Here is a 68985-nt window from a genome sequence, read left to right on the forward strand (position 1 = left end):
ATTGATGTATACTTGAGACCTTTGATTAAAGAACTTAAAGAGCTATGGGCAGAAAGGATTGATACTTATGATTCACTTAGCAAAAAGTCATTTGTGAACCACATGATAGAGGTACAAATAACATCAATAATTGTGGATATATAATGTTTATGTGGATCTTGACATATTATATATGAACAGATAGATGCCTTATTTCTACTACTAGCTGGTTGGGTATGTATGCGCATATACATATCCATAAATATTTTTGGCAGTGTATTATGTATATTCACAGAGCCATAGAATATTTGTGGATCCATAAATATTTTTCTTATTTTTATTTTGTTTTGTAGAGTGTCCTCCCACATTCATAGCCATAGAATTTTAATCCTACCTCACAAATCCAAGGTAATGCTTTTCTGCTTTATTTGTACAAATGATTGTGCATAATTCTACACCACTTGCTGCAACTTATTAGACTAAACATATAAGATTACAGTTGCTTATAAAAGACTAAACATATTCCATTTGCTTCAACATATTAGAAAGACGATGGCATAATTGTTTAGTTAGACTCTGGGTTAACATCATAGACTATATTGATAATTTCCGACACATTCTTGATTTTAGCCGTCAGGATACATTTACATGATCATTAGCCAGAGATGTTGCCGACAATCTTTAATATTTGCATACACCAATGGATGACATATATATGATATCCTATATGAGGAAATTTTGAACTGATCTTTTTCAGTTATAAGAGTATTCTTTTTGGCTTCTAAAATTCTAATTCTCTCTTTATCCTCACGGGCGCGACGTTGAAAAGTCCTATTAGAAATTAATAATGGTCTATGATCACAAAGAAGGGCTTCGTATTTTAGCCTCAATTCCTTCCAGCTAAGATTCTCTAGACCACGCATGGGAAAATTGTCCACCGAGGCGTTAAGAAGCTCTTAAAGGGAATCATTATCATCAGGAAGTCTAGCCGCCTCTTCAGTTAAATTATAAAGCTCTGCAGGTTTAACTAATAGAAAAAATATGAAGACACAACAAAAATTCACAAGGTATGAGGGAGCGAAAAGAAACGCACTTATTAACTGATTGTTCCTCTGACGAAGAGTATCTGCCTCCTGCGTCTTGCTCAAAAGATCTCCTTTAAGCTTCACACACTCAACCTCCAAGGAGTGATTCTTCCTATGAGAGTCAGAGGAAACAACATGAGAAGCTCGCGCCACCTGTAAGGATCAAAAGAAAAAGGAATTCATAATAATAAAGAAGAAGCATTAGCTTAAACTCATCTCAGCAAAAGGAGAAGACATACCATGGAAGCCATAGGAAATAGGAACTCTGGAGATATGGCTGAGGCAGATCCTCGCAGAGATTCATGACTCAAAGTGGTAGCATCGCATATGGAAGAAATCATTTGGCAGGTGAGAACTAAGTTATCATCACCAGCAGCTGCGAAGGAATCCTTGAAGATGAGAGATAGTTGGGCCATGGGGGAAGCTGAAATAGATTCATCAGGGAACGGTAGCTCATTTCCCTGAGAATGAGGAACTGAAGGATTAGGAGACGAGGTAGTAGAGGAAGTATTTCTCCCCTTCTTGGAATTGGTCTTCTTGCTGACATTCTTCACAAAGGACTTGGAAGCAACGGTTTTTCCCTTAAGATTTGTGCAAGTAGAAGTCTCTTTCTCACCCTCACAAGAATCTTCATCATCAGTGCCACCAATATCTAGCCCATCCACCTTCACACACAGATAAAGATAAAAAATAGAGGCAACAATATTGTTAAAATAAAATAAAAAGTATTTTTACTTCATCAGTGATCGAACGTAGAGCTTCCAGTGTGCTTTGTTTCTTGTGACCGCTATAATCCTTCTTCATCTTGGCAATCTGGAGATGATGAAACTAGTGAAACGGAGAAAAAATGAAAGTAAAATAAAGAAAGATTAATAAAGGAGCGAAGGTTAGAAAGACATACCACTTTCTCCTCCTCAATCCAACTAAAATCCCAAGGAGAGCGGAGCGAAAAACCCTCAGGAAGGGGATTTACCAACCTATTGTCACCATAACCGATGATATATGGACCCTCAAGAATAACAGGATAAACATCCTAACGATTGTCATTAGAATTCCGTGCAGTACGATTTGTCTTATCGTTAAAATCAACATCTCGCATGATCCGTTGATTCTCTGCGAGGCCATCTTTTCTCGACACACGAACAACCCAGCGAGATGACTCAGACTTCATAATCACCACTTCGTAGTTAGCAAAGAAGCTATCAACAGTATAATCAGAAGAAATAATTGCTAAGCCAGCATACGCTTCATTCCTGTATTCTCTAGGATATAGGGATCCTAATCCACCCGCACGACGTGCGAACTCCACCATAATCCTTATAGCGTCCCCACTCAACTGAAAAATCGCACGTTTAAATTTATCGTGCGATAAGATTTTGTAAAACAGAGGATTTCGTGGATCCAAGAGAGGGATAGGCAGACCAGTGAGAAGCTGCCCTACAAAGATGATGATTTTATGATCATTCCATTAATCAATCTTGAACCATTTAGGGTTAAGCGTCAGAGTAGGCCCTGATGAAGGAGGAGCGGATAATGTGAAACCTTTATCCCTGAGCTCGACCTGTAACCTATCAAACTGTTCTACCATTATCCAACCTGGCGTGTACCCATTGTTGTTATTCTAGAATGGGATTGTAAGTATCAACGTAGTCAAGATAGCCAAGATGATCAAAGAGGCGAAAAAATACAATAGACGGGAAACAGAAGCAACAGTTGGAATGAAGAACAATTAAGGATCAAGGTCGAACGGAAAAATAACTACAGTAAGAAAAGAAAGGAATGAAAACGAGAAGGGGGCTTATAAAGGATTTCGTTTCCTCCCATGAAATCTGCTTTTAAGAATGCATTAATGAGTGAAAGGATATGAGGTGACAGTTACAGGGATTAATCGCAACGTGTCCAAAAATAAAGCGATAAGAACGACACATGGAGAAGTTAAAGTCCGAGATCTCGGAATATTGTCAGTTAAGGAATACGAAAAGTTGATAAGGTGCGGAAAATCGCATAAAAGGTACGAAGAGGATTATAAGAGCAGTTTCTCTCATCTCTCTTTCCATAATAAAGATTTCTAAGAGAAGAGGAAAAATATAGGGGTTAAATATCGCACCCATAGGCATCATGCGAAGTGGTACTATTGTAAGGGGGCGAATGTGCTCGCGCACATTGTATCCCAGATGACGGAATCAATGACAAACCGCTTGTGTAGTCAAGAAGGATTGTAGAGAGGTGATTGATTAATCTAGGCTGTTCTTCGGGAATATAAGACCGGATTATCAATTGGTTCCTGTTCACCTTGATTTTATATCTTAAAACGGAACAAAACCTAGGGTTTTCTATGAGAGACATATTTATCCTTTGATAGACTTTTATGTGTGAGACAGATTTGTTTATTATCAAGTCTGCGATTTTGGGTTGCAACAACTCTTAGTTGTGGGTGAGATCAGCTAAGGGAATCAAGTGTGCAGTATCCTGCTGGGATCAGAAGCGTAGGAGTACAATTATAACTTGGATCAGTGGGAGACTGATTGGGGTTCAACTATAGTCCATTCCGAAGTTAGCTTGGAGTAGGCTAGTGTTTGTAGAGGATTAATACAGTGTGTATTCAATCTGGACTAGGTCCCGGGGTTTTTCTGCATTTGCGGTTTCCTCGTTAACAAAACTTCTGGTCTCTGTGTTATTTCTTTTCCGCATTATATTTTATATAATTGAAATAATACAGGTTGTGCGTTAAGATCATCAATTGGAAATCCAACCTTTGGTTGTTGATCCTTGGATATTGGTCTTTGGTACCGTCCAAGTTATTCCTTGTGTTTGATTAAAGACTCGCTATTGTTTTAGCTTGAGTAAATCAAAACAAGTGAGAGAATACACTGGGAACAAAGGTCTAGCTGTAACACTTGATGAAATGTCTGAAACCTATGATTCCGATGAAAATAGGAAATCAAGTGTAGGGCATCTTTGTGAAAACATCGATTTTGATACTTGTAGCAATACATATATCAACCTCAATGGGTTCGGAGAAGAGGGAAACCCAATCAAGCTGGAAGATTCACTGAATCCGATACTGGAAACCCTATCAGTGATGTTTCAGGATCAACAGTATGTATAGATGCTTGCACATCTCAGATGCCTGAATACTATCCAAGATTGACGTGCTCGTTTTGTTCGATGAAGGGATACGAACTATCAAGGTGTTACAAATACAAGCACCAAATAAGGCACACCAGTAAACTTCAACGAAGAGCATATCGATTAGCAAGGAAGCTGAAACTTGCTCAAAAGACCGCCGAGGTATGTAGGATCTTATCTTCGTCTAAGAAGTTGGTTTCCAAGGATAGAATAAGACCATTTGAAAAGAAAATATGGTCAAACTGTCTTGATAGACAGAGATCAGAGGATTCCTCCCATCAGGAAAAAGATGGACAAATCGTTGTTCATCGCAACACAACTTTATTGTGTTGTTGGGAAAATCTTGTCTCATGTGCCTGTTCGAAAAGAGACAAGACTGAGTGCTGATCCAGGCTTCAGAAAAGTTTTTCCTTCTTTTCTTAGATTTGTTATTTTTTTGTCTATCAAATAAAAGAAAGGGTTATTATCGACAATTCTACTCTTTAAAGGGTTTTAGAGTTGGGCGTATACGAACTTGTCAATAGGTTTCGAACCCTACATTCCTTTTTCCTTTTGAAATCCTTTATAAGACTGCTTGTTGAGTTAAGTGATTCCATCACAAATCCAGTTGTTCATAACTGTTCTCAAAGCACTATGTCGTTAGATGACACTACAAAAATATTGATTTTTAGCCACGACCATATTGCCACGGATTTGTATGTTCGTGGCTGTTGGTAACATCTTGCCACTCCAGACTGGTAGTCGTGGCAAACAGGTCACTCTTTTGCTACGGCCCGGTGGGTCTGGTAGGCTGTTGGTACGGCCACGGATTTGTATGTTCGTGGCTGTTGGTAACATCTTGCCACTCCAGACTGGTAGGCTGTTGGTAACATCTTGCCACGAGTCCAGGTTTCTAAGTTATAAGTCTGCCGAATGACCAGTACTACTGACGATAGTGTGGGTCGTGGGTGTTGTGGCCTTTTGCTTCGGGATAGAAAATATAGTGACGTAGCTAATGGTGTCTAAATTATAATCCGCAAAGTTCTTAACCGAACAGAAATACTCCCCAGTTCCCCCCTCAATTCCCCTGTAACCCTGTTTCTTCGATGATGATTATTAAAACGAAAAAAAATAATCAATACTTCGGAACTGCCTATAAAGAGAAGACAATCTTTTAAATAAGTTGGGGTTTGTGTAGGATTAGGTCTTATTGTTTTGATTTTCTAAATCTAGGGTATTTCATTTTGTATGAATCAATCTAATTGTGTATCAGTCTTCAATTTTATACACTGGTTCATTGTTTTTATCTTCGTTAATTTGAATAATTTTCTGATATTTGGTCAGATTTGGAATAAGGATATGCATCGATTTCTTCTAAGAATCCACCGATTTGTCTCAAATTATATCTCCCCAAGTTGGTAACAAACATACTTGTTCCTCCGATTTCCTGGTGTGAATGTCATGTATTTTGAGTTTTTTTAGATCTAAAGTTTGATTTTAATTTGTAAAATTCCAGTTAAAACCTGGTATCCATGTCTTTCTAGGGTAGTCAATTACTACTTTTGGTTATTCCTTCAGAATAATTTTGCAAGTATCTGGATGTGTATTAGGGCCTCCATTCTTATGAATCCAGTTGTTTGACGGCAGGTTGTTGGCTTAATCATAAAGAATTTATGTAAGTGTTTTTCTGTCTGATATCTCTCTTCAAATGAAGAAAAAACCGTGGCTTTTTTTTAAGATTCATGGCCAAATATCTTATTGTGTATTAGTATTCACTCTTCCTTTACTTCATCTACGCATCTTATAATCCCACGAAAATATCTTCTTCTTCTCACCAAATTTAGATCTATATATGTTTCTACAAAGAGATCTAAAATAAACTGATCCTGTAGTTCTTTTGTTCAAGAGTATTTTTTTCCCTTAATTAGTTGGTTTAATTATGAAAGGAAAGTGCACTAGTACTATGTTGTACGTCTTGTTCATTTTTCATAATTTTGTGTCCTCCTAAAAGATAGAAAGATCAGCAGCACCGGATATATTTCTGTTTGGTTTTGAGTTTTGGTTGGTAATTAATATCACAAGTTCAGATCTAAGAAAATTTTTTCTTGAACATGTTTAAAGTTGAGGGATCAGTTTTTTCATTCATATACTAGATTGCAGTTCCTGAAATCATATTGATATTGTGTTAGTTTTATTGCGGACTTCTGTGGTGATTAGTGAAACAAGATTATATGGTCATTAGGATTTAGGATTTATTTGCTTCTAGTTGATTAATTCCGTTGAAGTAATACCAATTCTCTGCTTTTCACTTGATTTTGTGGATGTGGAATGAAGAAACTCCAATATCCAAGACATTTGGAATGACTGCAAGTTACAATGTCTTGGTGGTTGAAATAGTTGTTTTCTAGTGATTGATCTTGATTATTACTATAATTCCATGTATCAAGTCAGATTGTTTATGAAGACAAAATGTACCTATGCACTACTTTGATCAATATTGTTTACTTCGTACACTGTTGTATATACACAACCATAATAAATATCATTAAATAAAGAAACCCACTTTTGCATACTCTAGAAGATAAGATACAAGTTTATAGGAATGATAGCCAGGCTATTCGTAGTAATTATGTTCTGACGATTGTGCAGAACAATGAATATGAGTAAGTTCTTTCTAGTAGACATGCTAGGCATGACCTAAGCTTTAAAGTTGGATTTATTATATGATTCTCATTATTTGTTGAATATCTAATTGCTCCCATTTGGAATGTGTACATGTTATGTATGTCATGTGGTATTTGGTATTAATTCAAGTTTTCTTCGATGTTGCAAGGACAAATTTGGATTGTCGGTTCTGAATTTTAACAGGCTTCTTAAGGCATGTTATTTTGGAAGGATGTCTCAAAATTGGACAGGTGCAACATTTGCTGGGATTCAAGGTGGAAGATAATGAGACCTGGGAAGAAGAAAAATACTCCTCGTAAGATACTCCTCCATTTCCCGTTAAAGCCTAGGCTTTAGTTTTGTGTTATTTGTATGTCTTCCAAAACTACCAAGGACATGGGATGGTAAAGAAGGGCGCATACTGTTGTGCATGAAACAACCTCACTTCATCTAATCTCTAGCGATACCAGGTCCAAGTAGTCCAGGGAACGGTTGGTATTGATGTATACTTGAGACCTTTGATTGAAGAACTTAAAGAGCTATGGGCAGAAAGGATTGATACTTATGATTCACTTAGCAAAAAGTCATTCTTGAACCACGTGATAGAGGTACAAATAACATCAATAATTGTGGATATATAATGTTTATGTGGATCTTGACATATTATATATTAATAGATAGATGCCTTATTTCTACTACTAGCTGGTTGGGTATGTATGCGCATATACATATCCATAAATATTTTTGTCAGTGTATTATCTATATTCACAGATCCATAGAATATTTGTGGATCCATAAATATTTTTCTTATTTTTATTTTGTTTTGTAGAGTGTCCTCCCACATTCAGAGTCATAGAATTTTAATCCTACCTCACAGATCCAAGGTAATGCTTTTCTGCTTTATTTGTACAAATGATTGTGCATAATTCTACACCACGTGCTGCAACATATTAGACTAAACAAATAAGATTACAGTTGCTTATAAAAGACTAAACATATTCCATTTGCTGCAACATATTAGAAAGACGATGGCATAATTGTTTAGTTAGACTCTGGGTTAACATCATAGACTATATTGATAATTGCCGACACATTCTTGATTTTAGCCGTCAGGACACATTTACATGATCATTAGCCAGAGATGTTGCCGACGATCTTTAATATTTGCATACACCAATGGATGACATATATATGATATTTTATATGAGGAAATTTTGAACTAGGTATACAGGATTTAGACTACTGATTTCCTTGCTTTTTTTTCTGCCAAGGACTGTATTTATGGATAACTAGGTGTATTTTCTCAAATATATAGGTAGATATTCGTATTTATTTGAATCCATAGGTGTACATGGGATAATATAGTTTGTTGAATTGTTTTTCCTATGATTCTATATCATCCTAAATGGATGTGGTTAATTTATACCACACATTATATTTGAAAGAGATAAGAAATTAAGCATCTGCTAGTGTTTGCAATATATTTTATTTTACTTTTATGTTATCAAATTTGATTTTACATTTTGCAGGTTACACTGAAAGATATTGAGTTCAAGCTACACTGAAAGATATATGTTGATTAACTTTGGAAGTAAGGAATCCATCAGTGATAATTGATGTATTTTGTTATTCCATATTCAATAAAAAACCTTCTCTTGAAACTTGTATCTGGTGCTAAATACTTTAGTACTAAGTTTTTATTTGTTTTTGTTGAATGTAATCGATCAGATAACCTTGTAGTATGTGTTTTTATTTAATGAATGGATGTTTTATTTTGAATGGTTGTCGTGTAAACAAATATTGTTTATTTCCGCTAGTAGTAATCTTAGTGGCTAGCAACAAAAAATGCACACTTAAACAGCTACAGCAGAACCTGTGGCAAATGATCTTGAAGCAAGAGAAACCATGGCTAAAGCAGTGGCTAAAACCGTGGCTAAAACCCAAATACGTGTGACATCCAACTGATAATTTTCCACGATGGGACGCGTGGTAAATAATCTAACATCATTAGTTACAGGGTGAAAAACCGTGGCTAGATACGTGGCAAATAGAATTAGCCACTGGACTATTTGTTACGGCATGCCAGCCGTGGCAAGTTATCTTCTGCCACTGATTTTTGATCATTTGCCACACCTCTTTGGCGTCACTAAAACTCAGTATTTTTGTAGTGTGGAAAGGATGTCAACATGATTGTTAAGTCTTCAATCAAGGAAAAAGAGAAATCTCCTGTTTCTAAGTCCCTGAAAAGAAAAAGAAGGAATACAAGAAAACCCAGGGTTGTTCCTTCTAACTCTCAGAAGTTTTCCGATGTTCTTGATGAGTTAAAGGAAATAAGAAGGGATATTTATGAAATAAAGACGTTCGTGTCTAAATCTTTGGAAATTCACAGGACCCTAATTCGACCTCTTCAGCCAAGACAGTTCGTGGGTATTGACACTCATCTCCGTGAATCTTTAGTTGAGTTTTTCATATATTCCACAAGTTCTTGCGTTGAGTATATGAACGGCTATACTAATCATGTTCTATTGGTTGATGTAGTCTATATTCCGTAAGGATTTCCTTATGTTGAGTATTTGAACGATTAAGGTAGTCATCTACGTGTGGTTATCTTAGTCGTAGATCCGTGAGATTTCTTGTGTTGAGCACAATCAATTAAATTGATCACTTTTGTAGTTTGATTTAGTTGTGTATTCCAATTAAATTAATCATGGGATTACTTGTGATTAATTTGATTGAGTTTTGGATATAGAAAATCATTTCCATGGTTTTTGGTGTCCAATTAAAAAATCCTTCTTTTCGATCGAAATTAAGGTCGCTCTTGTTGTTCTTTCGGGAATGACATCAAATGGGGAAGAGTTCTTTTGAACTTGTGCTTAATGGTAATATCTTGTGGGGTGTGCGGCTGTGGAATTTTATAGGGGTTTATATTGTATCTTAAAACTCCTTGATGAATGCATTTAGCTTCGGATTTATGATTGCATCTAAATTAAGTTGGTATGTATTTTTCTTTTAAGTCTATGAAATGTCTCCTGTGGAAGTTTCATTATGATCCCGTTCTTTTACCTTTGCCAATTTTATTGACAAAAAGGGGGAGAAATAATGTAGTTCACACTACAAATACATATGGTTTTCGGATCATTGTGTAAGGGGGAGTGGTTTCCATGATCGAGATGGAGTATGGACTAAGGGGGAGTGATACATATCACCATAGTATTGTTGTTAAAGTCGTGATGCAATTGGACTTTGATGTTACATAATGATACTATGACACTATATAATAATGATCGAGAATCTCGATTTCTCTCATTGTTATAGCTACGGATCTTCAACAACGGTGGTGCTAAACTTACAACCTTTGGGATCATTGGAGTACTTGGAAGGACGAAGATTTCAAGGATCGTTGAAGATTAGACTATGGAATAGGAGCCACTAAAGTTTATCTTTTTTGTATTCCATATGTATTAATAGTTTTGTCACTAGAATTGACAAAGGGGGAGATTGATAGAGCATAGCTCGGTCGACCTCGCATGCGTTGCTATATCGATCATGTTTGCCAATGTTAGTGAGCAAAACTATGAGTCTTTATTTTTATTCTATCATAGTTAAGTCCCGGACTAGGATAGAAAAGTGTAGTTGAGCTCAAGGACTTCATGGAGATTCATCATACAACGACGAAGATCTACTCAAGGAACCGTGGAACTTCATCAACAAAAAGGTATGTGGAGACTTGAACTTATCTATCACTCAAAAGTCTATCTATTCTATCTCCTACTTCTAATGAGACAAAAAGTCGTATGCTATATATACTAGATCATACACATTTGACATTTCGAGCTGAGTATTCACTACTTATCTTTTTCTCGAAATCGTGTGTTGGTAAAGCATTCCGCTTTGATCAAGTTTATCTTCACCTAGTGACGAAAGTCATGACAAGTTTCAATTACTTTGAGAATTGCTCTGACGTGAAATAGTCTGTGAATAGTATCTATATAACGTCCCCTGAGAATGTCTCAATTATTGGAATGAGAGTTTAAATTACATAACCATGTATTCCTTAATACGAAGTTTTCGAACTTTGTTGATTGAGAGAAACCGGAGGAATTGGCTTTGCCAAGTCCGCGAACCCAGTCCGCGAACTCAATCCGCGAACTGACGGAAGTTCTCCTACCGAGAATTTCTTCTGGGATTTTCCAGAAACTCGTTTGCGTGTTTATTCCGCGAACCTAGTCTGCGAACTGGCGGAAGTCTCTTTGCCGATATTTTCTGTTGAGTTTGGAAAACTCTGACGGTTGCCTTAAGTCCGCGAACTTGTTTGTGAGCTTAAGTGGTTATGATCTAAAGATGTGCTCTGAACATGAAACTTAAATTACTAAGGAATGTTTTATGCAAACCGTGGCTATAAAGTTCATCAGTCGATTAATCAAAACGAATCATCTTTGTTTCAATTTTGTCTTGTGTAGTTACATAAGATCTCATAGCAATTGACCAACTATCTAACTAGTTCATTTGAGTCAATTGAACTAGTTATGGTGAAGAAGAACTAGATTAATATGAAATGCTCATATGGTTAACCTTTTGGGTTACTATGTTGAACCAACATACACGTACACGTTTGGGCATGGTTTTCACAAACCCAGTAAACGTCAACCCAAGTGTGTGTGACAAGCTAAGTTTTCGATCTAACGGTTGAGAAATATTAGCTTGAATATAAATCAGGTTTTCATCTAACAGTGAATATGGATTGCTTTGTAACTAAGGCAAAACCCTGATTTGAAGACTATATAAATGAGACATCTAGCATTGTGAAAAACTAATCCCCACATGTCTGTGTGATACTAGTGCGCTCGCTAGAGTCGATTCTCCTTTAACCTTTAGTTTTATTCTCTAAAACCAGGTTAACGCCTTAAAGACTTCATTGGGATTGTGAAGCCAGACCGATACTACTTTTATCGTAGTTGTGTGATCTGATCTTGCATCTTCTATCGTACGAGTACAATCTTTGATTGGCTTGAGATCGAGAGTTCTCTGATAGGCAAGATAAAAAAGTCACAAACATCTTCGTCTTACTGTTTGTGATTCCTCGACAAATCGCTTGTGTAGTCAAGAAGGATTGTAGAGAGGTGATTGATTAATCTAGACTGTTCTTCGGAAATATAAGACCGAATTATCAATTGGTTCCTGTTCACCTTGATTTTATATCTTAAGACGGAACAAAACCTAGGGTTTTTCTGTGGGAGACAGATTTATCCTTTGATAGACTTTTCTGTGTGAGACAGATTTGTTTTTTATTAAGTCTGCGATTTTGGGTTGCAGCCTCTTAGTTGTGGGTGAGATCAGCTAAGGGAATCAAGTGTGCAGTATCCTGCTGGGATCAGAGGCATAGGAGTACAATTGTACCTTGTATCGGTGGGAGACTGATTGGGGTTCAACTATAGTCCAGTCCGAAGTTATCTTGGAGTAGTCTAGTGTCTGTAGAGGCTTAATACAGTGTGTATTCAATATGGACTAGGTCCCGGAGTTTTTCTGCATTTGCGGTTTCCTCGTTAACAAAACTTCTGGTGTTCGTGTCATTTATTTTTCGCATTATATTTTATATAATTGAAATAATACAGATTGTGCGTTAAGATCATCAATTGGAAATCCAACCTTTGGTTGTTGATCCTTGCATATTAGTCTTTGGTACCATCCAAGTTATTCCTTGTGTTTGATTAAAGACTCTCTATTGTTTTAGCTTGAGTAAATCAAAACAAGTGAGAGATATTGACTCTTTGAGATACTTTAATCTCGATTGAGTATGACTGTCTAGTTGATTCTCTAGCAAAGTATTTCGGAGTTAGTCCATATAGATTGCTAAGCGAAATATTGGGTGGTGTTGTTAGGCCCCCGCTTTTTCAGCCTAGAACATAAACCGATTGTAAAATTGAAAGGTTTTTCTGTGATTTTTTTCCGCCATGATCGGTTTATGTTAATGCCCACATAAACCAATTGTAAATCTGGGCATTTCATGAAACTGTTTTGCTCACAACTTCTTCGTCCGATGTCAGAATGATCTCATTCTTTTCGCGTTCAATTCATATTTTCATGCTCTTTATAATATAAAGTCAAAAATTTCAATATTTGTGCAAAAATTCAAACATGGTTAATGAATCAGTTGATGTGTGCGTTAGCATAAATCGATTGTGCTTGATGTTCACCACATCAACCCTGGAACCGGTTTATGCAGGTGTACTATATCACCGATTTTGGAGAACATCAATAACAATCGGTTTATGTGGACTATTAAATAATCCGATTATGGGCATAGCGGTTAAGGAATCAAAGGTTGTACAATCGGGTTATATGGACATACATATAATACGATTCTAACAAAAAAAAACATACAAAACAAACGGTCATCTTTTCCGTACAAGAATCGGGATATCTGGGCACTAACGTAGACCGATTCTGGTACAATTTTCTCGAAATAGAAAACACATACAAGATAATCGGTCTTTGTGGGCATGAACATAAACCGTTTCTATATGCAATCGGTTCACAAGTACACTAAGGTAAACGATTCTGGTAATCCCAGAAAATTTTGATTTCAAAAAAAATCGAATTTTGAGTGATTGCACGTTGCTATAACCTAATTTAGAGGATTAGGTTTGCTAGAAAAGTACTTGATTCGTGCCATTTTAGGGGAGAAGAAGAGAAGAAGAATCGGTTAGAAATGGAGATGGAGATGAAATTAAATCTAAATTTGATTTTGATTCAAGTTTTTAGTTTTTAGTTATATGATTTTGATTTTAGTTTTTAGTTTTGTTATTAGGATTTAATGGGGATACATTTGTAGTATTAGTATTTGATAGAGGGTAAATTGGTACTTTCATCTCTTAATAATATTTTTTGTTCTGTAATTATACATTGGGTTCGGATCCTCTTAGAGTCCACCTGGAGAAAACTTCTACCAAGCCCAAGTGCATTACCCATAAAACCTGAGCAGCTAATACCAAACGCAGTCAAAGTTTCAGCATCAGAACGCAACTATTGACGAAAGAGGGGTTTTAGGAAATCATCTCCATGTCTCAACTCTGATCAATTCAGGTAATTAATGTATTGATTTATTTGTTGTCTTATTAGAATTTTAGAAATTTCATGTTCTATATTTCTAGGGCTTAATCGCATAATTTCTAGGGTTTAAGAAAGTATTTTGTGTTTAACGAAAAACAAACTAGATCCTGTGGTAATTGAATATCATTAAAATGATGATTTTGAGAAGCCATACCAAAAGAAAAAGATAAATGGATAGAATCAGTGAGTTAATTACATTTTTTCATTCTTCCTTCAAATCTGTTGTTTCTATGAATGTTTTGTCTACAAATTGGAGGTATTTGTGGACACCCATTCCTATTATTGATCTTGGAGAATGGGCCGGTCTTCTTGCACTCGGATTGATCGCGAAGAGACCAAGGCATTCATTAGATTTGTGAGATAGAGTGTTGTCTTTCCATCAGAATGTTCATTTCACCATAAGTAAGGATGTTCCGTCTCTATTACGATTATTGTTTTAGTAAATCTCAGGTTAATGAGTGGATTTCTACATTATTATGGCATGAAATTGAAGAGATTGTTCTTACTGATATTATTTGTATTACCTTTCTTCCGATTCCAAGTCCTTGTCTTTTACTTGAACTAGGAAACTAGGTTGTCAGTTGTTGAGGTTTGTGCCTTGCCTCTTTCGACTTTTAGTTTTATAATAAATTCTTTTGATAATCAGGTTTGAATGCCGATTGTTGGTCTGATATAACAAGTCTCAGTTCTGTTTCCAATTTAGAGTGTTAACTCTTTTTTCTTTTTTTTCTCCTCATGTTTTTTTAGCTCGTTTGACCAGTTTATATATGAAGATCTTCATAATTTATGTAGTTTGAAATTCTAATGGATTTGTCACATTTGGGACTTTAGATCCCAGTAGGAACGAGGAGGCATTCGTTTTTCTATGATGAACAAGCTCAAGGGTCTCATTTCTACTCCACGTCTGCCATCATCAGCAGGCAATTTCAATTGCGGTACCTTACTCCACAACGGTATGGGAAGGGACAGTCCAGAATGTGTCTTTTGTGAATCAACACACCCAGGTAATCCAATAATTTCATATCTTTTAACTGAGCATGTGTGCAAAAAAACTGAGATGTGGATGATTTTAGGTTTTTAATGATGTTGTTTTCCAGGGAAATTTCAAGTAAAAGACAAGGACTTGGGGTCGGAAGACAATATGAGTAGACTCTTTAAGGTGTTTAATGAGAAAGTAAAGAGTGGCCGCAGCGCTATTATGTCGTCCGACATGACATTTAAAGAGGCTATACGTACGTGCACAGCATACGAACCCTGTAGCCACGATTTCCCTGGGAAAATGAGGTAATGAGGAAGCAAAGGGTATGTTACTTCCATCAATGTGCATCTGAACATGTTATTTGCTTACATCAGCATTTTTGGATATTAACCGACTTAACCACATTAACTGCTATAAGGTTCTAACTTGTACAAGTTCTTTGTTTAATATCTAGCTCCCAAAACTGTAGAAAAAGTTGATAGCATGCAAGGTGAAGGGGTTTATACCTGAAACCCTGGAGCTCTGTCTGAAATTATGTGGGGGTCTGGGATTACATCCCCACAACTAATCACTTAGAACAAAATCATATGTTTAAAGGTCACAGTCCTAGATTTGGTCCAGCATTTGTAGAGTTAGAACCAAATTATGTTTGGTAAGCGCATACCAGAAACGGTGTTAGAATTCGGGTTGATGTATGGGTTAGTGACCATGCAAAATTAGATGCTCAGGGTGGGAATCTGTCTACTGCACCAGTTTTTGTTAATCAGGACACGTTCATTCTAGAAACGGTGGTTTGGTCCTCTGACCATATAGTGAACAAGTAAAACCTTCACTCCAAAACTCAATTAGATGGGAAGGTACTAGTGATTTTTGGGTTAGTGATTTATCGTGTCTTATGAAATGACTCTCAGAGAAAGAGTGAACCTCATTGGAAAGAAACTTGGGATTTTAAGGTGATTACTGATTCCTAAAATCCTGCCATCTATACAGAAATCTTCACAATTTGTGATATTATGTGTTCTTATGAGTCTCATTGTACCAGGTGCAGTCTTTGTTATAGAGAAATTTACTTGCTTACATTTGTTTAATACTTCTCCGTTTGTTGATCCATTTATTAAAATTGATCGCTTCTTGATCCAGCTCTTTCGAGAAGCTTGAATATGCATAGAAGCATTGCTTGATTCCAGGTTATTTCTCTTAAAACTGGATTCTAGACATGTTTAAAAATGATTGGAACTCTCAAGTCAGCATAACTTTATGGATGCTGTGTAAATACGGAGCTAAGTGCTGTTTAAGCATATCATCCCTAATCGAATTGATCTAATCCAATCTGTTGGAGCTGGGTTTCAGTAGTATAATATTCCCTTAATTATCGTAGTACACAGAAATAGAAAATAAACACCTCAAGAAAAATGTGAAACACCTCTCCTTGGGTTTGTTTGCATATGATACCTTGAGTTATTGCAGGGAAAGATCTGCGGCTTATAAGCTTTGATTCTTCATTAATCTGGAACTACGGCATTTGACTTGCTCAGATATATCCATTTGAGAAAATTGTAGGTATCAGCGCAATGGAGAACCAACGCCTTGGGAGAGAGTATCAAAGAAGATAATGGAGCGTGGAGGCTTGGGGTGCGAGGATGCAGCTAAGTCGTGTACATGTTACGGGAGAAGCAATGAGAGGTGTGGATATCAAAGGATGCGGCGGAGTGGGGAAGCAACGCCTTGGGAGAGACTATCAAAGAAGATAATGGGGCGTGGAGGCTCGGGGAGCAATGATGCATCTCAGTTGGTGGGCAATAAGGCTTGGTGTACATGTTACGCGAGAAGTATTGAGAGGAACTACTGCGGCATATTTAGGTGAAATTCATTAGTACTATTAGAATTTAATATTAATGGTAAACTTTAAAATGTGTTATTAAGGATTGTTTTAAATGGGCGGAACTTAGTTACAAAAGACATTGATGTCTGGTGAGCTTAAAGCTTTTGGTGCTTCAGAACAATTCTCCGGGCAGAGATGTAAATTGTAATGAATGACTTTATTCAGTTAAAATATTGATATACCCTCTGAGCAGGCTTTGAACTGTTCACAAATTCCTCAATGTACCAAACGAAAAATCAACCACTGGTTACAGAAGCAGAGAATAAGAAAGCACTCACCCATGTGCTTTCCTCTAGCATGGACTTCATGACCACAGAGCAGTTGAATTAAGTAAAATAGCATGAATGAGAAAACATTTGGAATTAAGTAAAACACCAATAAGGGAAAGCCACCAGAAACAACAATACTGCTTTGAAAAAAATCCCAGTAAAAATTGCTGGTTCTTTTGCTGCCAGCTGGGAAGCAGTAGTAGGATTAGTTGGTAGCCTTGTGAAATGCTTCTTTACCTCCTCAGTGACATCTTTTTGCTTCACAGCTCCAGCGGCAACAATGACCTTTTAAATTGAAAATGATCTTCAAAGTTGTTGATGAATGGTAAATGTAAGGAAGTGTGGTTTTGTAACAGATCCAAGCATACAAAATGAAGATATTTGTATCCAATGCAGTTAATTACTTACCATTCTAGCTAAGAGCTGCGTAGTGAGTTGAAATGTGGTTCCTGATTGATAAACTGTCGATTTTCTTGATAATATCAGCATGTCACATTACTGTTCTACCTAAAGGAGAGCACTGGAAGGCTGTTTCGTGCAAATGGCAGAAAATAAGTTTCTCAGGACGTTTCTAAACCCTTTTCATTTCACGGAGAATAGCATCTCTATGACAGTTAACTTCGTCAGGGTCGTAATAAGAAGGGCTCTGCAATGTCAGCTAGAATATCAAAGTTATGAACCCATGATCCATTATAAAATTCATAACAATTTATAAAGTTGTCTGTCGACCATTCATTTAAAAATATGATTAAGATTTTCTTTTGGTCGATTCAAGATTTTACCATAGATGCTGGGTCCCACAAACCAGATAAATCATAGGTTGTGTTAACACCATGAGGACATGATGAGTACAGCCTACCCCATATATAAGTACTCAATTAAACATCTAGTATCTCGACAAATAAAGAAAAGAGGAAAATAGAAACCGATAATTAAATAACTTACAAAAATAAAACATGCATTTGTATTTGAAATCAACATCAACAAATCCAGGAAGATTTAGAAGAGTAGCAGAAGCGTTTAATGAAGGATCTAAGGCAAGAATGTGCGCAGAGAGTAGTGGAAGTGAGCATTCAGCGGTAAACGAAACTTCACCTGATGATGATCTTTCTGACTTGGTCCATTTGTATTTAGAGAGCGCAGATGATGATGTAGTTGCTGATCAAGAACAAACTCATGAGAAGATAGTTAAAGTTGAAAAGAAGAAGGGATCCATTGATGAGGATTTTGAGTGTTTTAAAAATGATTCTGAAACTAAAGATATGTTAAAAAGCTTGTTATCAGGATTTGGAGATGATTCTCAAGTTATAAGAAAAATTCGCGATGAAGCTGAATTAGCTTTTAATGATATTGGAATGAGTTCTTCTGAAGATGGATATAAAAGACAATTAATGGCAAGATTACGTCAAAAAGGTTTGGATGCAGGTAATTACTTACTACTAATATTTAAAAATAAAATAAACTACATTTTCATACTTAGAATTTTATGTTGATTGCAATGCCCGCTCCCCAAATATTTATTCATGTGTTTATTCGTTATTTGCTTAATGTTTGGGATAATTTTGCCCCTTTCCACAATCCGGGTTTCGCCACTGATTTTAATTGTGTATCATCATATGCATTGGCATTCAGGTCTTTGCAAATCAAGATGGGAAAAAACAGATCGATTTCCAGCTGGGACATTCGAGTATGTAGATGTAATCGTCTCAGGAAATCGCTACATTGTGGAAGTATTTCTCGTCGGAGAATTCACCATTGCTAGACCAACTAATCATTACACATCTGTACTCGAAGCATTTCCTCAAATTTTTGTGGGGAAACCTGATGAACTAAAACAAGTAGTGAAAATAATGTGCGAGGCAAGTAAACAATCCTTAAAGGAAAATGATATGCATATTCCTCCATGGAGAAGTAATGGGTATTTGGAAGCAAAATGGCTTAGTTCGTATAAGAGAACAATCAATGTCGTTACGGGAATGGTTGTGTCAGATTCCCGTAGTGGCAAACGATCTGTTGGGTTTGACACAACTCCGGCACCTATGAAGGTTTATTATTGTAGAGAAGAGCTGGAGCGGAGAAGAGATGTGGAAATGAGTAAAAAGGTAGGGAAATTAGGTCAGTTATTTGTATAAGCACCAATGCACCAGCTAGGATTTGAGTTGATGTTGGCATGTTCAGTACATCTGTGTTTTTGTTATGAATCCTTTGCAGATTCTGAGAGCTCTACTCTCTCAGTTCATGCCAATATGTCTATTGTATGTTGTGTACTGTATAATGTTTTTTATTATTATCTTCCCATTTTTTAATCAAAAACCTGGCTAAGTTGGGACCACATTAATTTGGGCCTGTGACTACAGGACAAAAAAAGGTCATTAAAAGGTGAAAGGGGTAACCCTTTATCCAACTATTTTACATAAAGGCTAATTTACCCTGAATAATTAGTGTGGTGATTAATTGATGTTTAGTGAAACTAAACTAGAAATTAACTAATCTTGATTCATCATCAAAACACGAATTTTTTTTTTTGTTTTTTGAAAAAAATCAAACCAGAATCGGTATATGTTCATGCTCTCATAAACCGATTTTGGGTTGATTTTTTCAATCCACAAAAAAAAACCCAGAATCGGTTTTTAAACATGTACACAAAAAACTGATTATTGGAAACAAAAATCAAACATAATTTAAACTGTTAGAGCACTGCTCGGTCGAACTTGCATGCGTTGCTATCTCAAGCATGTTTGTCAGTGTTAGTGATCAAAACTATAAGTCTTGATTTCTAGTCTACTATTAGCTAAATCTCGGACTAGGATATAAAGTATAGTTGTGCTCAAGACTCCATGGTGATCATCATACAAAGACGAAGAACCACTCAAGGAACTGGTGGAACTTCATAGACTAAAAGGTATGTGGAGACTTGAACTTATCTATCACTCAAAAGTCTATCTACTCTAACTCCTATCTTGAGACAAAATTCGTTTTGCTATATAGACTTTGCTTATACACATTTGCTATTTCGAGCCGAATTTATCTCGCTTATCTATTTCTCGAAATATGTGTTGGTAAGCTTTCCCTTTGGCCAAGTTCATCTTTACTAGTGACGAAAGTCATGTTAAGTTTCAATCACTTGAAAATGGCTTTGGCGAAAAATGGTTTGTGAACAACAACTATATAACGTCCTCTAAGAATGTTTCAATGATTGAAATGAGAGTTTAGATAATATAACCATGGTTGGATATAAGCATTGTGTGGTAACTCATACATGTATAAGTCCTTATTCCTTGAACCAAAGTATGCGTACTGTCGGAGGTTCTCATCCCGAGACTTTCTGCTGGAGTTTGTGAATTGAAAAAAAACTTATTTTGGGTACTTAAGTCCGTGTACCAGTCCGCGTACTTAAGTTGGTTATTTTCTAAAAATGATTATTCGGGAACTTAAACTTATATAAACTAAGAAATGCAAGTTTGCAAACCGTGGCTATAAAGTTCATGAACCGATTCAAGTGAATCAAATCATTTTTGATTCAATTGTGTCTATTATAAAGATCTAAGCAATTGAACAACTCTCTAACTAGTTTATTTGAGTCATTTGAACTAGTTGTAGTAAAGAAGAATATGGTTGATATTAAAGTGCTCATATGGTTAACTATTTGGTTAACTACTGGTGAACCAACTAGATGTACATGTTTGGGTATGGTTACACAAACCTAGATAAACGTGCATTCCATTTGTGTGTGTAACAAGCTAAGTTTCGATCTAATGTTTGTAAGATATTAGCTTGAATCTAATAAGGTTTTCATCTAACGGTGAATATTGAATGCTTTGTTACTAAGCTAACATTAATTGCAAACCCTGATTTGAAAGACTATATAAGGGAGAACTCTAGCAACTTGGAAACCTAATTCCCACACCTCCCGTGTGATACTAGTTGTATTAGGTAGAGTCGATTCTCTTAACCTTAGGTTTCTACCGAGACCCTGTAGGTTAACGACTTGAAGACTTTATTGGGATTGTGAAGCCAGACTGATACTACTTTTCTTGTAGTTGTGCGACCTGATCTTTTTGTTTCTATCATACTAAGTACAATTATAAGGATTGTCTTGAGATTAATTTCTCCGATGTGCAAGATATAAAATAATTCACAAACATCTTCGTCTCATCGTTTGTGATTCCACAATATCTTCTTTCGCTATTCGGTTAAGATTATTGTTAGGTGATTGATAATACTAGGTTGTTCTTCGGGAATATAAGTCTGGTTTATCAATTGGTTCCTGTTCACCTTGATTTTTCAAAAGACGGAACAAAAACTCGTAGGTATTTCTGTGGAAGCCAGATTTATCTATTACCGTAGACTTTTCTGTGTTATACAGACTTTGGGTCGTAGCAACTCTTAGTTATGGGTGAGATCAGCTAAGAGAATCAAGTACATAGTATCCTACTGCGATCAGAGACGTAGGAGCATAACTGTACCTTGGATCAGTGTGAGATTGATTGGGGTTCAACTACAGTCCAGACCGAAGTTAGTTTGTAGTAGGCTAGTGTCTGTAGCGACTTAATACAGTGTGTGTTCAATCTGGACTAGGTCCCGGGTTTTTTCTACATTTGCGGTTTCCTCGTTAACAAAACTTCTAGTGTCTGCGTTATTTTTTTTCCGCATTATATTTTGTATACAATTGAAACATGATAGGTTGTGCGTTAAATCAATCAATTGGAAATCCAACCTTTGGTTGTTGATTGAAATTGTTTGATACTTGAAGATTGGTCTTTGGTACCGTTCAAGTGATTCCTCTTGTATTCAATTAGACTCGCAGATTTCTATTTACTTTAGTAAGTATTGAATCGAGAAAGAGAGATATACTTTTATTAATATTGAGTTTGACTGTCTAGTTGATTCTTTTAAAAGTATATTGGAGTTAGTCCATACAGATTGCTAATCGAAATATTGGGTATGGTTGTTAGATCCCTGCTTTTTCAATTGGTATCAGAGCATCCAAACACGTCTAAAGACCTAATAAGTCTGTGTTTGTAGCAACCTGAGTCTGTGGACAGAACCTCATCTATGGCATATAGCATACCAAAATGCCTCCCAAAGCTTTTAACTATGTGAAATGTCTTGGGGTCACCTCAAAGGATTACTCCTTCGCTGATTCTTCCGAATCCCGAGGTAAAAAAGGGGATCTACCAAATGTTGATATGTGTTCCTCTAAAGAGACAGTCGACACTATCGCAAAGGATGAAAAGGATCTCACCAGAATCTCAAAAAATTCGACTGAGACTATTGATTTTCAGAATCATGCTCAGCTCATTAATGAATTTGAAAAGTCTCTTGGTCGAGAACGTGAACTCTATAATATCATTGAGTCCTTCTCCAACAATATCGAAAAACTTCTTCAAGAAACTTCTCTACAGCGTGAAAAGATTAGTATTCTTGAGGATATTGTCAAGGAAGATTCAATTAGAGAAAAACATTTGATCAAGACGCATTCATCAGAAATTAACAACTATCATGATGAAAAAGAGAAACTTGTTTCATCTCTACAACTTGCCCAAGAACAGTGTAATGCCTTGAAAAAGGAAAACTCTGTTTTGATGATCATGTCACTATCTACACCTTCTCCTGATACTCACAAGGTTTTATCTCATGTAAAGAAAAATTCCTACAAGGAAGTACCTACTAAGAATCACTTGCAAAATATGCATATCAAGGATGAAGGTTTGGATCAAGGCAATCATGTCCCAATTTCACGATGTTGTTCATTCTGTGGGAAAAAGAATTACTATGCTATTCATTGTTTTGCTAGGAGGAAGCAAATTTCTAATCTCCATAATTTGCTTCTTTCTACTGTCAATGGAGTACATTGTCTGAGGACATCTACAGTGAATCTCTTGCCGACAGAAAACCAAAAATTGTATGATCTCTCTTCAAGAAATCATCATAGGTTGTATGTTCCTCATTATGGTATAAAATCTTGTGCCACTAATGAATACCTTCCCTGTGTTCATAAGAACAAGTCTGGTAAGTCTAGATCAAGAAAATGGAAATCCTCCAAATTCCCTTTTTCTGGAACCTATTTCTAGAGGTCCTAGACTCAGTCCTCAGAAAAATCCTTCATATGGACTTTTGAAAGGGTTTATGACTAATTCATCTGGAATACGTATAATCAATGGAAAAAGGGGAATATACAAGTAAAAAGGTCAGAGAACCTGTACAACCCTCTTCCCATGTTTGGTAGTGAGATCACTTCTCACTCCTTTACCTAAGTTTAGGTAATATCATCCTTGAATCCATCTTGAGAGGTACAAGGATGATGACTATGGGAGTCTCAAGATTTGTTGTACGTCTTTATGTTTCGTTTTCTTTTGTCAATCAATCAAAGTTATGAAAGGCTGTTTTATGGCTCATGCTCTAATTCTAAGGATTTTTGAGCAATATTTGATAAAAATTGTGTTCTTCCTCTTACTGGATTTAGTTCAAATCTTTCCCTCTCTTGTGATCGGTACGTGAACGTCTGTGTCCTACTCCCGTGAGTTCATAGGGTTTCCAAAACAAGAGTTTCCTTCTCCTGTTTACAAACACATATATACTCTTTATTGTGTTATTCCAACCCTATCAAAATATATATGGAAAACTCTGCAAAATCTCAAGACATAGTGCATTTTGATATGGAGGAAGACACTCAAGGACGTGAGTCAATCCAAGAGCTGGTTCTAAAGAAGATGCTTGAAAAAAAGGATCACAACTCCTGGATTGATGATTCTGTCAAGGATTTAACTCGTTTTCAGAATGATTCAAAGGTCGAGTTTGCGAATCTTCAACTACAAATAAACCAACTCTTAGATGGTCAGGCCAGAATCCTTGCTAATCAGAATATTCTGATACGGAATCAAAAGAAGCTCATCATGGATTGTGTCAAGGCTAGACAGCTCGCTCGGGTTGTCGATAGTAAAGTTAGTGTTCTAACTCACGAACATGGTGTGTCTACGGTCAACAGAGTAAAGGAAATCAGTGATACCTTCTTTGACGGATTCATTGAAAGGTATGAGGTTCTCAATGAACTGTGATTTTATTTTTCTAGTAAATCTTCTTTTCTTGCTTTATTTAGAAGAATAACTAGAGTTTGGAATAGCCATTATTGTGATTACACATAGCTATGTCCAACGTTTTTTCATCTTCATGTTTTTAGGTTTATTTGTTTAAATTCTAAAAAGTTGTTTGGAAGATGATTTTTGCAGTATTAATCTTTATGGTTTTATATATTGCAAATTTATTATGGGATATGTGTGTTTGCATCCGTGAATTATGATTGTCCCATACCTTGTCAAAAGTTAAGTCTTTCATATGTCGATATGCATGTATTGATAAAAGAATGAATGAACTTTTGAAATTACAAAATTTTTAAGCCTATTATGTCATTATCCAAGTATTGATGGAAGATAGGATGAAATTTTGTTTATGAGGATTATGTCTATTATATGTCATTGTGCAAATAGCGATGGAAAATAGAATGAATCCTTGTCTATTCCGCAGTATTGATCTTCCCTGATCCATATTTTATGTATATACTGTGCGGCTCCGTAAATTATCTTATGTCGAGCATGACCAATTGAATTGATCACACTCTTGTGGTAATTTAGTTGTGCATTCCGATTGAATTAATCATGGTTTTTCTTGTGGTTAATTTAATTGAGTATTTTTAGATTCAAACTCATATTCGTATGTGATTTGTAATGTCCAAAGAAATCCTTCTTTTCTTGTGAAAGTAAGGTCGCTCTTGTTGTTATTTCGGGAATGGCATTTTATGGGGGAGATTTCTTAATTGAATTTGTGCTTAATTTCCAAATATTTGTGGGGAGTATGGCTGTGGATTATTTAGGGGTTATCTTGTATATTTATAAACTCCTTGATGAAAGCATTTTTCTTCGGCTATATGATTGCATCTAAAAAGTTGATATGTACTTTATTTTGGTCATGAAATGTCTGCGTGGAAATTTCATTAGGATCCCACTACTTTTCGTACCTTTGCCAATTTTATTGACAAAAAGGGGGAAAATTAATGTGTAGTTCACACTACAAATACATATGGTTTCAGATCATTATGTAAGGGGGAGTGGTTTCCATTTGAGATGGAGTACTGACTAAGGGGGAGTGATACATATCACCATAGTATTATTGTCGAAGTTGTGATACAATTGAGCTTTGATGTTGTATAATAATACTATGACATTGTATAACAATGATTGAGAATTCTTATTTTATCATTGTTATGACTACGGATTTTCAAAAACGGTGATACTAAACTTACAACCTTTGGGATCATTGGAGTATTTGGAAGTGACGAAGATTTTGAGTAATGTTGAAGAACCAAGAAGATTAGGCATGTGTAAGAGAAGCTACAAAAGTTTATTTATCTAATTTTGTATTCCATATGTATTGATAGTTTTTGTCACTAAAATTTACAAAGGGGGAAATTGTTAGAGCGCTACTCGGTCGAACTCGCATGCGTTGCTATCTCAAGCATGTTTATCAATGTTAGTGATCTGAACTATAAGTATTGATTTCTAGTCTACTATTAGCTAAGTCTCGGACTAGGATAGAAAGTGTAGTTGTGCTCAAGACTCCATGGCAATCATCATACAAATATGAAGAACTACTCAAGGAACTGGTGGAACTTCATCGACTAAAAGGTATGTGGAGACTTGAACTTATCTATCACTCAAAAGTCTATTTACTCTATCTCCTATCTTGAGACAAAAGTTGTTTTGCTATATAGACTTTGATTATACACATTTGCTATTTTGAGCCGAGTTTATCTCGCTTATCTATTTCTCGAAGTATGTGTTGGTAAGCTTTCGCTTTGGCCAAGTTCATCTTTACTAGTGACGAAAGTCATGTTAAGTTTCAATCGCTTGAAAATGGCTTTGAAGAAAAATGGTTTGTGAACAACAACTATATAACGTCCTCTAAGAATGTTTCAATGATTGAAATGAGAGTTTAGATTATATAACCATGGTTGGATATAAGCATTGTGTGGTAACTCGTACATGTATAAGTCCTTATTCCTTGAACCAAAGTATGCGTACTTTGATGCTCAGGAAAACCGGAACTAGAGTCCGCGTACTGTCGGAGGTTCTCATCCCGAGTATTTCTGCCGGAGTTTGTGAATTGAAAAAAAATTTATTCCGGGTACTTAAGTCTGCGTACCAGTCCGCGTACTTAAGTTGGTTATTTTCTAAAAACGATTATTCGTGAACTTAAACTTATATAAACTAAGAAATGCAAGTTTGCAAACCGTGGCTATAAAGTTCATGAAACGATTCAAGTGAATCAAATCGTTTTTGTTTCAATTGTGTGTATTATAAAGAGATAAGCAATTGAACTAACGAGTTCATTTGAGTCATTTGAACTAGTTGTGGTAAAGAAGAATATGGTTGATATGAAAGTGCTCATATGGCTAACCATTTGGTTAACTACAGTTGAACCAACTAGAGGTACATTTTTGGGTACGGTTACACAAACCTAGATAAACGTGCATTCCATTTGTGTGTAACAAGCTAAGTTTCGATCTAACGTTTGAAAGATATTAGCTTGAATCTAATCAGATTTTCATCTAATGGTGAATATTGAATGCTTTGTTACTAAGCTAACATTGATTGCAAACCATGGTTTGAAAGACTATATAAGGGAGAACTCTAGCAACTGGGAAACCTAATCCCCACACCTCCTGTGTGATACTAGTTGTATTATCTAGAGTCGATTCTCCTTTAACCTTAGGTTTCTACCGAGACTCTGTAGGTTAACGACTTGAAGACTTCATTGGGATTGTGAAGCCAAACCGATAGTACTTTTCTTTTAGTTGTGTGATCTGATCTTGATGTTTCTATCGTACTAAGTACAATTGTAAAGATTGGCTTGAGATTGTTTTCTCCGATAGGCAAGATATAAAAGAAGTCACAAACATGTTCGTCTTATCGCTTGTGATTCCACAATATCTTCTTTCGCTAGTCGATTAAGATTATTGTAAGGTGATTGATAATACTAGGCTGTTCTTCGGGAATATAAGTCCGGTTTATCTAATTGGTTCCTGTTCATCTTGATTTATCAAAAGACGAAACAAAAACTCGTAGGTATTTATGTGGGAGAAAGATTTATCTATTACCGTAGATTTTTCTGTGTGATATAGATTTGTTTAATAAAGTCTTCGACTTTGGGTCGTAGAAACTCTTAGTTGTGGGTGAGATCATCTAAGGGAATCAAGTGCGTAGTATCCTGCTGGGATCAGAGACGTAAGGAGCGCAACTGTACCTTGGATCAGTGGGAGATTGATTGGGGTTCAACTACAGTCCATACCGAAGTTAGTTTGTAGTAGGCTAGTGTCTATAGCGGCTTAATACAATGTGTGTTCAATCTGAACTAGGTCCCGGGATTTTTCTGCATTTGCGGTTTCCTCGTTAACAAAACTTCTGGTGTCTGTGTTATTTCTTTTTTCGCATTATATTTTGTTATATAATTGAAATATCACAGGTTGTGCGTTAAATCAATCAATTGGGAAATCCAACCTTTGGTTGTTGATTGAAATTGATTGATACTTGAACATTGGTCTTTTGTACCGTTCAAGTGATTACTTTTGTATTCAATTAGACTCGCATATTTCTATTTGCTCGAGTAAGTATTGAATCAAAAAAGAGAAATATAACTCTTTGATTTACTTTTATTAAGATTGAGTCTGACTGTCTAGTTGGTTCTCTTAAAAGTATATTGGAGTTAGTCCATACAGATTGCTAATCGAAATATTGGGTGTGGTTGTTAGACCCCGCTTTTTCATAAACCATACTCGAAGTGAAAATGAGTATGATTTCATACTCAGTTCGCGTATAAATTTCATGCTCATTTTGATTTTGGAATTGTGTAAAATCATACTAATACTCATTTTTAATTCGGGTATAATCAGAATCGGTTTACACGAGGCACACATAAAAACCGATTATTGACATTGCATAAAAGGAATCGGTTTATAAAAGTGCTCATATAATATGATGCTAACAAAAAAAGATATAGAAAAATTGGGAATTTTTTCTTACAACAATCGGTTTACTCGACACACATATAAAATCCGATTCTACCATTATACAAGAGTGTTGTTTATGTGAGGTTGTCGTAACAACACCAAATAGATCGTTTTGTAATTGAAGATCATCGAACGATGATTCTGAGAAGCCATGCCAAAAGACAAAGAGAAAGAGAAAGAGATAGGGACAGGATCAGTGAGTTACCTGAACCTCTCATCCATCACATTTTTTCCTTGCTTCCTATCAAATCTGTTGTTTCTACAAGTATTCTATTTACAAAATGGAGGTATTTATGGACATCCATTCCCATTCTTGATTTTCACAATTGGCGGTCTCAGAAGTATAGTGGTGCCAAAGAGACCAATGCATTCATGGGATTTGTGGACAGAGTGTTGTCTTTTCGTCAAGATCTACATTCACCAAATATAAAGAAATTCTGTCTCGATTTCGATTATACTTTTGATAACTCTCGAGTTAGAGAATGGATATTTACTGTCATGCGGCATAAAGTTGAAGAGCTTGTTCTTAGTGATCGTAGTGGTAGTATGTATCCTCTTTGCCTTTTTACTTCTGAGTCGCTGACTATGTTGGAGATAAGTAAGTCCTATCTAGAACTTCCGGCATCAGTTTATTTTCTAAAGCTCAAGATCCTTCGACTTGGGGTCAAGTTCTGGGATCAATTAATTCCTAAGTTGCTTTCCGCATCCCCTGTTCTCGAAGAGTTGAATTTGCAAGTGTGTGCTCGGGATATGCAGTATCTAAGTATTTTTGGTCCAAATTTGAAGCGGTTGTTTATTAATGGCTTGATTAATCAGAACTTCAATATCCAGATAGATGCACCAAATTTACAGTCCTTAAAATACTCTTCAATTCTTATGAAGGAATTTGTTCAGCATAACTTCTCAACGTTGCATGATGCAGAAGCGATCCTTTCACGTTCAGCCAATAGGCTGAGGGAAAGGGGTGTACTTGGTTATCTCGCAACTAAGCTTTTCCATAATTTTTCTTATGTGAAACGTCTCGCAATATCTGATTATAGTTTAAAGCTTCTTACCTATCAAGATCGTTTCCTGAAGAGTTTGCCTTCATTTTATAATTTGATTCATTTGGAAATAAGGAGTGCACGTTTGGAATTTGCATATAAATTTGGTGATGAGTGTAGCCTACAGTGTTGGGTTGTTGGAAAACTACTCAACTTTCTTCATGTCTTGCCAAACCTGGAGTCACTTACAGTTGCTGATGGATTTTGTTATTATGAATTATGCCCATATTACTATTGGTCACTAGATTTGATTCCTCAGTGCATGTTGTTCCATCTCAAGACAATCGAATTTCGCGGGTTTTTCTGGAACCTATTCGAGAAAGATTTGGTAAGATTGTTTCTGAAGAATGCAATAGTTTTACAGACGGTAAGAATTACAATTTCAGATCGGTCATTTTATTTACCAACGACAGATTACAAAAAGATAGTTTTAGATGAAATAGTATCGTATCCAAGAGGCTCAGCTGACTGCGTATTTCATGTCTATTAAATCATTTAAAAGTTCACTTTGTTGACAAAAATTTGATTGGTATCGTGTCAGCAACTCAAATATCTCTTGGACACATTAGTAAAACTCAAGTTCAGATGGATTCTCTTAAAGTGTAATAGAAGCCAAAAAGATACCTAATCACTTCATTTTTGCTTTTTTTTTGCAGTGATCGTAAAGGCTTCCTCGATGATGTTAAATTTTTTTTTTTCCGGAAAAGAGGCACACCTGGTTCACATGTTAAAATTAAAATGATACATGCTCAGGTTCAAGCTCACATAATCCCAGTGATATATTTTTTTGTTCATAAGTTCATCGACTTCGCCGTTTAATAGTGTGACTACTTTAGCCTTTAGCTTTGTTCTTTCCTGATCGGTAATAAAATTATTATAAAGAAAACAACGTTCACAAAGCGCATATGAATAGTAGTTACAATCAAAATTCCGACCAAGGGAGGATATCTGCACATCCTAGTGACACATTATGTGTTTCAACAGGTGGGGGTTGTCCGGAAATTGGCACCCTGAACGCAGCGGAATCACAGGATCACAAAGGACAATTGGTGATTTGAACTAAATATGAGAAATAATAAAAGAGACTGAAGATAAAGAAGCACACACAACCACAACACAAGATATACGTGGTTCACCTTTACAGGCTACATCCACGGCGAACACCACCAGAAAAACTTCCATTAAATCAAAGACCATTACATGCTCTTTCCGCAATCCAAGACAAGACCCAAAGAGTTAACAAGACATATCCGAAAACGACATCGAAGTAACCATATAAACCAATTCTCTAACCATTCCTCGAACCAGCCTCATGTCTTCTCTTCTACACCTTCTTCACAGCTGCTAGTAACAGAGTAGAAACATGAAAACACTAAAAACTAGGTTTAGGACAAAGCCCCAAACCGTAAACACTAGAACACCAAAATCCTCTCTCTACAAGTTTTTCTCTCACAACGATATTGACCTTCACGGTACCGCACGATCCTCCCTGACAAAGAGACCAAAATCCTAAGCACAAGGATTTTACCACTCTTCTAGGTTGGATTGTCTATAAACCTACAATTCTAGTCCTGTAAATATATGTCTTCTTTTATATACCCCTAAGAATACTATTGGTACCCCTTTATCCTTGTACCCTTGGAATTTCTCTACCTACCCCATCAAAAATATTATTTCCATGTACCCCCGATTAAACTACTTTTATGTTCCTTTACAACATGAATTTTCTGTTAGGTTAATGATTTGAGCCAATCATGCACTTTTAAAATCTCTATATCCTCTATTAGATTTAATCGTAATTGTTAATGTCATCACACTGTTGATTGTGAACTATTTGTGCATATTTGGAAAAAATATATTCCTGTAATATTGCATGCAACCTACTTGAGAAAAAGTCTTTATAGATTTCAGCATACAAGTGCGGATGTTCAACCTTTTGATGTTGTAACTTGGTTTGTTTATTCAATTGATTCCTCATTTGGATCATAGATATCAAACATGTAGAATTTGCTCCCATAGGGTTCAGTTAATGTCACCAACAAGATCACCAGCAGCGACATACGACGAAACTACTACAACGACACTTGGCTACTTAGGGTTTATGTCTATGAAAATGGAACCTGTCATCTTCTTCTCTTTGTTTTCTTCTTTAAAGGGTTTCTTTATATGATTCTTTTTTTTAGGGCAATTGAAATCAAAATATATATCTTGACAAAGGTTTGGTTTTCTGATTTTTCTTTTTTTGGGTTAAGTGAAATTAAATGATATTTCTTGACAAATCCATTCATAATCATGAGCAGATTTATGATCTTTTTAAGCATGAAATCATCCGAAAACAATTGCTTTTGTTAAGATCACTTCATACACATATAGAGATATTTCCGAAGGCGTATTGATATAAAAAATTTCCAATAATTTTAGGATTTTCATGTAAACCAAATTATAACTAATATAACTAACTAATGGGTGTATAGTTAGTATTTTATGGGGTTATATACAGGAACATCCATATACTTTCTCCGTCCCTAAAAAGATGACCTACTTGGTTTTAAACTTTGTCCCATAAATAGATGACCTATTTTACTAATCAAGGGATATTTCTAAAACTACCCTTTTAATTGATTATTTTTTCTATAAGAAATATGTATAATTTGATAGTCATGTTTATATTCGTTGCGTAGGTGTTTTAAAATGCTTTTCAACGGTATAAAATTTATAAAAAACCGTGATATAATTTAAGAGATAAATCGTTTCTAAATTTTACTAATTATTGTAATTATAAAAAATAGTTAAATATACTCCACTTTCCTCTTTGCCTTAAAATTTGTTCAAACTACAACTAGGTCATCTTATTAGGGACGGAGGGAGTATATATCTATATAGATAACAAACTTATCCCTTAAAAAATCATTACTTTAGGCACAAATTTTCTTAACTTAATTTAGAAGTAACTAAACTTTAGGCACAAGTTTAGTCATCATAGAGTTTGACCAAATCCAAACTCTTTTCCACCGACTAAACTCACAGGGGTAGCATTGGTGGCCTCATTCTTCTCTGCCTTCTTGTAGGAATTTGATCTCTGTCTCTGGACTAGATTAATTCCTCTTTTCTTCTGTATATTTGTTTTTTGTGGTCAAAAAAAAAACAATTATTAAATAAAAAATAATAATTATTTTGGAGCCCAGCTTGTTGCTAGGTTACCAACCAAAAGCTTTGTATAATGATTAATTCAATATTAGATATATTTTTAATAATTATTAAATAAAAAATAATAATTAAATAATAATAAAAACAACAGGTGAGGTTAATATCCGGAAATGCTAACTTGACCGTCAAAATATCTCGACAAAAAATCAGATGGCTCATTTTATCCAGGGCTCATTTTACCCCATTCAACATCCCAATGTTAAGAACGCAGCAGGAGCGTCTATTTCCCTTTCGGGATGGAAATCGGGAGAAAATTTGGCAGTTAATATCAGCAACGGGGAGCATAATTGAATGTTTAGGTGCTTAAAACAGTAGGATGGACTTTATTAAAAAAAAACAGTAGGATGGATATTAGAAATTATTTTCTAGAGAGATAATTTTTTTCGCTAAAAGATCCCTTGAAACACAGGATTTTAGTAAGTTGTAGAAATTTGGGGTGGCCGGAACACCCCCAGCTATCCCCGCAGGTAACCGGATAGAACCACTGCTGTTTCGCTTGTAGAAATTTGTCATCCTTGAGTTTCAATTATTTAATCTCACACACTTACACAAACTGGTATTGGCACTGCTGCAGTTTAGGGAGTCTGCAGAAACAGAGCCAGGTTAATTATGATCATCCTAAGAATAACGTCGCAAATAAGGTCAGATTCATTTACCTTACAAAACCCAAAATGTACCTTATAATTAATAAACTCTTTGTTTGCTCTTGCATCCATAATGTTGGGTCCCTGGACCCTAGCTCAAACGACATTTATCATAAATGAATATGGACGTGTTTATGGTCAAATTAACTCGTGAATGTATTTGGTCCAGTTCATCCAATCAACATTATGCTCTTTTATCCCGTATATATAACTTAAACATCTCTGTTTCAGTCAAATTCCACAAAGAAAAGAGGAAAAAAGAAGCCGAAGAATCAAAAGATTTACAAGAAAATAAAATAAAATGCAAGTGCACTTGAAATCAACATCAACAACAATGGGGAGGAATCCAGGAAGATTTATGAGAGTGGCAGAAGCGTTTAACGAAGGAGTTAAAGCAGCAAGAATATGTGCTGAGAGTAGTGGAAGTGAGCATTCAGCAGTAGGAGAGACTTCACCCAATGATCTTTCTGACTTGGTTGATTCGTTTCTTGAGAGAGGACATCATGATAATGTTCAAGTTGATTCTCAAGAACATGAAAAGGTAGTTAAAGTTAAGAAAAGGAAAGGATCTAATGACGAGGATTTGGATGGTTTTGTAAATGATTCTGAAAGTAAAGATATGTTAAAAAGCTTGTTATCAGGATTTGGAGATGATTCTCAAGTTATAAAAAGAATTCGTGTGGAGACTGAATTCGCATTCAAAGATATTGGAATGAATTCTTCTGCTGAAGATGGATTTAAAAGACAATTAATGACTCGATTACGCCAAAGAGGTCTTGATGCAGGTAACTATATCATCCTCAAAATCTCCAAAATTATGCCTTTAATATTCATGGTTTCAGCCAATATAAAGTAGAACTTTTTTCCATCCTCATATATCTGTCATGTCTTTAATAGCTCTGTTGTAGTACTGATCTTAATAACGTGTATCATTCTATGAATTGGCATTCAGGTCTCTGCAAATCAAGATGGGAAAAGACTGGTCGATTTCCAGCTGGAACGTTCGAGTATATAGACGTAATCATCTCAGGAAACCGTTACATTGTGGAGGTATTTCTTGGTGGAGAATTCACCATTGCTAGACCAACAGATCGCTACATTTCTTTACTCGAAGTGTTTCCTCAAGTTTTTGTGGGTAAACCGGATAAACTAAAACAAGTAGTAAGAATAATGTGCGGGGCTAGTAAACAATCGTTAAAGAAAAATGATATGCATATTCCTCCGTGGAGAAGCAATGGATACATGCAAGCGAAATGGCTTAGTTTGTACAAGAGAACGACCAATTCCGTTGAGGATATGGTTGTGTCAGGTTCAGGTACTGGCAAGCGGTCGGTTGGATTTGAGACAACTCCAATGACACCTGTGAAGTTTTATTATTGTAGAGATGAGTTAGAGCGGAGAAGGGATGTGGGAATGGGTAAAGAAGTAGGCAAATTAGGTCAATTATTTGTATAAGCACCACTGCACCAGCTAGGATTTGAGTAAAACCTATAAGGGGACATGAATTTAATTTTTGAAGAATTGTATAAATTGAAACACAAGAAGTATGTGTTTACATAGAATTAGGAATTTGGAATTGGTGTAGAAAGTGTCACTTGATGCGTGTCGAGACCGAGTGTGCTATGTTTTTCTTTTGTGTTCCTGGCAGATTGTGGGAGCTCTAGCTACTTTCTCAGTTCATGCCATCGCCATTGTATATATTGTTTACTGTATAATATTGATATTGGAGTGTACTCAAGATGTCTAGAATCAGCTAGCAGTATTACTGTCCCTTTAACTCGATCCTAATTCATAATCCTAAGTGGTCGTGTTCCAGTTGAGAGAGAGGTTTATATTAGCAAGTACATAACAACTGAGGGATATTGGTGTCTGTTACTGGTAAACTAGTAGTTGTTGTTTGAGGACTAAATTTTTATACTTTAGGTGTGAGCTTCAAAATATAGAGTGAAAGAAATATAAAGAGAAAAAGAAAAGGGAACCAAAAAACAACAACATCAATATATTAAGCAATGCTTCAACATTTTCCAGATTGTATATCTCTAACAACAATTTGCTATATAACGATGCTTCAATAATAGTACATGATTAACAATGTAAGTTAATCATGATAGGGAGTCTGTTCCCATAGTGATACAATGACAACATTTTGAATGCATGCCGGTTGCTTTAGTCAGTGTCTGTTTGTTTTATCTTCTGGTGGAATGAATTCATCTTTATGCTCAAAAAAACAATGTAAGTGGTGCAATGCCTCGGATTGGCATATATCTTGAGTTCAAGAGTAAGAAAAACAGGTGCAAGTTGTGCATTGTACGCCTTTTTTTCTATCAGATACAGTACGCCTTATTTATTACTTGCAAAATGGTCATCTGGTCTTACCAGAGTCAAATTGGTCTCCTCCTAGCACACGGTGGTATGAGGCCCCATTCTTCACCATCAACCCAAGCCCGTAGAATGACCGTTTCCAATCCGATCCGACCAGAGTAAAGTCAGAGTATATACAAGGAAAATTTCTTGCTTGGTCCTAGGCCCATATAGTTATTTATAGTAGGGTCCAACCGGAATTTTTTTTTATCCGGAGGTCCAAAATTAATTAAAACATGGAAATGTCCATAATGCCCATTACTACCAAACGTGTGTGTCTACACTGCTTACAAATTTGAGTACATATCTGGTACACTGCTTAAAAATTCTAGTACATATTTGCTACACTGCTTACAAATTTGAGTACATATCTGTCTGAGTACATATCTGTCGTACTGCTTACAAATTCGATTATATATCTGAATGCTTACAAATTCGAGTACATATTTGCTGCACTGCTTCCAGGTAGAGTACAAATCTGTAAGAATCAATGATAAATAAATTAGAAAACGTATTACATCACATACATTGTAGGATCATACAATGTAGCAACCCAACCTTCTATGTTCCTCCAAATCCATTTGCAGCACACCTTCTTTGAAACACACGTCACAACCAATTTGTAACTTCATCAAGACCACCACCAATTTCACAAGCTTGCAAATCTGAACCAACAACAACTCCTGTTCCTATCATTCAAAATCTGTCATTTCTTGCAATAAGTTCTGAATTGCAGCTCCAGATCATCTCCATATCCAATTCCAGTACTGAATCAAACGTAACAAAGAGCATCTATTTCAGTATTTCATATACGTACTGAATCAAACATAACAAGGAGCACTTCCTATCAGTATGCGATATATGTACTGAAGATTCATGAACTACAAATCAACAGTATGACAACAACAGGTGACAGATCTATGAAAAATAAGAGAATCGAAAGACATATTACAGTATTTCACATAAGTACTGAAGGGTAAGACTAAAAAAGGAGCAAAAACACAGCATAGCACTTCCTATCAGTATTATACATACATACTCATGGATCGAACCAAAAAAATTGGAAAAACTTCAAATAAAACAAAATTAGAAGAGTTTTGTATCAGTACGCCATATATGTACTGTCAATTCATACACGAAAAACAACTGTAACAAACCTAAAAAATGTTATAATGTTGAACCAATGATAAATCACAAATAACCGCTACAGTTTTAGTTACCTGTAACCCTGGGAAAACAGCATTGTTAATCGCAGATTCCATATCAACCCAAAGAACAGGATCTTTCTTGAAGAAAATCATGCCACCTCTGGGACCTCGTAATGACTGCAAATTGAAACAGAAGACATAGTAAACAACAAGACCCTTGAACCTAAACCAATAAAAACAAATGCTGCTTGTGTTGGTGTCAGTAGTTGCAGTCTTGCAGACTTCATGAATGTGACTAGGTGTACCTTGTGAGTGGTGGTTGTTACAACATCACAGTATTCAAATGGGTCGGCAAGTACAGATGCAGTAACGAGACCACTTATGTGAGCCATATCCATCATGAGAAAAGCCCCAACAGAATCTGCAATATTCAAGAAACATAGCAGGAAAGGGAATTAGGTGTGCGTAATGGGTTAACTAGTCTGATTCTCTGATCACTAAGAATAACAACTGTTGACAATCAAAATATATGTGTATACCTTTCTCATTCGAGGATAATCGAAATCACGAGGATAAGCACTAGCACCAACAATGATGAGTTTTGGTCGAAAGAGGGTGGCAGTTTTCTCAAGCATATCATAATCAATAAGGCCTGCAAGTGAATTTGGTAATGAATGCAAATTATCAACGAATTATAAATGAACAACAATAGACCACATAGTCATTACACAATATAAGAATGCAGAGCAGCACCTGTTGATTCATCAAGACGGTAGGGCATCGATTCAAAATAAATCGAAGTCCCAGATACCCGTCTTTTAGGAGTCATAAATCCATGTGACAAGTGACCTCCATGAGGAAGATCCATACCTGTGCCAGTTACATGAACAAATCCCTTTGTTGACAAAGTGTCTCTAGCTCATCAATGTACTCATTGCCACCATAATACCTACATTGCAGAATGAAATGATCAAATGCATTTCAATACAAATACAGGGAAAAAATACAACATTAAGCACCATCTTTACCTTTTACCAGAAAGCCCTTCTGAATACTTGTTTGTGAGACAAGAACCCACAGCTTCCATCACTGCGCGAGATGTAAAATTCTCTGAAGCAATGAGCTCCAAGCTGTTAAACTGACGATTCTTCTCACTATCAATTATTGAACGTACTTCAGGGTCTGCCTAACTTGAGAAGGTAATCTATCCGCAGTAGTAGTACCCAACTTGGGAAAAAAAGTTGAAGAACCTTTAGTAAAAAGATTGGGTTGTTGTACAGCACCCATTATTGCAGCTCCACTGTATGCCTGCATCTACTTCACTTCTCCTTAAACATAACAAGGAGCACTTCCTATCAGTATGCGATATATGTACTGAAGATTCATGAACTACAAATCAACAGTATGACAACAACAGGTGACAGATCTATGAAAAATAAGAGAATCGAAAGACATATTACAGTATTTCACATAAGTACTGAAGGGTAAGACTAAAAAAGGAGCAAAAACACAGCAAAGTCAGCAATCACAGGCACTTTGACAGCAAAATGATGATGATTATAATAAATGTATGCATAGCAGTAGGTATTTGGATTGGAACACTCTGCATCATACATGTTTTGAACCTGCAAATGTCACAAAAGCAACAGTATTAAAATACAGTATTTCACATACGTACTGATGGGTCAAACTAAAAAAAGTGAGAGATCTATGCAAGAAACAGATTCTAAGAGCAGTTTCTATGAGTATGCCATATATGTACTGCAGATTCATGAACTACAAAATCAACTGCATGACAAAGAATAATTAAGAATCTAGGAGAAACAACAGAATCGAAGCACGTAATACGGTATTTCACATACGTACTGATGGGTCAAACTAAAAAAAGTGAAAGATCTATGCAAGAAACAGAATCCAAGAGCATAAACAATGAGTATGTCATATATGTACTGCTGGATAATACGATCTGAAAGTGAAAACAACCTGATTTTGAAAGAAAACAGAAATAATCAATCGAACTAAAATAAGCTAAAAACTTAACAATCTAACCAAATAACTGAATAAATACGAATAAGATTCATAAAAAACAAAATGAACACAACCGATCTCCATGATCTATGCAAGAAACAGATTCTAAGAGCAGTTTCTATGAGTATGCCATATATGTACTGCAGATTCATGAACTACAAATCAACTGCATGACAAAGAATAATTAAGAATCTAGGAGAAACAGCAGAATCGAAGCACGTAATACGGTATTTCACATACGTACTGATGGGTCAAACTAAAAAAATGAAAGATCTATGCAAGAAACAGAATCCAAGAGCATAAACAATGAGTATGTCATATATGTACTGCTGGATAATACGATCTGAAAGTGAAAACAAACCTGATTTTGAAAAGAAAACAGAAATATATCAAATCGAACTAAAATAAGCTAAAAACTTAACAATCTAACCAAATAACTGAATAAATACGAATAAGATTCATAAAAACAAACAGAACACAACCTATCTCCATGATCTATGCAAGAAACAGATTCTAAGAGCAGTTTTATGAGTATGCCATATATGTACTGCAGATTCATGAACTACAAAATCAACTGCATGACAAAGAATAAGATCTAGGAGAAACAACAGAATCGAAGCACGTAATACGGTATTTCACATACGTACTGATGGGTCAAACTAAAAAAGTGAAAGATCTATGCAAGAAACAGAATCCAAGAGCATAAACAATGAGTATGTCATATATGTAATGCTGGATAATACGATCTGAAAGTGAAAACAAACCTGATTTTGAAAAGAAAACAGAAATATAATCAAATCGAACTAAAATAAGCTAAAAACTTAACAATCTAACCAAATAACTGAATAAATACGAACAAGATTCATAAAAAACAAACAGAACACAACCATCTCCATGATCCAAAATTCAAATCTTATAATGATTCAAAAACTGTAGCAGAAATAATGAGTATGTCATATATGTACTGCTGGATAATACGATCTGAAAGTGAAAACAAAACTGATTTTTAAAAGAAAACAGAAAGATAATCAAATTGAAAGCTAAAATAAACTAAAAACTTAACAATCTAACCAAATAACTGAATAAAAACGAACAAGAATCATAAAAAAAAAGAGAATACAACCTATCTCCATTAAACTGTAGCAGAAAGAAGAAAACGAAAAGATTAAGCAACATACCTGTTAAAAATCGCAGAAGAAATCTTCAGAAACCCTAATCCCAAATCCAGAAGAAGAAAGAGAGCAGAATTTTCCCAAGAATAATCGGCTGAATTTTTTTTTAGAAACTTTGAAATAGACTGCTTTAATATATGTAGGATTGGAAGGGTAGTTTAGGTATTTAGAAATTTCGTACAATTTGTCCCGCACGTGTACAGGACCTGGGCTTAAAAAATTTGGTCCATTTTCATGTTTTCTCTTAGTTATGGACTTCTGATTAGTGGGCTTTAATGGGTGGACCTGCCACTAACTAAGAACACTGTAATGGTACCTATTGGTAATTCCTACTATATACAATTGCTTTTCAGTTTCTACTTTCTACGTTTCATCCGCGGGGAGAGAATACATACAGATGAAGAAATAAGGGTCGAAGAAGGGGTTTACTTCTGCTATCCGTGTCAAACTCTGATCAATTGAGGTAATAATTGAATGATGTATTTCCATCTTAGATCTTTTGATTTGCTCAACTGCAACCCAATCTCAGTTTTCGAAGTTTGATTTTCCTTTTTCTATGGTTTAATTGCAAAATTTGGAGGGTTTTTATAGAAATTATCTATCAAAATTGAAATTAAAACCTGATCATGCAAAATTTGGAGGGTGTTTAAGGAAATTATCTATCGAAAACCTGATCATTTCATATGATGATGTCAAGAAGTCATGGTAAAAGAGAAAGGGAAATCGACAGGATCAGTGAGTTACCAGAACCCCTCATTCATCACATATTCTCCTTTCTTCCTATCAAATCTGTTGTCTCTACAAGTGTTTTATCTACAAAATGGAGGTATATATGGACATCCATTCCAAGTATTGATCTTCGAGTATGGAAGTCTACTAGTACTAATCCTTGTACGAGTATCTATCAAGAAGAGGTCAATAGATTTATGGGATTTGTGGATAGATTGTTGTCTAATCGTCACGATGTTCATTCACCATCTATACAGAAATTTTGTCTCTATTTCGATACTTATTTTGATATTTCTCGGGTTAAGGGATGGATTTCTACTGTGTTACAACATAAAGTTGAAGAGCTTGCTTTCATGGATCATAAAGGTATAGAGTTTCCTGCATGTCTTTTTACTTGTGAGTCTTTGACTGTATTGGAGATATATAAGTCTTTCCATGAACTTCCGGAATCAGTAAATTTTCCGAAACTCAAGATACTTCGACTCAATGTCAGTTTGTACGATGAGCACTTGATTCAGAAGTTGCTTTCCAACTCCCCCATTCTTGAAGAGTTGAGTTTGGATGTGCGCTTTTGTAATATACAGTATCTAAGCATTTGTGGTTCTAATTTGAAGCGGGTGTTCTTTAATGGTCCATTGTGTTGGGATTTCAATATCCACATAGATGCACCAAACTTACAGTCATTCAGATACTCTAGAGTTCTTGCAAATGATTTTGTTCTGCATAATTTCTCAACACTGCTTGCTGCAGAAATTGTCCTTTCCAACACAGCTCCAACAGATTCGAGGGGAAGGGATGAACTTGGTTGTCTTGCAAGAAAGCTTTTCGGCAGTCTTTCTTATGTGAAACATCTAACAATATCTGATTACAGCTTGAAGCTTCTTTCCTATCAAAATCATTTCCTGACGAATTTACCTTCATTTTATTATCTGACCCATCTGGAAGTTACTAGTGCAAGTCTTTATTTCGGATATAACTGTCGTGATGAGGGTAATCTTCCGCGTTGGATTGTTGGAATACTGCTCGATTTTCTCCATATCTCACCTAATCTGAAATCTCTTGTTTTCGCTGAAGGATTCTCCCACTCTGAATCTAACATCAATTATAGTTGGTCAGCAGATTTTCTTCCTCAGTGTTTGTTACTACACCTGAAGTCAATTGAATTCCGTGGGTTTTTCTGGAACGAATTCGAGAAAGACTTGGTAAGATTTTTGATGAAAAATTCAAAAGTTCTAGAGAGGGTAAGAATAACAGTTTCAGGCCGCTCAGTTTTATCAACGTCTTCAAATTACAGGAAGAAGGTTGTGAATGATATATTATTGTTTCCAGTAGGCTCAGGTAAGTGTAATATTCACATCTCTTAAAACTTTCGGAGAATTAGTTTGTTGAAGCTCCGAGTGATACTGCGACAGATAATTCCTTTAGACATGCTATTGAATTGGATTAGTTGAAGTTGGTATGGGTTTTCTTGCAGTGCAGTAGAAGCTGAAAAGGTAATCATCAGTTCAACATTACGGTAGGTGTAGCATACATCAATCACTGCATTTTGTTACTACAACAATTACGATTATGAAGGCTTTATTGTTTGCTTTTCTTTTTGATGTTTGCTGCTGCGAATCCTAGTTTGGCATACTTTTAATATCTTTCAAGACTGTAAGTACCTCTTTGGGTGTTTATTAATGTTGCAGTATGTGATTTTATTCCTAGACTTTAAAATTAAGTCGTTCATTGAATTATTCATAGGACTGGGGCTGCAAGATATAGTGCAGACGTTACAGAACGTCTGGTAGCTTAATACAGTCACCAATTGGGACTTCAGCAAACCTCAATGAAGTCGCTCTCTATGAGCCTTATGCAACCCTACTTGATGAGGCCTATGGGTGGCTGCAACTCCAACTCCTCTTACTCAACTAAATTAACAAGAAAATGAATCAATTACACATGTTTGTGCCAAGTACTACCATCTATAATTCCAAGATTCTAAAAAGCTGGGAATTAGGGACGAAATTGAAAGAAATGCATTGTGGTTAGAACAAAAGCCATCATTAGCAGCAGCATGTAAGTCATAACGAGTTCCTCATCTTCATCGTCATCTTCGTCCGTACTACCATCCTCATCAGTGCTACTACTATGCTCCTCGCCCTCATCCTCATCAGTGCTACTACTATGCTCCTCGCCCTCATCCTCATCAGAACTACCATGGTCCTCGCTATTATCAGTGCTATCGTGATCCTTATCGTCACCAGTGCTACTATTCTCTCCATCGTCATTAGTAGCACCATGCTCCTCCTCGATAGGGTGACAAGAACTTTCCCGAAATTTTCTTTTCAATGGAGTAAGAGAATCATTCCCCCTTTTAGATCTTGGAGTTTTGATATCCGGTTTTCGTTCCCGAATATTCTCTGGCAACGCAGGGTTTGCAACATCTTCAGTTTTGGGGATTTTGGGATCAGAGAGTAAACTGTAATCCAACATTTCGGATTTGAGGATTTCGATATTCGATTCCGCAGTGGAAACAGCAGTTGCTGCTTGGTTTGGACCACTGAACTCTCCTTCAATTTTAAGAGATCTCGTCATTTTCTGAAAAAATGGAATTGGGTTTGTGATTACTGGAAATCCAGCAACACACCCAAATGGAGAATATGCAAGATCTAAGACATAATAAACACTAGAACTTAAATTTATTTATTAATTTCAAGCGAAATACAAGTTACACTCGTGGGTTACAAGGAAACCCTAATCCCTTCTCCCAGCCTATGAATTACAAGGAAACCCGAAAAAAAAAGCGAAATCTAGGGTTACATGAGAAGGAGCTCCGGTTTTTCCTCCTTCCCTTTCTTTCTTTGCGTTCTTAGTTCTCTTTTGATTTTGCGCTTCAATGGCGCAAAATCAAAGCAATAATCCGCCTGTTTTAGGCAATCGACATGATAATCAACCTAGAAGGAATTGGAATCAATCTCGGACAAGACGCGTCTATGTTCCAAGGAACAACGCTGCTAACCCTAATGTTGTAAACCCTAATTCTCCCGAGTTTGGGAAACAACTCGAAGATGGCAATAATAACGCGTTTAGGAATCCGCATGAAGAAGGCAATCATGGCTCGCATAAAGAAGGCTCTTATGCGGCTATATTAAAGAAGCGAACACATGTTTTATCCAAGATCGATGCTGATACACTTTCACATCCTCCCATTCGATCTGCAACTAATAATGATGTTTTGATTAAAATTCTGCGTGAAACTCATGCAAGGATCAAGGTTGTTTGGAGATTTAGCTTGGTAGGGCGTCTGATTTTTTTCAAAACCCTAAAGTTTGAAGATGTTAAACGTGAGTTATTAAATCAATGGAAGCTTGTGGGTTCTGTACAATTTATTCCATGGAAAAAGGGATATTTTGTTATTAAACTGGATAATGCAGATGATCGAAAGCGTGTTAGCTATGATGGTCCGTGGAAGATTAAGTCGGAGAATGGTGTTCAACAGCTAAAAATCCATCCTTGGACGCCCATGTTCGATCCTGAAAAGGATAAAGTTACTAGGGCTGTTGTTTGGGTTTGATTCAATGCTCTTCCAATGGAGTTCTGGGATGAGGAAACAATTTTTTGCATGGCTAGGGGTTTGGGTAAACCGGTTTCAGTTGATCCGCGGACTTTGCGTCATGAATATGGTTATGTTGCCGCATGTTTAGTTGATATTGATTTTTCCCAACCATTGGGAAGAATTCTTGTTGATGGTGAAGAGAATGATGAGATTTTTGTTCAAGAATATGAGATCTTAAACAAGCCGGAATTTTGTGATTATTGTAAGTCTGTTGGCCATAAGAAAACTGATTGCCGAATTAAAAAACTAGATGATTTGCAAGACAAAGCTGAGGTTGAAATCGATCCTGAGGTTATTAAATCTCTTGAAGCTGACATGGATGAGATTAGGAATTTCTGGAAGAAGATTAAGATTCCTAAGAAAAAATATGATGGTAAATGCAATGGAGATGGCGTGGGTGATGATCAAACCATACCGGATACCAACAAACACATTGATGATCAAACAACCAAACCTAGTGATGATTGCACTACAAAGAAGAAACCTTCAATCCTTGAGATTGCTACGGGGAAACATACCCACTTCACTGAAAATAGTAGTAATGGTGAGAAATCTGGTGAAGAAGGCATCAGATCGGTGGCGTACAATGATGGTGCGCCTCAGTCTGAGGCACACAATGATGGTGCGTCATTGTCTGAGAAGCGCAATGATGGTGTTATTCAGACCGGCAATGATGGTGCTACTCTGATCGGAAATGATGGTGTTGTCCAGATAGGCAATGATGGTGCAGCGCAGACCGGAAATGATTGTGCGTCATCTGATTTGCCCGGTTTGCACAATGATAACGAAGATGAGGCGGAGAGTACTCATGTTGATACCGCTAATTTAGAGGAGATTGAGGCTTTCAAAAATTATGAAGCTACAAAAGAAAGATCAAAAAAACTTCTGGTTGATGCTGAAGTTGCAAGGCTTTAGCAAGACATGGCTAGAACTAAACATCAAAATTTACGAAAGAAAGCTATTGAGAAGAAAAAACAAGCTGAGCTGCCGCCAGTTCTTGTTATCACTGAGAGTACTGAGCCTGTAGCAAGCGATAATGTTATGGGTTCGACAACTGATGATACAATAAAGCCTATTGATGATGCAGATGATGCTAGTTTTAGTTCGGCTACTATAACATCGAGAAGATCTACACCAACCAAGTCTTTAGAGAACTTACCACTTTTTAATAGATTTGACACTGGGAACGAAGCGATTGAGGATGTTGAAGTTGAGAAAGAGGAGGACGTTGAGGATTCAGAGTTATCTCAGGATCCAAGACAATCCATTAATATTACAATTGTTGCGGAGGATGATGCTCAAAAATTGGAGTTGCAGGCTTCAATGGATGATGCGAATAGATTGAAGAAGGACAAAGATGCAAAAACGAAGCTAGATGCGTTGGTTAAGAAAGGTGAAAAAGGTGTTAAAATTGCGCCAAAAAAGAAGTCTAATGCTGCTGATGATGAGGAGTCTCAAGGCTTGGCTATCATTGGAAGAAGAGGTAGAAGTAGAACACACAAAAATGCTGAAAAGGGTTCGGCAAGCCCTTCTAATTCGTCAGTTTCTTAATGCGGGTCTTTTATTGGAATGCTCAAGGCTTGGCTAAGGATGGTGCACGGGCCAAGTTGGTGGAGCTTAATCAATTGCACAAACCTTACATAATATGTATTGCGGAACCGCAGGTTAGATGCAATACACGTTTTATTAGGAATTTGAACTTATTTGATTTTTGTGAAGATGTTATTACTAATGAGGTTGATGGAGAAAAAGGTAACATTTGGGTCTTGTGGAGGAATTCCTTGCTAGGCAGGATGTATTGTCCTCTTGAAAACAAGCAATTACTTTGAATTTTTCTGGTAATTTTGTCACGGATGTCCATGCTTTTACCGATGCGGTTGCAAGGTGAAGACTTTGGCGTCAATTAGGGTTGGGTTTTATATCTATTCCGTGGTTGGTGTTGGGGGATTTCAATTGCGTTTTGCGTTTGGATGAGAAGCAGGGTGGAAGGCCGATTAAAGAAATTTATATGAATGAGTTTCGTAGTTGGATCTCTGATAATGGTTTGGTGGAAGCGGATACTATTGGGAAGAAATATACTCGGACTAATTGTTGGAGTGGAATACATAGAATCGTTTCTAAGCATGATAGGGCAGTTATAAACGATGCTTGGTATGATAAATATGCAAACTGGAGATGCAAAGCTTTGCCAAGAATATGCTCGGATCATTCCCCTTTGATTGGCTTTGCTTTTGACAGTCCTAGGCCGAATAGATCTCCTTTCAGAATCCAAAAAATGTGGCTATCTCATCCATCTTTTATGAATTTTGTTGAGGAGAATTGGAGTATAAGGCTGGATGGTGCTCCTCCTTTTGTTTTTACTTCGAAGTTAAGAAGACTTAAGGATGCGCTTAAGATTTGGAACAGAACTGTTTTTGGAGATGTTCAGTTTCGTTTGAGGCAAGCTGAATTGATTCTTGAAACCGAGAGTGATATTCTGGATCAACAAGTTAGTAGTGAGGTACAGTTTTTGAAGGTTGCGGATGCTAGAAATGCTGTTGATGAGGTGCGCACTGAATTGGCGGTCATGCTAAAACAAAAATCGAGAACTTCTTGGTTGGAAGATGGTGATCAAAATACTCGATTTTTCCATAACAGCATCCGCATGAGGAGGAGTCAAAACACTATTTCTAAACTGAAGATTTCTTCTAACTCTACTTTGATTTTGCAGGATGAAACAAAGGATTACATTGTTGATTATTACCGTGCTAAATTCAATGGTGGAGACGTGCATATTGATCCGAGGCTGTTTGAGTATGATCATGAGCGCATTTCAGCTGTTGAATGTGCTTTTATGGATGTTATACCATCTATGGAGGAGGTTAAGGGAGTTGTTTTCCATTTAGGCGCTGATTCTGCACCTGGTCCTAATGGCTTTACAGGTTCTTTGTATAGGCAATGTTGGAACATTATTTCAAAAGATCTCTTTAATGTTATTACAAATTGTTGGGCGATGCGGAAAATCCCTAATGGCATTAACTCAAGTTTTATTGTTCTAATCCCAAAGAATAAAAAATCTGATGCTATCAAAGATTATAGGCCAATTGGCTTAAGCAACTTATTCTTCAAGATCATTACGAAGATCATGGCTACCAGACTTGGTACGGTGCTTAATAAATTGATTTCTGAAGAACAAGTGGCGTTTATGAAGGGAAGAAATATACATGAGAATATTGCTTTGGCGTCGGAGATGATCAATTAGATTAGCGCAGAAAGGAAGCATGGTAATGTTGGCCTCAAATTGGATATCGCCTAAGCATTTGATACGGTTAGTTGGGAGTTCGTAACTGAAGTTTTTCGACAATATGGTTTTTCTGAGGCATGGTATAAGTGGCTGCTTAGTATTCTTAACTCTGCTCGGATTTCCATCATGATTAATGGTTCCCCTGAAGGTTTTTTTAGTATAACTAGAGGTTTGCGCCAAGGTGATCCACTTTCACCTTTGATTTTTTGTTCTTATTGAAGATGTTTTAAGCCGCAATATCTTTAAGTTGTTTTGTTCCACGAAGTATGCATCATATGGTGAGTAAAAAGGGAGTGGCGCCAACACATTTACTCTTTGCGGACGATATTCTTATTTTTTTGCAAAGGTAACCTACATAGCTTGCAGAATTTGAAGGAGATGCTTGGGGTGTATCAACGAGCTTCTGGTCAATACGTTAGCTATGCCAAAAGCAAGTTTTATCATGGTGGTGATACGCAATCTCGTGCTATTTCCATAGCTAACTTTATGGGCATGGAAAGGGCGCTTTTTCCAGATAAGTATTTGGGAATCCAATTAAAACCTGGTATTGTGCGTCATATTCATGTTCGTCAAGTAATGGAGAAGATTCTAGATAAACTAGCAGGTTGAAAGGGTAAGATTTTATCTTTTCAGGCTCGACTAGTTCTGATTAAATCGGTTATTTCTAGCTATTTGCTTCATTCAATGGTTGTGTACAAATGGCCTTGCACGGCTATCAAGACAGTTGAAAGGGCCATTAGAAATTTTTTGTGGTCAGGTGATGCGGAGAAACGTAAGCGGTTTTATATGATGATTTGTGCCGCTCCAAGCGGGAAGGTGGTATTGGTCTTAAGAAGCTAGTTGATGTTAATAGAGCTATGCTTATGAAGTTGTGGGTTTCAATTCGTGACTCAAACAAGACTTGGGCTATATTTTTGAAGGCAAAGTACTTCAAACTAAATGGCAATTTGATTGATTATAAATTGGGTTCTTCGGTTTTTCCAGGAATCAGATTGGTACATAATTTTGTGCAAAAACATACGCTCTCAATGATAGGTAATGGGGCTAATACTTCCTTGTTCTTTGATAATTGGTGTGCTGATTTTTCAACTGCGAAGAGGCTTGGCATCACTACCAAAGGCCCTAATTATTTTAAGGCCAAGGTTAGTGATATCATTGTTGATGGTGCTTGGGTTATCCCTCCAAAGACAAGGGCTTTGATGTTACGTTGTAATATTGATGTTGATAACTTTCCTATTATCGGTGGCGGAGAAGATTACAAGATTTGGGACTTGGATAGTAAGGGAGTTTTTTCTGTCAAGTCTGCCAAAGCCGCAATTAAGACGCCTGCAGAAGTTGTGCCAACTGTGGCTCTTTTCACTAGAAGTGTGGTGCACCCTACTTTGAGTGTGCAATATTTGAAGTTATGGAATAAACAATGTTGTGCTACTGAAGATAACATCATTAAGAAGACTGGCAGGGAGATTCCTTCAATGTTCCGCGGTGCAGAGAAAATTGCGAAGATGTCAGCCATATCACTTGGCATTGCAAAATTTCTAAGAAGATTTGGGGTTGGGCGGCTGATATTTTTAAACTAAAACCGAATGAGGATCTTGTGGCCTCTTACAAGGTTGCAAAAGGGCGTAGTAGGATGATAAAATATTTGTGGCTTGTTGCAAATCTTGCAATAGTTACGGAGTTATGGAAGCTGCGCAATAAGGCTTATTATGAGAACATGCGTGTACGATGGATTGAATTTAAGGTACGGGTTCATCAGGTAATTCGTGATAACTCAATTATAATGAAGAGCCACATGTACAACACCTTAGATGATTTGCGTATTTTGAATTTCTTTAGAGTGAAGCACAGATCTTGCAAGAACTCTGTTGCAATTGAAGTTACTTGGATGCCGCCTAATCCAGGAGAGCTTATGATCTGTTGTGATGGTGCATCACTTGGCAACCCGGGCCAAGATGGTTCTGGTGTAGTTTTTCGTGATTCTAACTCGGCAGTTCTGGGAGTTTTGTGTGTTGGACTGGGCTGGAAGACCAACTACTATGCTGAAGTGTGTGCGGTTATCTATGGCGCAGTTGTTGCTCAAAGGTGGAATGTCAAAAATCCATGCGTCAGATCGGATTCAATGAGTTGCATATTAGCTCTTCAGAAAGGAGAGTTTCCGTGGCAACTAATGCAGAAGTGGAGAATGGCGAAGATTTTCTACAACAATATTATCTATGTTCATAGATACAGAGAGGCTAATTTTTCAGTTGATGCCTCGGCCAAACAAGCATGTTTGTTGGCTGAGGAAATTTATGAGTTTTATGAGGGTCGGCCAGGTTTCATTCAGTCTGTTGAATGGCCTGGAGAGGTTTATTTTCATTTCAAATAGGTCTTATTGGCGTGCAGCCTACCGGCTTAGCGCTAATATAGCCTAGTCCCTGTACAGTTTCGCTTTTTATTTTATTTTTAAGTTGACCGAGTAAAAAAAATAATTACAAAGAAACCCTAACTCTCTCTCTCCCATATGCTAGACCTTTCCCCCTCCAAAGGATCTCTCCCTTTACATTGTCCAAAGATCTCTATTTATAGGCCTAAGAAACCTTAGTGGCATACAGCTCATATCATATCGCCGAGGTTACTTTATGCTTCGCCCGGAGCATATTTCATAAAGTTTTTCCCATATTTCGCTGTCTTCACGTGGTCTTGTCGGGACACCTATCCTTTTTCTTGCGCCCTACTGCTCCTACTTCGTGGCTTATCTTCTTCGCCAAGTAATCTTTTCGTGACTTCGCCAAGTAATCTTTTCGTGACTTCACCTTAGTATCTTGGTGGTCCTTCTACTTTATTCGGGGTGGAGAGTTATCTCGCGCTTGGGATTTGTATTTCGCCTTCTGATGTTGACTGATTTGACAGGTCACTGACACGGATCTTTAACTAGGATTTCCTTACCTTACTTGGTATGACACGTGACAATCTTATTTCGTGTACCTACATTTTTCCTTTTCTTATTCTGTCCAAGTTGCTGCGAGGATGGAATAAGAACCGTTTCAGTTTCCTTAATCGTCACGTTCTCCATACCCATAATTCCACTTGGCCACGTTCCCTGGGTAACCGTCCGTCATCGGTCACCTTTACTTCGATCATGCCGCTTCCCAGTTTTACCGGTCCCTTCTTCTTGATATAAATACACTTCTCCACCCTTACTTGAGTTTCTTTTCAGCCTCTTCCAATCTCTGCTCTTTTTTTGTTTGATCTCTGCTCTTATTTTTACATTATTTTCCCGAAATCCTCTACTTTCTTCATCACCATGTCTCCGAAAGGTGTTTCTGCATCTGCTTCACTTAAAACTCTCGAGGAATTTCAAGTCGAACTCCAGGAGTTAGGTTTAACCTTAACTCCAGCTTTTGATTCTTCCCCAGATCCCGCTGTTCTTGCTACCCAAAAGATGGAATTGAACTACCGGTGGCTTGGTTCGAACACTTGGTTTTCTGATAAGGTGATAATCTCTCTAGGTTAGTTGAGAGCGGGACTATCTTTCCCCTTGTATGATCCTTCAAACCCCATTTTCTTGGAGATTCTCGGTAGGTTGCAGTGCGGGGTTTTCTAGCTTACTGGTAACGCGATTCGGATCACCAACGAGTTCAAAGTCCGTTCTCGCGATGGTATCTCGCAAATCCCTTCTTCAGCGGACGAATTTAATTCCTTGGATTTCAACATAGACTCTTTCATGCACAACTATTCAACTATGTTTACAAGCACCAGGGAGCATCAGGAGTGGGGTCTTGAGCTTGTTAGGAAGGTGGTTTCTCCCCCCCTTAAGGAGCTTCTACTGAATGTGGATTCCCAACTTCGTCTCTCTGTTGATGACTGGGTGAAGTTTCCTTTAGTAGTTGGTGGTCCCTTCGTCTGGGGTTACGACGAAAAGGGCTTTCCTCGTAATGGTCCCCTTCCTAGACATTGTTACCTCGCGGGATGTGAACCCTGGAGACTTCGCTGGACTGTTCCTAGCGAGGTATGATTTTTCCTACTTGTATCATTTGGTACTATCAATTGTACTTATGTTTCTGAATTCATTTTAGTATGTGATGCCTGCTGCCGGTCTTGTCAAGGCGCGACAGGATAAGAAAGTGGTCGCTAAGAAGACTCCCTCTGAACAGGTATCATTTAGAAAAAATGAAGCTCTCCCCTATCTCCTTTCCACCTAATTTCTTACCTCTTCCCCCTATCGGCTAGTTCTGGCCGTTTCTTCTCTGTCGTTTTCTCCCAACGTCTCTCGCAACGGCTACTTTTGGCCGCCGAGAATCTGATTCTCACCGTTTAACTCATCCATTATCTGATTTATGATTTCTACTTTCAATTTCAATACCCATTCATGAATACTACTCACAGGAATCACGACTGCACCTGCAATTACATTACTCAAATCACATGAATCACTCAAAACATACAAATTTCAAGACTCTCTCATCTCACTCAAATCACAAAATTCACCCATGTAACACAAATCACATTCTCAGGAAGTAATACCCTAATCCATAACATCTTACCTGGATTATCTTGTTCTGCGAATGGAAACATCACCACAATTTTCCATTCAATTAAAAAATTCCCCTCCACTGGGATTCTCTTTCTATCTGAGTTCTGTTCTCATCCTAAACTTTCTCCCTGTAATGTTGTTGATTTGAAAAAGTTCTTCTACATTCTAAGCTACCACAAAATACCAAATAAAAACCTCAAACTAAGCATCTTAAGCAAAAGTGCAGATTCAATTCTAGACTATTTCTCTCAATTCAAACTGATAAGGTACCCAACTTTCTATGTTGCTTTGAACATCTGCTGGAAACCTGCTAGCTTGAATTCTGGTATTTTCTTGTCTCTAATTTAGCTGTTTTGCCTGAAGGTAAGACTTTAACCCTAATCTCCTTTAGGCCTATAAGCATGTATCTCTTCTACCCTAGTCATCTGATTTCCATTTTCCCTCATTTTCTTGTACTTACTTTCCTCAAGGTTTGCTAGTCCTGCTATTACTTCTAGCCATGATTATAATTTGAACCTTGTTATCTACCAGGCATTGTCATTGTGGGGAAACTACTCAGACGGTTACAATTCTACTCATATAGATTATTTGCAATGCACTTTGATCTCATGCATTAATAGTATTAACATGCATTCTGAATTAACCACAATTACACATATTCAAAGACCTATTCTTTCTTTGGTTCCCAATATTGAAGCTTGGTCTCAAACAAAAAATGAAAATTACTGTCTATTTGTTACTACTAATTACACTATGTGCAGCACTTTGGAAACTACCTGGATAGATTCCTCCTCCAGTTGCACTAGCAGCATCCCTTATAGCTCGAGCTATTACATTTATGTACACCTGTGCTACAACCATTGCATCAGCTCCTGGTGGCAATGTATCTTCAGCTGGCATTTCAGGGAGTTAAGGTTCTTCTCCTCGCATTGCATTGGCCTTTGCAGACCTGTATATCTATCCCACAACCCTAGAATCAACACCAGGGATCAAAGGATCATCTCTAAGAACTTCAAGTGGATATGTAACTTCGCCAATTCCAGTCTGGGAGATTTCGACCACATCCTGAGCCATCAGCCTAAGAGTGGGTGCAAGCATAAACAAATTTGGGAAAAATATCTTTCCAGGAGTAGGAGGACGAGTAGCATTAACTCGAATTTGCTCCTTGGTTTGGTCAGGGAGTGGGGCTGCAAAGAATCCATGCTGAGTTCCACCACATACGATTCTCTCATCATCCACCAGTACAATCCCCTCCCTTACCACTCGTCGGCCCTGTGTGGGATGAACAACAAACAAAACCCACCCATCCTTTACACCCACAAGATCCCCATTCTCAACTCGGCCTTTATCAAGCCTCTGTGGTGGTCTCCCAACTCTGGTGGATGCATGCATAACCATTCCCTCAGCACATCCAATTCCACCTCCAGTGCTTGCTCTTTCAACCCCAAAACCTTCTCTTTCATGCATTGCACCAGAAAGAGAGTGCAGTTGATTCTCATTATACCCAGAAAAACCTTCAGATACAATTGCAGTAGGAACCTACAAATTTCAATTATCAAATCTCGAAGCATCCCCAAATTGATCACATACTTTAAATATCAAATCTTACTCAACACCAATTTGAAGTACAGAAAAACTAACCTGTTCCACGGATTCTCCGACTCGGGCTTTGTTATGTGGTTCACCTTGTACACGCTCTTGGGAACTCTGACCTTTTTCCATAACTTGAACTCTCAAAGAAAACTCTCTTACGGAAATATCTTTAGACAGGGGGAATTTTCAGTAACAATTGTATCTTCTCCAAGGAGAATGACTGAGAAACTGAAAAGTTTTACTCTCTCAGCGGTTTTATTCGGGCAAAGAAAAGTAACAGTTGCACAATCTCAACAGTCAAAATCTTCTGGGGGCAACCAGATTCACAACATTAAAGATTGGTCTTGCAACTTGATGTGTATATTCAAGCCTACTAGCATCATTATTTGGCCTAGTACAAGCAATGAGACACCATTGGCTCATGAGAAGTGGCAATCAACACTTGGCAAGAAGATCCTTCTCCACGCTGCATCGGGTCAACCCACGAATGAACGAATATGGAACATACCCACCAAAACCGACTCGGATACACCTCCCAGTCTGTCAGGGCTGACTCATTTTCTCAATCTGACTCAGATAACTTCTACCACCCAGATGCAAACACAGTCAGACTCCAAAAGGCCAACTAAGATATGGTAGATTTCAATATTTCTCCTTATAGGATCCCATAAAATACAAAGGGCCTACCGGGGAGCTGAAACCATATCAACAGCCCAAGGTAAGGTCTTTCTGGTTTGGATTGCTATGATCAGGTCCTGGCTAACTGTACCTCTAAATGATCCGGCAAGAGTCAACAACTCTTTCTCTATCCGCCACAACTGCAAGTACAAGGACCACTTCAAAATCAACACTTTCCTAGATGACCCAAACCAGAATCAACCCGTGCCAAAACTTGAAATTAAATTTAGACACATCACTTTCAGCTTCTCTGAAGATTATGCACATAACATCTACCACCCCCAATGGGAAGGACAAGGTAAAACTCTCAACACTTTAGATAACAATATAAAATTTTCTGTGTGCAGGTGCTTGAGCCAGATCCCATTAGTCATCTACATCAACAACAGCTATCACAAGTATAAAAACAATGAGATGCTCTCATCCTTTGATCAGCACCTACCAAAACCATATTGGCCTAGCTTGAGGACAACCCACAACTACTTACAAAAATCTTGCATTACTGACACGGTCAAGAATCTTTTTCAAATTAAAATTTGGCTTGATTCCCCTTAACATCATTATTGGTCTTATCCCACCACAATACACATTGGTCAATACACTTACTGGTAGCTTTCTGTCTACTACCCCCTCTTCCACCCAAAAAATGGCCTCTTCATCAAAATCTCCCAACCCATACATTGAAAACCTTGTTGGTCAGATGAACAAAACCCTCAAAATTCCCGAAACAGACTTATATCCCAAGGTTTTCCCTGAAAACATCAGAACCAAGCAAGCCTTAGACTGGAAATTGTGTTTTACTGGAAAACTCTGCAGCAACATATGTTTTGAAACATCAAGAGTCGGTAATTTCATCAACAATAACTGGGAATTCAATGGCGGATTTGAATTGGATATATGGAACAGGAGAAGGAACTACTTTATTCTCAGACTCACCCATAAAGAAGATTATTCTACTCTCAGGAATGGAGGAACTAGAGGAATATTTGATAAACTTATGGTACTAGTTGGTGTACCCTTGGGAGGTCCAGACTTAATTCATGACGAACAATTCTCTAAGGTTATGATTTGGCTTCTCATCAAAAGAATCCCAACTCATATCATACCAGATATCAACAACATTCTGCAACCTGTTGGAGAATATCAAACAGCCAAGAAACCTTATGGAAGGGACAGTTTTGAGAAAAACTTAGAAGTCAAGCTCACCATTGATGTTACTAAGCCATTAAAGTTTGGTATTGAAGCTTTTGAAACCCCAACCATGTCTCACTAGCTTGAATTCGCCTATGCTCTCAATTGTATCAAATTCTGTAAAGTTTGTAGAATTCTAGATCACCCATCCCCACCTTGCCCCATCCCACCTACACCCTCAAAATCCCACTATTCTAACTACAAAAACTTGCCAACTCCTCAACCTCTACCACCACCCCAAACTGTTTATCAAAAATCTGTCCAAGAAGGTAGAAATCTCATTCACAGAGGTTATACTGATGCTGATGCAGCCCAAGTCTTTGAAATGAAAATGAGAAATGCAAGACAGAAGGAACTTGAAAAGACAATAGCAAAAATTACTCCTTCATCCTCTCAACATCTCAGTTTTGGAGCTTCTACCAGAGATAATCCCAACTCCCCACACCCAGATATAGTTGCTAACCAAATAAGGAACAGGAAACTTGAGCTATCTAAGAAAATCTCCACCAACTACAAGAACCATCAAGCTAAGTTAAAGATCAAAGAAGCAGCTAGAACCAAACACCCTAACCCAACAAACACCAATGTCAATCAAGCTCAAGAAACTACTGGTATCTTCCCATCTATCCCCACCCAAATTTTACCAACCCTTTCTCAAATCAAAGAAAGGATGGATGCTGAATCTGAACAATTTAAAAAGAAGGCCTGGAAGGCTAGAAAGACAGTTCATGTCCTCGCTGAAGCAAACTCACCAACTGATCCTCATTCTCTTAAAGATTCTGACAAGCAAAAAACCATGCCAAAGAAGAAACAATCCACACATATTGCAGTACCCATTGAAACTAGTGAAGCTGATAACATCAAAAGATTCAAGTACTATTCTGAAAACTATGCTGAACCTCTGGACTCAAGCATTCCCCAATTGACTAATGGTGCTTCTGGCTCATCAACATCAACCTCTGAGGTACATCTATTTATTCTTTATCTTAGTCTAAATCACTTGCACCATTACCATGTGCACTTATATTGTTGCATTATATTCTTTTATGATCCTATAGCTAGGAGACCAACCTCAAAATATCCTCCTGTATCCTACTTTTGGCAATTTTTTATCTCCATAGCCTGGAACTGTCAAGGGCGAGGGAAAAGACATACCAAGAAATACCTAAATGATATGTTGACCAAATTCAACCCTGACATCTGTTTCATCTCTGAAACAAAGCAGAAACATGGAAAACTTTTAAATTCCATGCAACACCTTCATATTCAGAATTATTGGCATGTCAATCCTGGAGGGGCTAGTGGTACTGCTGGAGGACTAGTAATGATATGGAAGAGAAATCTTGATGTTGAAATTATTGACTATTCCATTCACCATATCAATGCTACCATCAAGCCTACTAGTGGCCCCTCTTGGCTTTTTACTGGTTTTTATGGAAGCCCTTATGATACTCCAAGTAAACTTCACTCTTGGAAAGCCTTGGAAACAACTGCTACCAATCACTCCCTCCCTTGGTTGGTCATTTGGGATTTCAATTTCATCTTGCATGATAATGAAAAATACAGTACTCAACCATTGGACAGTGTAGAAGCTAATATCTTTAGTAACAAAATTGTAGACTTGGATCTAATTGACTTAGGCAGTACAGGATGCCCTTTCACTTGGTCCAATAAGAGAAGTGGTCTTGCTCTCACTGAGCAGAGATTGGATAGAGGTCTTTCCACTGAATCATGGATTCTCTTATATCCAAACTTTACTATCACTAATATTCTAGCAATTGGATCTGATCACCACCCATTCTTCTTAACAGTAATCCTCATTGGTGTACTGTTAAAATTCCTTTCAAGTTCTTTGGTCCCTGGTTTGACCATAAGGACTGTAAGGATATTGTTCTGGAATGCTGGCAAAGAAATCTGTCTGGTTCTAGTGCTTTCCTCATTGCTAGAAAGCTCAAAGAAATTATGCTGAAACTTAAAGTTTGGAACAAAGAAGTATGTGGCAACATAAAGTCAAATATTGAAGAAAGTAAGCAACATCTACATTGGCTACAAGAAAACTACTTCAAGCACAACAGATGTGAAGCTTTAAAAACTGCAAATCAAGTTATCAGAGAATGCCAAGACATTGAAGAAAAATTCTGGAAGACAAAAAGCAGAGATCACTTCATCAAATTAGGGGATAAGAATACAAATTATTTCCATAGAACTACAAAATGCAGATTAAGAAGAAACAAGATAGATTCTATACAAGACAGTACTGGAAATTGGATTGAGGATTACCAAGAAATAAAACAATATTTCACCAACCATTTTTCTAAGATGGCTACTGTTGAATCTCCTGACATGAACCCTGAAATCATTAACCTCATCCCTACAATTGTCACCAATGTTGATAACAACATTCTCAACAGAATTCCTGAAAATCATGAGGTCAAAGCTATTCTTTTTAGCATGGCCAAAGATAAAGCTCCAGGTCCATATGGTTTTCCACCAAACTTCTTCCAAGCCAACTGGGATATTGTAGGAGAAGACTTAGTAAAAATGGTACAACATTTCTTCAAGTCTGGGCATCTTCTCAAAGAAATGAATTCCACTTTTATATCCCTGATACCAAAAATTGAAAACCCAACTTTCCCCAGCCACTTCAGACCCATTAGTCTCTGCAACACCACCTACAAAATAATATTCAAACTTCTAGCTCAAAGAATGAAACCTCTTCTCAACAAAATCATATCCCCCTACCAGTCTGCCTTTATACCTGGAAGACAAATAGCTGATAATATAGCTATAGCCCATGAAATTATTCACTACATGAGAACCAGAAGAGGTATCAAAGGAAATAAAGGAACCATGGGGATCAAGATTGATATGGCCAAAGATTTTTATAGAGTGGATTGGAAATTTCTTCATACCATTATGACTAAAATTGGCTTTGACTCTGAATGGTGTAACAAAATTATGCAGTGCATCTCCACTACTTCTTCAGCTGTCCTGATAAATGGCTCCCCTGATAAATTCTTTAATCCCTCTAGAGGTCTTGGACAAGGGGATCCTCTATCCCCATACTTATTTCTTTTCTGCATGGAAGCTTTGTCCGGAACTCTATCTCATGCTGAAGACTTGGGCATCATCTATGGAGTAAAAATCTGCAAGAATGCTCCATCTATAAACCATCTTCTTTTTGCTGATGACTGTATGGTATTCTGCAAAGCAAATCCTACTGAAGCCCAAAACCTCAAGGACATCCTCAATATCTTTGGAGATACTTCTGGTCAACTCATCAACTTCAGCAAATCGGGTATCTTCTTCAGCAAAGACACTGACCCAGCTCTAATGCCTCATATCTGCAATCTGCTAGGAGTTCAAGCTCTCCCCCTAAATGACAAATATTTAGTCTCTCCTCTATTTACTCACAGAAGAAAAATCCAGTCTTTCAAACCAGGAGTGGATAAGATGAAGAGAAACCTGTCAAGTTGGAAGAATTCCCCTCTAAATCCAGCTGGAAGAGAAGTTATAATAAAATCTGTCACCTCCACAGCCAGCATTTATCAAATGAACTGCTTCAAAATACCTAAGCAAACTTGTCAAGAAATGAACAACTTACAAAGAGATTTCTTTTGGGGAAAAAATTTGGAACACCCCACTGGGTTTTACCCAAAAGCTTGGACAACTATATGCAAACCAAAGGATCTTGGTGGATTAGGGTTCATGAATATGGAACTCTTTAATAGTGTCATGATAACAAAAATAGGATGGAGGCTGGAACAGGATAATTTAATAAGGACTCTCTCTGGTATAAATTGATGGATGCCAAATACTTATTGGGGAGAAATGTTCTAATCATGAATACCAAAGCCAAAGATGGAGACTTATGGATTTGGAAAGGGGTTCTTGAAGGAACTCAGAATATACAACACCATTGTATCTGGAGAATAGGAAATGGTAACAAAATCAAAATCTGGGAGGACCTTTGGATACCTGACTCAACTGACAAGCTCACAAAGCCTGCAAACTTCTTTACTGATATACAGCTGCTTGCTCATTGAATGGAAGATCAAAAGGAATGGAATTTCCAACTCATTCAGCAAATTTTCAGTCCTGGTACTACTCAAGTCATTATTGATCTTGTTATTCACTCCGTAGAAGAAGACAACATGCACTGGAAACTCAACATCACATGAAAATTCTCTGTTAAAGCTTTGTACAAAGCCAAAATAGAGAACTTGTATAGAAATGATCATACAACAAGAAACTGGGGAGCTATTTGGAACTTGGAAGTGGCACCAACCATTAAAATCTTTCTCTGGAAATGCGCTCATGAAATCCTCCCAACTAATGCTAAAACTGCAAGCATTCTCCACTAGATTGATCCTATATGCAAAATATGCAATAGTGAGGACGAGACAATGACACACATGTTCCTCAAATGCCCTGCTGCCACTGAGGTTTGGAAGCACATGTTAGGTGGAAATCATGGTCTTTTTGATCACCAAACTCTTTTCATGGATTGGTTCAATAGTTGGTTTCAAAATGCTAGCTGCAGTGACAATACCTGCACTTATGAAACCACTTGCTGGTTCATATGGAAGGCTAGATGTGATCTAGTATTCCAAAACATTACTCCAAATGCTAAGAATACAACTCTCAGTATACAACAACATTTATGTGATCATAACAGAATCCACACTTTGCCCTACCATGCTCTGAATACTCAGGGGCATACTTATGATACTGATCCCCATATAACAACAACATGAAATTATGTTGGGATCCCTCCTCAAAAGCATACTTTTGGTTTCTTAATCAAAATCTGCATTATTCAGGATCCTAACACTTATATGTTCTTCTCAGCACTAACTATCACTGATTTTGCAGGAAATATGTTGATAGCAGAGGACACACAGGTCAATGGGGAGCAGGAGGAGGCACAAGAGGAGCAGATTTAGAGTTTGAGTGGGCAGAGGAAAAGCAGCACATGAACATTGAAATACATGCTGAAACCAATGAAATTCTGGAACACTTCAATGCTCTCTATCTCAAAGCTATAAAGGGAAGATTCAGCATGAACTATCATAAGGAAAAACAAACATTGAATGAAGCAACAGTCTTAAATGTAAAACATGTATCTTTTGTTTTAATGGGTCTTAAACTTCTTCATAGAACCCAAAATCTCCAAGCTCTAAACTTGGCTATTACTTGTAAGAACCTTAGCAGTGGGTCTGATGTTTTTCAAAACAAGGACACCACTAGCATTGCTATCAATCTATTACCTTAGGCTCTGCCTAAGTTTTCTTTAAAAAAAAAGAACATGTATCATTTTCGTCTGTTGTTAGCGATTTTATGATAATTATCCATCCTGACGTTATGCCTCTTCGCAGGGCGAACTACCCACTTCTGAGGTACCCAAGGGTCACAAGAAACGTTCTCATCCTACTCCTCCTCCTCCTTCTTCTCAGGTACCATCCTTATTGCCTTTTATTTGTAAATTTTAGCCTTTTTGGTTTTTAACTTTTGACTTCGCAGACAAGTGCTCCTCCGTATGGTGCATCCAAGAGGCCGCGAAAGACACTGGATGTGGATTCCTTAGCTCCAATACATCCCTCCGCTCTCCTTGGTCGTCCCGTTCGCACTAAGCAACCGTCCCCTTCAGTTAGTGCTCCTGCTCCTCCGGAAGAAGCTGATTCTGCTACCCGTCCCAAGGTCGCTGATTCCCTTGTTCATCCAAGAGTTGAACATCCTAAGAGTTCTTCGGAGGTACCTCGCTCTGGAGAGAAGGGAAATAAACTTGTCCGGCCTGTAATGTCAAATCCTCTCTTCGACCCTGACATGAAATTCCTTCGAGGTATCTACCATAAGGCTCAAGAAGATTCGGCTATGAGATCTCGTGCTTTGGAGTCTTTGTCCGCTTTTGTTTCTGACGACTTCCTCTCCCAAGACTCGCCTGTGCTTTTGAGTGCTTCGATGAATCTATCTCTCCAACAACACTCGGCCTTGATGAACCAGGTGATTTCTGTGTGCCTTTTCTGCCATTTTTCCTTTTTGTCTCCGAGATCTATTTTCCGAGTTCAAGTTTGCTTCGCAGGAAGTCTACCGTCACATGTCCACCCTCGTGGAAATTCGACTTGTTCGCGAGATGAAGCTAAAATCAAAGCTTTATCGGAGGACCTTCAGAAAGAAAAAGATCATTCCCGCAAGCAAGGCCAAAAGATAGAGAAGCTTTTGAGTAAGTTCTTTTTTCTTGGACGTCCCTCTATTGTTCTTGCCTTTGCTTCCACTATTTTCTTATTTTATGCTTCGTCAAGCTCGATACATGGAACGTCAAATGAGCACCGACGAAGCTTCCTCCTCGCTGGAAGATATTCGTGATGAGATGGTGAACCTTACAACTCAAAATGATATTTATGTTTCTGAGAACTCCATCCTTAATGAAAAGGCCGAGACCCTTTGCTTGCAAGTGGACCGTCTATCAGTTGAATGCTCACGTAATGAGGAACTGAACCTCCATCTCCACAATGAAAACCTGCGGCTTAAGTCAGAGCTTCAACGGGTCTCTAATTATCTTACTACCTCGCGGGGCCTCCATTCTTCGTCGATGCCCAACTATAAGAAACTGGAGGAAGATTACGATCGAGTGATCAAAAGAAAAACCGAGCTCGCAGCTACTCTTCGTAGGTCTCGGAACACTGTGGATGGTCTAAACGAGGAGTTTGATTGTTTGAAGAAAAAGGTGGAACTCTTGCAAGCTAAATTAGCCACTTCCTCTCGTCCAAAACCTGCGAAATCCTCTCCTCCGATCAAGCCTGCAAGTCTCCCTGGAAAAGGCGCTCTCGCCATTCAGTCTGACAAGAGTACTTTGAAATCCTCTCATGGTGAAGGTTGGGATAGAATGTATCATGAGTTATGTGTTCAACTTGAAGATTCCAACCTCAAAGTCGCCAAGCTCGATTATCTATACTCTGATGTTCAGAGTACTTTAAATACTACTATCCTTCAGGCGGAAGGTAGTTTTTAGGTGTATTATTATCTTTGTTTGACCCAGCTTACTTCCTTGTTTCTAATGTAGTTTCTCTTATCTTTGCAGAATCAGATGAGCGTCATAAGAGTCAGGTCGTTCATATTACCAGGGAGAGAGATGAAGCTCGTGGTGACGTTTCTCGTCTTAATGAGGAGATTGAGATTCTAAATAATAATATGGACGAGATCATCGATTCTTCCAAGAAGGTATCCAAAACGGCCCGCAAGAATACTCAGAGCTATTTGGTTACACTCTTCAGTGACTATTGCGCTGAGCATGGCATTCCTCCTCCTTCTTTTTCTTTGGAGATTTTTTCTGATGATGAGAAGCCTCAAGATGAAGTTGTTGATCCTACCAACGAGGAATTGTCTCTTGATGATGACGAGGAACCAAAAGTTGACGCCACGAAGGACAACGAGGGGTCCAAGGGAGCCTATACTTAGCATTCCCGAGGCAGGCAGCGAGATCCCTGAGTCAACCATCATCGATAGTGCCATTCTTCAATTGCAGTTTTAGTTTTGTCTTCTCTCGTCTCAGATTAGTGTTTTATAACTAATAATAATTTTTTTATGGGCGCTCCCAAGCTTGGGGGGCAAACGCTTTATATTGGGAATCATCACATTTCATGATATTATGATTCTTTATCAAGCGTGTGTTTATTTGATTTCCTCCATTTGCCTCAAGTATCTACTGACCATGGAAACTCTCAAAAGAATAGTGAAGCCTTTAAGTATATACTTGCCTTTTATTCTTTTTTGAGTTTTCATCTTCGTTTCTGCATGCCTTTACCTTTCAAATCACCCTCAGTTCCGGATTTATTTCTTCACTCATCCCTGCTGCCTTTTGCTTTTCGGCGAGGTTGAGAATGCTAATTTAGAAGAGTAAGGAGCACTGGTTGCTAAAGTATGCGCCCGGTCTTAGTTTTTTGCTTCAGGTTCCTTCTTGCCCTGTCATGTAGCCTTAAATTGCATCTTAAGCGCTTTGTAGTTTTGTGCGGATAATGCCAAAAGAACAAAAAATATAAAAATATATACTTGCCTCTTCTTCTTGTTGGCATTATCCAATCGAGACGATATGGTTCTGAGAATTCTCTTTATAACTTTGTTGTTTTAGTAGTTGTGTCTATTTCTTGCTTATGAGGTCTTATTGCGCCTCCTAATTAAGGTCATATTGCGCCTCACCCTGTTTTTAAGGGTATTACTTCGGCGAAGTCTCAAGCGCTTGCTATTTTTATGAATAGCAATCCATCAACCTCGCCTTAACATTTTTGATGAGTTTTCTTTCTGCGACAATATGACAGGTCTATCTATTCCCATGAATAGTAGCCCCATGACATTGTCGTCTTTTTTGGTCACACAGCTCCCTAATCTGGAGGGTGCCATCCCTTTATATTCCCCCTGAGTTCCCCTTCAAGGAGGTTAACCCTAACATGCATTTTGGTCTCCTCTCATCCGGTTGTGACGACATTCATTTGTTTTTGTGACTTCTTATCCTCTTCGCCGATAAGGCTCGGAGTTACGAAGTCACACCCTAAGTGGGGTTTCTTTGGGATCGAGTGCATCGTAGCCAAGACTTGCCAGACGGACATGGTCGGTAACGCTCCAGACGTCCCAGGCACCCGCAGCTCAACCGAATACGTCGGCGCCTTGGTCATATTTCTGCACCCCTTACCGAAGGCCATCATAAAAGGGACCCTCAGCGGATAGGTCTTATCATTGCCCCTAGCTTTCTGCCTGAGAGTTGTCCACGACATGCGTTAGGTATTTGCCTCTTGCATTTTCATGCGAACTAGAGTGCATGTCGTGGGTTCGCAGCTTTCCTAGGCGAAGGTTTTAAGTTTCCCTAGAAACTTTTTATTTCATATTCATTATTTTCCTCCTAATCTTGAGGTCTTACTGTCTTTGGTTACTCGACGAATATTTATTTCATCAATATTTCATCAAATTTTTATTGCTATGCTCTTGAAAGTTGAGTACATCGATCGTTTCATTTTTATCATCAAAATAAAGGGAATACATTTATCTTATCTCATTGTATCTTTCCTATTCTTCCTCCATACGAATGTGCTAGGCTTGGTATTTTTTCAACTCCTTCATTCGTACTGCATTTCTTATCTTGAATAGTGCAGAAAATAACGGCTGCCCGGTTGATAAAGCATAGATGAACGATCGCACCAACTCCTCTTCCGAGATTCTTCCCTTCAATTCTTTGCATACTGCTTCCCATCTTGCCACTACAAAAAACCTGAGAAAAGGCTACTAAAATCCGGCAACTGCCCAGAAAAATTAGTTGCCAAAGGCTTTCGGAACTAGTCAAAGGCAACTAGTAGTTCCTATATACTTCGGCAACAAGTTGATCGCAACTACTGTTTTTATTAGTTTCTGAACTGTTTAGCAACGAACACATGCCAACAACATGAGATGCGCTAGTAGCCTAACGCTTCCGGAACTAGGCACACACAACTGCTAGTTCCTGTACACTTTGGCAACATGTTAATGGCAACTCCAGTTTTCATTAGTTTCCAAAATCTTTAGCAAAAAATGTAGGCCAATTACATAAAATACGCTTGTAGCCTAATGCTTTCATAACTAAGCAAAGGCAAATGCTAGAACTTCTAGTTCCTGAATACTCCGGCAACAGTTTAATCACAACTATTATTTCCATTATTTTCTAAACACAAAACCAAGTAGATTAGTATGCGGTGACTTGAACTCTGGCATTGTCGGCTTAAAGTCTAAGTCAGCAACCATCCTTAACAAGGTTCCAGATTTGTAAGCTTTGTGGAGTCCTTTTAACTATCAGATCACTCTTTCACTGACCTTTAACTTGATGAATTACGGAAGAAGTGGTGCAAATTGCTATCACAAATGCACAATAAAAATGAATACTTAAAACTCAAATAGATAAGAAACTTAACTAGTGCTTACTTGAAGAATACATGGTACCTGAACAATGAGTTCATACAGATGTTAACAATTGTTTTATAAATAACACAACTTCAAATTAACAAATGTCAGACCCAAGAGAATGTTAACATCCAGCAATTTTTCTTAAAAAAATTTCATCAAAAGCTTTTCTTAATGAACCACCTACTGGCTTAAGCTTGTTGCGGAAGTACCTCTTACATTTAGAGTTTGACAAAAAGGAACACCTACGGCAAAAGATCACAACAAACTCATTACCCAGAGCACCATACAGGAGAGTGCAACATAAAAACAAAAAAAGTAACAATTAATTGTGTGCACATCAATAGAGTACCCGAAAATCGCTCCTGATAAATCTAATACCCCTACCAGGGTAGATCTTTGCACCACTGAATCGACAAAGTTCAGTCCTAAAACCAACAATTTCATAAAGACCCTGAGCTTTCAAAACCTAAAACTCTTCATTCTGATTATAAAAAATCGGTATTCATTTCAAGAAATCACAATCTACATAGCAAATTCTAATAGTAAACACTTGTAAATCAAACCTACATATTTATACACGGATTAAGAACTTCCAAAGAAATTCTTTCACTGATACATGATTCATTTGAGATGCATCTAAGTAGGAAAAGGGATACGGTTATTAACATTGTCAAATTGAAGATAACCATTCACTTAGAATCAACTGAAACACAATTTCATTCAGCTCAAATTCACTGAAGCATTGAACATAACAACATCTAACCAAGTATTTCTAGTTACCAAGGACTAACAATTTCATTGGGTACCACTAATTAAGACAGGGATCTTAGTACCTGCTAATGAATATGTTGGTGACGGAAGATTAAGAAAAGGGGTTAGATTAAGAAAATGAATTGCTGATTAACAAAACCCATATCTTATTTTGCCGAGAACGAAAAAGAAACTTAGTTGAGATCTATAGGGAGGATAAGAGAACATCCATTTTCATAAAGATGGAAAACCAGGGCAACTACCATGACTTCAGAGAGTGAATCTACTGTAAAAGCGAACAAAAACTAGAGAATGGTTCAGACAGTCAATATTTTTGATTGAGTCGCTATGAACATAAATCACACAAACATAAAAACTAATTCACCTCTATTAACAAAATCCACTTCACAGAACCACAATTACCCAATTAAATCAAAATCCAAAACAAAACTTAAAAAGCACCTACACAACAGTGATGAAATGAGAAATGTTATGGTTGTCCATACACTCCACTTTTTCTAACAACTTCCTTCAGAAGAGCTAAAAAGATGCAGAAGTCAAAACATATGATGTTCTATGAGACATCTACAAACATAATAGTGTCTAATAACAATGCAGCAAATCTACTTGGTACTAGATGTTAATACTTACCAAATACATGTTTAGATGCCTTGGTCTGCAAAAACGGATTTAACAGCCATTAAGCAAAAGCCTCTTGAGGGTTAGCACACTTTCTTTAGTCATTCAAAAATGTAAAAGATAAGATGGGCAAGTAGATGGGTACTCACTGTTTCTACCAAATGATAATGTGAAATCTGGGTGGAATAGATAATGGATAACGTAAGTTCCAATGTCGTGATGAATGTTGTTAATCCACCCATAATCACAATCAACTTTTGTGAGCCCTCCACTTAGATAACTCCATTCCTGTTGCATACCAGTAATTTGAACAATTTAGTTTCTTCTGTTTGGGTCTATAGTGGCTTGAGAACAAAATTGCAGCTAAGCATGTTTAATTTTTCCCGGGTATGAAGAAATCAGATTATGTTTCCTAGTTCCTGAACATTAAGAGGATAAAAAATTCAGAATGGGTCTAATCGAAACCGATTCTCACCTCCCCTCTGTACCGACGAAGCTTTTGCTCGTGGCAGCGGTGATGCAAGTAGGTAACCATATCCAACCACATCACAAAGATCTGCATCTGCAATTGAACGTTTAGTAAGAACATTTTACATGATTCAAAATTTAAACAAGATAAACAAATTCAACAAGAACAAAGAACTAGTGAACTCACCCAATATGGTATCACGTATGACATGAGGACTCGGATTGGACCTACTATACGAGAACACACTACAAGTGATGCAGCCATTGACCTACAACAAAGCCATTGTCAATTTTTCAGTCTCAGTAGAGATCAATTTAAAAACTAAAACATAGGGTGAATGCAGAACCTGAACTCACAGTCTCACCTCTAGTCATCTTACTTCAACTGTAAGAGTGACATTTAGATTAATTGAACATAGATACTGAACAATTAGCTCAACAACAATTGAGAAGAAAACACTCTCACCAAAAAGCACTTTCAGTTAAGAACCATGAAATTCTTAAAATCCCTAACAAATTCCAATGCAAAGAAAACCCCCAATCTAATCCCTGATCTTAAGAAGGTTAAGAAAACCCTTGAACTTACAAGAAAGAGATCCATCAATCCATCAAACGGAATGTAAGTAAGCTACGACAATTGAATCTAAATCAGTGCGACAATATGTTTCTTAAAACCAATTATTCAACCTACACACTGTGGTGCAAAATTGAAAGCTAGCTTATAGTACCCTAACCAGCAAACAGATAATATGAATCCATCGTATACAAATTCAAAATTTTAGCAACCTATGCAAGTCAAATTAATGAGAGAAACTGATCAAGATTTACCTCATAAAAGGCATGACCAACACAGGCCTGTGGGGCATATATAATCAAACATTGATGAAGCTACCAGAAATTTGTCACATCAAAGCCTTTTCCAGCTTCGCTGGAAACCTGATAGTAGACAAACAAAGAGCATACGGATCAGTAAAATTGAGAAAGCAAAATTACTCCTTCAGCTAAATCGAAGAGAAGGGAAGAGATTGATATGAGAGTTATCTCTAAACTCTGAATCACTTTATATATAGTTTTAGAGAGTGTTAAGGGAATTAGGTTTACAAATCTTCTGTTTCAACAATAACATGAAAATCTGAACCAAAATCACAACCCACACCCAGAAATCAACAACCAAATAAAGGGTTCTATTCAACAACCGATTAAAGAAAAACATTACCGAAAATCGAAATCAAAGTTGTAAGATAAAATTACAGTAGAAAGATACCTTTTGTCCTAACTTCGGTTGAAATCCTTCGATTTGCAAGTTTAAACAACTTCTTCATCTGATCGAAGTAAAAGAGAAAACACCGGAAATTGAGAGAAAGAATATGGGAACCAGAGGAAGTAGTAGTTGAGAAGAGAGGAATCAAACCAGGAAATGGTGACTAGGGGTATTTGGATAATTGGATTCGGGGAACTTTGAAGATGAAAAGGAGGAGAAGAAATAGTGGTACGGAGTGACCTATGTTTCACCCAGCGTATTATTTGGTGTGGCTGGACTATAAGATTGGACTACCTCACTGCCATCGATCGAAGCCACGTATCACCATCATAAAGATCCAAAGTTTGAGACCACGGATCTTATGGTTAGAAACCAGCTGCTAAAACCATCGTTTGTAGTTCCGCTTGTACGGAAAAACTCACACCAATTACCAAATCCAATTTTTCGCAGTAAAAAAATACCGCCCAAGGAAAATTGTGGCGGCAAGTTTACAAACTTAAGAGGGAAAAATTACCGCCAAATGAAAAATTATGGCGGAAAGCTGGATTCCAAAGTTGGCAATCCATGTGATAGACAATATGGATTCCTATTGGTCGGAAAAATAACATACGGAT

The 68985-nt window shown here is 37.3% G+C and overlaps 8 protein-coding genes and 1 long non-coding RNA gene across 14 annotated transcripts; 7 read left to right on the top strand and 2 right to left on the bottom strand.

Annotated features, from left to right (window-relative positions):
- Positions 1 to 7115: 7115 nt before the first annotated feature.
- LOC113317636 lies at positions 7116 to 7413 on the top strand. Its single transcript, XR_003343787.1, has 2 exons — positions 7116 to 7152; positions 7307 to 7413. It is a non-coding gene; the product is annotated as an uncharacterized LOC113317636 (long non-coding RNA).
- A 6390-nt stretch (positions 7414 to 13803) lies between these two features.
- On the top strand, positions 13804 to 17008 carry LOC113317290. The gene is made up of 4 exons (XM_026565426.1): positions 13804 to 13919; positions 14778 to 14950; positions 15044 to 15230; positions 16486 to 17008. The coding sequence occupies exons 2-4, from the start codon at positions 14812 to 14814 to the stop codon at positions 16787 to 16789; spliced, it is 630 nt and encodes a 209-aa protein (XP_026421211.1). The 5' UTR covers positions 13804 to 13919; positions 14778 to 14811; the 3' UTR covers positions 16790 to 17008.
- A 1024-nt stretch (positions 17009 to 18032) lies between these two features.
- LOC113316508 lies at positions 18033 to 19208 on the top strand. Its single transcript, XM_026564672.1, has 2 exons — positions 18033 to 18501; positions 18709 to 19208. The coding sequence occupies exons 1-2, from the start codon at positions 18033 to 18035 to the stop codon at positions 19206 to 19208; spliced, it is 969 nt and encodes a 322-aa protein (XP_026420457.1).
- Positions 19209 to 28273: 9065 nt separating this feature from the next.
- Positions 28274 to 29671, top strand: LOC113316509 (F-box/FBD/LRR-repeat protein At5g56420-like). Its single transcript, XM_026564673.1, has one exon. The coding sequence runs from the start codon at positions 28274 to 28276 to the stop codon at positions 29669 to 29671; it is 1398 nt and encodes a 465-aa protein (XP_026420458.1).
- A 3695-nt stretch (positions 29672 to 33366) lies between these two features.
- LOC113316510 lies at positions 33367 to 34487 on the top strand. The gene is made up of 2 exons (XM_026564674.1): positions 33367 to 33817; positions 33985 to 34487. Exons 1-2 carry the CDS (start codon positions 33367 to 33369, stop codon positions 34485 to 34487), a joined length of 954 nt encoding a protein of 317 aa, XP_026420459.1.
- A 5646-nt stretch (positions 34488 to 40133) lies between these two features.
- On the top strand, positions 40134 to 42150 carry LOC113319540 (F-box/FBD/LRR-repeat protein At2g26030-like). Its single transcript, XM_026567794.1, has one exon. It carries the CDS (start codon positions 40425 to 40427, stop codon positions 41832 to 41834), a length of 1410 nt encoding a protein of 469 aa, XP_026423579.1. The 5' UTR covers positions 40134 to 40424; the 3' UTR covers positions 41835 to 42150.
- A 315-nt stretch (positions 42151 to 42465) lies between these two features.
- LOC113316512 (ATPase family AAA domain-containing protein 2-like) lies at positions 42466 to 43047 on the bottom strand. The gene has a single exon (XM_026564675.1). It carries the CDS (start codon positions 43045 to 43047, stop codon positions 42466 to 42468), a length of 582 nt encoding a protein of 193 aa, XP_026420460.1.
- A 3029-nt stretch (positions 43048 to 46076) lies between these two features.
- On the top strand, positions 46077 to 47309 carry LOC113316513. Its single transcript, XM_026564676.1, has one exon. It carries the CDS (start codon positions 46077 to 46079, stop codon positions 47307 to 47309), a length of 1233 nt encoding a protein of 410 aa, XP_026420461.1.
- A 17048-nt stretch (positions 47310 to 64357) lies between these two features.
- On the bottom strand, positions 64358 to 68565 carry LOC113317065 (temperature-sensitive sn-2 acyl-lipid omega-3 desaturase (ferredoxin), chloroplastic-like). Of its 6 annotated transcripts, none has more exons than XM_026565210.1 (7): positions 68375 to 68565; positions 67939 to 68046; positions 67298 to 67379; positions 67118 to 67198; positions 66792 to 66930; positions 65603 to 65678; positions 64358 to 65495 (listed from the first exon to the last, which is right to left on the bottom strand). In XM_026565210.1, the coding sequence occupies exons 2-7, from the start codon at positions 67974 to 67976 to the stop codon at positions 65375 to 65377; spliced, it is 537 nt and encodes a 178-aa protein (XP_026420995.1). In that variant the 5' UTR covers positions 67977 to 68046; positions 68375 to 68565; the 3' UTR covers positions 64358 to 65374. The 6 variants fall into 6 exon arrangements, with proteins under 6 accessions (XP_026420995.1, XP_026420994.1, XP_026420999.1 ...); XM_026565209.1 differs by having other exon boundaries at positions 67118 to 67204; XM_026565214.1 differs by lacking the exon at positions 65603 to 65678 and adding an exon at positions 66655 to 66679 and having other exon boundaries at positions 67118 to 67204.
- Positions 68566 to 68985: the final 420 nt, after the last annotated feature.

Source organism: Papaver somniferum, chromosome 10 (assembly GCF_003573695.1).
Source record: "Papaver somniferum cultivar HN1 chromosome 10, ASM357369v1, whole genome shotgun sequence".
Lineage (NCBI taxonomy): Eukaryota > Viridiplantae > Streptophyta > Magnoliopsida > Ranunculales > Papaveraceae > Papaver > Papaver somniferum.

Coding starts and splice junctions, on each gene's coding strand:
- LOC113317290 (XM_026565426.1), top strand. CDS start 14,812: ATGATGAACAAGCTCAAGGGTCTCATTTCTACTCCACGTCTGCCATCA. Junction 14,951..15,043: donor TTGTGAATCAACACACCCAG/GTAATCCAATAA, acceptor GTTGTTTTCCAG/GGAAATTTCAAGTAAAAGAC. Junction 15,231..16,485: donor GATTTCCCTGGGAAAATGAG/GTAATGAGGAAG, acceptor AGAAAATTGTAG/GTATCAGCGCAATGGAGAAC.
- LOC113316508 (XM_026564672.1), top strand. CDS start 18,033: ATGCATTTGTATTTGAAATCAACATCAACAAATCCAGGAAGATTTAGA. Junction 18,502..18,708: donor TCAAAAAGGTTTGGATGCAG/GTAATTACTTAC, acceptor ATTGGCATTCAG/GTCTTTGCAAATCAAGATGG.
- LOC113316509 (XM_026564673.1), top strand. CDS start 28,274: ATGATTCTGAGAAGCCATGCCAAAAGACAAAGAGAAAGAGAAAGAGAT.
- LOC113316510 (XM_026564674.1), top strand. CDS start 33,367: ATGGGGAGGAATCCAGGAAGATTTATGAGAGTGGCAGAAGCGTTTAAC. Junction 33,818..33,984: donor CCAAAGAGGTCTTGATGCAG/GTAACTATATCA, acceptor ATTGGCATTCAG/GTCTCTGCAAATCAAGATGG.
- LOC113319540 (XM_026567794.1), top strand. CDS start 40,425: ATGATGATGTCAAGAAGTCATGGTAAAAGAGAAAGGGAAATCGACAGG.
- LOC113316512 (XM_026564675.1), bottom strand. CDS start 43,047: ATGACGAGATCTCTTAAAATTGAAGGAGAGTTCAGTGGTCCAAACCAA.
- LOC113316513 (XM_026564676.1), top strand. CDS start 46,077: ATGAATGAGTTTCGTAGTTGGATCTCTGATAATGGTTTGGTGGAAGCG.
- LOC113317065 (XM_026565209.1), bottom strand. CDS start 67,976: ATGCCCCACAGGCCTGTGTTGGTCATGCCTTTTATGAG. Junction 66,931..67,117: donor TTCGTCGGTACAGAGGGGAG/GTGAGAATCGGT, acceptor GGTATGCAACAG/GAATGGAGTTATCTAAGTGG. Junction 65,496..65,602: donor TTATCAGGAGCGATTTTCGG/GTACTCTATTGA, acceptor CTTTTGCCGTAG/GTGTTCCTTTTTGTCAAACT.